This window comes from Camellia sinensis, chromosome 10 (genome assembly GCF_055761805.1).
Source record: "Camellia sinensis isolate YWXY chromosome 10, ASM5576180v1, whole genome shotgun sequence".
In the NCBI taxonomy this organism is placed as follows: domain Eukaryota; kingdom Viridiplantae; phylum Streptophyta; class Magnoliopsida; order Ericales; family Theaceae; genus Camellia; species Camellia sinensis.
In genome coordinates, this window is record NC_138970.1 from 89,433,059 (window position 1) to 89,505,147 (window position 72,089).

Here is a 72,089-nt window from a genome sequence, read left to right on the forward strand (position 1 = left end):
TTAAAAAGATAAAGCTCGACGAGGACTTCGTTCTAATCGAAGCAAAGTTAGTTTTCGACGTCTTTGAGTTTCCCACACCGTCTCTCGTGTTCTAGCTTAAGGTAGGGATTACTCCACACTTCCTTTGATTTTTAACTTAGCTATTTGTGTTTTGAAACAATATTGTGAGTTGGGGGAACTTTTGAACAAATCCAGAGTTTTTGGTCAAAACTCAAAAGAGGAGTTTTCTACTGGTTTCATGAAAATGGTTTAGGGGATTAGAAATGAGGTTGAGTTGTGATAAAATAGTTAATTTCGATATGTGGAATTGATTTTGGAAGAAAATGGGGATTTGCCCTAATTTTGTCAAATGTTGATTTTATATAAATTATGAAATTGGTGTGGGAAATATGAAATTGGATTGGTTTTGATGAGGATGGTGGAGTTGGGTATGTATTACCACTCATATCTTGGAAATTGAAAAGTCTATCTTCATAGAAATTAATTATCTGTTTAAAGATATCTGTTTTGGATTATCGGTGGAAGATAGCTATGATTGTTGTAGATATTACATGAGAATTAGAGGAATTGAAACTATTTTCTCATTTATTTCATTTAGTATTGTTGCATATTCAACACATTTGAAAATGTTATTGTTTTGAGAAAAATGGGTGAATACTTTAGTGAATCTGAGTGAGAGTGTAGTTGTGATATTAAGTTGGTCTGTGTATCCTTGATGAAAGACCAGAAACCCGTGCGGATATGTGTTAAGCCTTACGGTTAATACAGGTAAAAATGAAAAATTGGTAATACTTGTATAGTCTACTAGCAGATACGTCCTAGAGATTCACGGTGTTGTATTCACGCCCTGTTTTCTATTGTAACGAAAATGGTATCAATTGAGAGGTAAAGGTGGCATTACACGGTTTTAAAAGAAGAAAATGAAAATATTTTGGCATGAGCATTGCATATGCATCAACCTTATATCTTTGTTAAGATTCATAAACTATGTTGTAGTATCTCTACTGGGTTTTGGTTCACGTTATAGCGATCCTAGTTTTCCCCGTTGTAGACCGCCCGAACGTCCCGGCTCCGCGCGCGAGGGTGCGAAATTCATTTTGTTCTTAGCTACTACAGTTCAGACTCAATGTGACGGTTCTAAATCTAATCTCGCAAAGTGCAATGCAAGATTGATAAATCACCAAAGAGTCTAAATCCGGCAAATCGTTTTGAAAAAACAATTTTAATAAAGAAGTGCCAAACATGGACAACTTTGCCAGATACAGAGTCGCCACCTAAATTTTTTATTTCGGGAAATTTAGGAAACCCTGACTCGTGCCTAATGCCACGTGTCCGTCATCACCAAAGTTGCCTCGGCTCGCGAACTTGGGTACGAGAGGGGAAGGTCCTGAAATGAGCACCCCCGCTCCCCCGGTCAAAGATCGGATTTTACTAACATGATATGTTGTTTTTGAAAACATATGTGTTCTTATTCCGGTTATTAATCTAACTTACTACGTGATGCGCATTGCATACAAGTATAGACTAAATCACTCAAGTTGGAACAAAACATTCCATGTTTGTTTGTTTGAAAATGATTTGAAGATGCTACTCACAAGTAGGCTAAGTCGTGGATTTGCCACCCTAAAGTGGGCTTAGAAAACATGATTTTGCCACTCTCAAGTGGGCTTAAAACTCGCATTTTGATAAATTGTTCCAATTCAAGCAATCCAACCTTCATCTACATGCCTTCAAGCAGTTAATCACTTAAGCAGTTAGCCTCATCGCAAGCTTGCTATCATGGCAGTCACTCACATACATGCAAGGATGCTAAAGCATAAACACTCACAGTGTACTCCGAGCCAAAATAGAGAACCAGATAGAAATTATGCATGACCCTAGTTCATGTTAAGATGGCTAATGCAACACATGCAAATATGTAGCTAAAATAGGCTCGGCTATTCTAAGATGTCATGTGAAATGCAACTTGATAACATGCTGTTGAACACGTAGTCAAGTAAGTATTGAAATACTATGCAGTTAGTATGATGCACCGAGCCTGGTGCATGCAAAACAAATGAATGAATATAAACATGCAAGCATAAGGATGCTAATTGAAATATGCCCTAAAACTAACTATCGTAAGCGGTTAAGTAAAAGGGAGAAAGAAATGGAGGTTGGAAGACATGCACACACGCACGCACCCTTATTACAAAATTCGCCCTCTTGACGGAGGGTCCGAATGAATAATACAAGCTAGCTACGCTAAACTATTCTAACTAATCTAATAATCTAATTAGACTAATTATTACATAATCAAATTGAATAACTAGCTAACACTAAGCTAATTATTACAACACGTTAACTAATTAACAAATTAGCTAGTTTAATTACAAATTCAAAAGCTAACTAATCAAGTAAAGCTAATTACAAATTACAAAGCCTCAGCTCAGTTCTAAGAGTTCGAAGACGCATGCTCGATCGCCTCGCTCGGAAATCCGTTACCATGCCTCATGTTGCCTCTGTTTGCACTGTTTTACACTTCTGAAAATTGTGCCAATCTCCAAAACACTTCTGATCCACCTCATGGGCATGCTGAGAGGTTATCGGCCAAGAGGTGTGGCCATCGGCCGAAGGATAATGGTCATCGACCAATTTTGAGGCTATCGGCCAATTATTGATAGTCGATCGGCACACTGGATAGCCAATCGGCCACTTCTTCCTGCAAACTTCTCATTTTGCTGCAACAGAGCACAAAATAGAGGCATGGCAATGTATTTCCAAGAAAATGTGTGTGCAACCATACTCCTTATCATGTCTAAGGCTCAAAGGAATGTAGTGCTCGGCTCTCGAGCCATCAATTACGCATCTTAATGCATGATGGCCAAAGAGGCCAAGTTGCACAAATCAATGTCAAATGAATACACGAATAACACATAAATGCCTTAACCTCTATCATGCTTGATCAAGAGGGTCGGCGACCGAGGAATGAGGCACGTTTCATCATTTCAAGTATGAAACGTCCCTCGTTTCCTGTGTTTGGACTAACACCCTATCCAAACACAATGCAACACAAGTATGCCAAATACAATGCAATGCATGCAAGCAAACAACAATGCAAACAACAAGTATGCAAATAACATGCAATGCAATATGATCAACCTAGCAATGCTAATGGCATGCAAACACAATGCAATGCAACATAAGCAACTTATCAAAGCTAATGGTATGCAAACTCTATTGAATACAACCTAAGCATGCAAACAACAATGCCATGCAACAACATGCAAATAAGATGCAATGTAACAACATGCTCGATGGACTTAAACCGGATATGGACAGACCTCAATTATGTCCAAAACAATGGCCAAAATGCTATGAAATGCTAGCATGAAATCAAGAAAATGCATGCACATGCATTGACTCACCAATTAGGCATAAGTGCACAACTCTCAAAAATGCTCAAGGAGTGACAAATGTGGTAGTGTGATAACACTATAAGCATTGAAATATCATGTGAAATGATGTCAAATCATTCAAACAACACAAGTATGGCATGCAAGAGCCCTTAAACATGAAAGTTAGTGAATGAGACTACACAAGAGGCATGAAATGCATGACACAAATGGATGAATCAGCCACAAACAGAGCTTAATTAGGTCAAAACAAAGACCAAAACATGCTGAGATGGGAGCTCAAAGGTCTAGGCATGCATGCATACAAGCTAGGCCACAAACAAGGCAATAATGGACCAACCCTTAAAGGCACTCAAAGGGTGAAAGAAGTGGGAGCATGGTAGTGCTATATGCTCTGAAATAACATGGTAAATGATGCCAAATCATATACATGTCACAAATGAAGCATGCTAGGAGGTTTAAAGCTTGAAACTAGAATAGACACTTGCACTATAGCTATGCAATACATGAAGCATATGGCCAATGCAACCCAAAACAGTCCTAGAGCATGTCAAAATGATGCTAAAACATGCATGGAACAAAGCCAAAACAAGCTAGCATGAAAGGCCAAAACATGGAGCATGCAAGGGCAATAGGGACGATTACACTGCACCTACCAAGACCAAGCATGAGATGACTTTACCAATAAAAATTAGAGTTATGGCATGTCAAATTAACACCAAAAATGGGCTAATACCAAGTCAATACATGCTAGAATAACAAGCTCACTCATTAGGCATGCAAGACTAGTAAAGAGGACTTACACTACAAGTGTAAGAAGCAAATGAGGAATGCTCTAACCAACCAAAAACAAAGTTATATCATGGAAAAATAAGACCCAAAACACACTGAAATGGTGGTCCAAAAGCCTAGGCAAGATGGCATACGCATGGGCTCTTTTTTAAGGCATAAAGTATGAACCCTTCAAAGCATTGAAGGAGTGAAAGATGTGGGTGTATGGCAATGAAACATGCTCCAAAATCACATAATCGGTGATGCCAAATCGTGCAAATTGTCCAAGTAATGCATGCTAGATGCTTGGAAACTCAAAGCTAGTGAGCTCGAATGCACTATGGCTATACAAAGCATAGCATGCATGACCAAAACAACATAAATCAGACCTTAAGCATGCTAAAACATGGCCAAAAGCTTCTTGGAGTTAAGCCAAAATCACACTAGAATGATGGTCTAAAGCATGATGCATGTGTGGGCTAGTCTACAAGTTTACACTACAAGTATATAAAGCATGTAAGAGGTGACCAAACTAGCCTAAAATAGAGTTATGGAAGGTCCCAAAAGTCACAAAAATGAGCCTAAACAAAGCCACAAAGAAGTAAAAACACATGCTCATTTGGTTGGCCATCAACACATGCTAACAAGACAAGAGGATGGGGGACCACCCCCTCCTATTTTGAGCCTCAAAACAAGTTTTTTATCACTGAAATTCCTCTGGAATTCAGTGGTTTTAAGGCCAAAAAGAAGTTTTTTGAAAAGCTTGAAAGATAGCTCAAAAGGCCTTATAAGCCAAAGAGCAAAAGGGAGAAAACACCCCCTAGCCAAACAAGGTTCAAATCAATACTTTTGGGACTGAAAAACAAAGGAAAAACAGAGGTTTTTGTAGTTCGACACCACCCCCAAAACAGCCCCAAAGTAGTTGAAAACTTATGGCAAAGCTAGTATGCAAAACAAGCTAAAAGAGGTGAGTGATTACCTTTAGAGCACAACAGCAAAATGGCCACTTTTTTGGCTCAAATGACCTTCCATCAGCCCAGAAATAAGCTCCAAGGGACCTCAGCCCATAGATATGCAACTTTGATGAAGGATGCCTAGGCCAACTAGGAGTATTTCTCTACTTCTATGCATTTCTATGCACAAAAGAGCAAGATTGAGAGGCTCCAGAGAGAGAGAGGCAGAGATTAAGCTCTGAACATTGTAGTGAGAGAGGGATTTTTAGTGAGAGAAGCTCTCAAACTTTCTTAAGAAGTTCCAGCTCTTTGAAAATGAGATATAAGGTTCTCATATATAGCAAAATATCAAGCTTGGTCGAAATATCTGAGCTAGGGACAGCTGGAGCTCTCTGGAAACAGCTGGAGATGAAATATCTTCAAAAAATTTGAGTTTGGGTCACTCTTGGCCAATTGGCCATCTTTGGTGCCGATCTGCTACTTATGATGGCCGATCTGCTACTGTTTTTGGCCGATTGGCCACAAAAATCTACTTTGCAAGTCCAACTTCAAATGGGCATAACTCTTTCATATGAACTCCTTTTGAGGTCATTCTTGTGTCCAAATTGAAACCCCGGAAGTAAGCTTTCCAATGATGCAGCCATGCATCAAAATTCCAACTGTGCTAAGAGATATCTCTCTTTTAGTGAAGGCTACTCAGTTTCGCTCCAACCGGAATGATGCCCAACTTCAACCAACCATATCTCTCTCATCCGGACTCGGCTTGAGGAGATTCTTGAATGCAAAATGAAGCTGCAGCTGCTGGTGGCGGTGGTGCTATTGTAGTGACCTCATATATTGGTGGTGGTGGTGGTGCAGCTGCTCCAACAGCAGCTGAGCCCAAGAAAGAGGAAAAGGTGGAAGAGAAAGAAGAGTCAGATGTAAGTTTTTATCCACTTAATCACATTGTTGCTGGAATTCTGATATTTGTGACTTCTCATTTCGCCCAGCTACTTGTGTTATCTCAGTTCTCCTTGCATCTGACATGGTTATCTGAGCTTCAACCTCTTTACTGGTTGACTTGTTTAACATTGATGGATTCAAACTAACCATAACACTGATGGATTGAAACTATATTGCCCGTTAATTTTAGATAAAAGGTGAATGTTATAGTTAAGTGTCATATGAGGTGCCACAGCAGACGGATGGTTCCCAAATATGCTATTCAAATATGACCAAGCTAGCATTATTCTTTTTTAAATTGTTATGCATTCATGCATACTCTTTGCATATGAACAACTTTCAAACATAATGGTATTGATTTTTCTTTTCTTCCAACTTGCTGCAGGATATGGGCTTCAGTCTTTTTGACTAAGGGGTTCAGATTCCTTCTTTCCCCCACAATTCAGAGTAATGTAAGCTTGAACTTTTTGTTATGTAGAGTGACTGTAGCTTTTGGTTTTTTATTTGGTAGAAAAAAGCTTGGCAAATTAAAAAATACTGCAACTCTCTACTTGTCATATATTTGTTTCTTTTATTAAACTAGTTAATTTTGTTCTCTATTCCAAATGTGTCTAATTTAATGTTTTTGATGAATTATTGGTTTTGTTGGTGTGATTTTGGTATTAGTATTCCGATTATATAGGGGTATGTGCTTCGTCTGTCATGCAGGCTTCTAACAAGAGTCTTCTTGCAGATTATTACTATATGCCCTGCTCTTGATTTTAGAAAAAAAAATCAATCTATTAGTTAGGATAGGAATTTTTACTTGTTGCAAGGTTTTAGATTTAAAGAAATCAATCAATTAGCATTTAGATTAATAAAGATAAAAATTAAAGATTTATTTTGTTATAAGGTTCAAATCTTAAGGATTTAGTCTACATATATATATATATATATATATATATATATGTACGGGAAAGAAATAAACCTTCTCGTATAATCCTGTTGACCAAGTCTACTCTCCTCCGTACATTGTCGCTTTATCACCTGAAAACACAAACGTGAGCTAGCCGGCGGGTGTGTGCCGGAAACCTCTCCGATGCCTAAGTTAGTAAGCTTGACAAATAGACAAAAACTCTGTGTATTCAGAAAGCAAAATTGTGTGTTACCTCTCCAAAGGTGATGTTTGTGAGCTTTTATAGGTTTTGTGTGGCACAATCCTAGTAGGACTTCTACTCCTCCATGCAGAGTCCTCCTAGGATTCATACTCCTGAAAGATAATGCTTATCCTTCAACACCCCCCTTACTACTTTAAACCAAGTGAGATGGTTCTATCATGGCCGAACTCCAATACGACCGAAGTAAACACGACTATGCATAGCCGTAGAATAAGCCGAACTAGCTCTTCCTTTTACTTCTCTTACGTCGGCTTCTCATGCACAACACACGGCGTGGTTAGACCGAACTAACAAGTCGTGACCGGTATAACTCCAAGACCGGTCTAACTCAAAGGTATTGTTAGACCGATCTAACTTCGTTCTTACGTCGGACTGGACTAGCTTCGCAGTCTTAGAACCGGACTAACTTCGGAATATCCATACGACCGGAGTGACTTACGTGGCCCTTTTACTCAGCCCTTTATACTGTGGCTCATAACGGCCCATTACCCAGCTCGGCCCAATTTTCACATAAATTACCCTCTCAATTGCCCCTTAATTCCATCTGCCTAGCATGATTGGGATTATCTGTCAACCAGCCGAGCTATAAACCCTCAGTTTTTCCAACCGAGCTATAGATTTTTAACCTTTCCAACCGAGCTACTTTCACACCGAGATCTGGCTGTCCGGCAGTAACGTCTCTTCAATCACAGACTAAAATGCTTCCCATTCTGATGGCACGTGGCATGTTTTGATTGACTGAGGACGGCTGTCACGCCGTTCTTCGTACTTTGTGAAATTTGAACAGTCCCGCCTTTTCCCTTTACCTAAAACGACTCTCATCATTTCGACACACTTTACAGCTTCTCTCTCTCTGAGCCTCCATTGCTTTGTCATTTTCCGAGCTCGTGTTTTGCTGCCTTTTGCTCCCATCTTCAGTTTCTTACTTCTTCATCTGGTTAGTATTGCACCTTTACTTTTTTTTTGTATTTTGCTTTCTGCGTTCTGTTTTCTGTGTTTTTGCAAAACGTATTTTTCCATTTTGCTTTGCTCTGTACTTTTATGGAAAAAACTTCATCATAGAACACGAGTATATGAAATATCCTGTAGAAAACTGATTTTTGATCCAAAATCATGATGCAACCGAACTAGGATACTGTTTAAGCTAGGTAAAAGTGTAGTCAGCTTACAACCGGACTAACACTTCATGTTTACACCAGTAGGCTTTGAATAAGTCAAACCACTTCTTGAAAAACCTTAGCCGAAGTAACAAACCGAACTAAATTTGCACTTAGCATACTGAGATACCTGAATTCCAACCGATCTTAGGCCTTCGAGGCTAAACCAGCTTTCTTAGTTTTTTAGACCGAACTCAGAAAGCTGCCCCTAGACGATCAACCGGTCTAACAAAAATCGTTTCCATAACCGAAATATCAAGACGCTTGCCAAGGCCGAGCTAAAAAAACCCTGCTCAAACCGAGCTACCCATCACCTTGCAGAGGACCGAGATAGAGCCTGTAACATCCCTCAAAGCCGAAGTAGGACTTTTTTACCTTGCTTTTAATTTGTAGCACAACCCAATGATCTGTGCTTAACACCTTTGTTCTTCACTTTGCAGACTTAGATCGCCCAGGCACTCCTCTGCGTACTCAACCGAGCTATTGAGCACAATTTTTGTACCGAACTAATTTATTTATACTTATAAAATAAATGGGAAAGTATAGATATTTAGTAAATACTCCGGGCGGTCTAGCCGAATTCCGAAAGGACTATAATATACCCGATGACGTCCACTTGATTTTAGCCGAAAAAGATGTCATACCCTGGGGAAATGAAGGCTTTGTCCCCTTCACCCTTTTGTCCATAATTGAAACCGGACTACGATTTCCAGTCCAACCCTTAATTTGCGAGTTTCTTAGGCAAACCAGACTATGCCCAACCCAACTATCCACCAATTTATACCGTATCATAATGGGAATAGCCGAACTAAACCGCCAAGCCGGTCTCAACCTCGGTCTGGCCGAAATCTTCCACCAATACTCCATTGGTTCAAAAGAAGATGGGTGGGTCTACTATTTAAGAATACGCCGTCGCCGAGAGAAGATAATAAAATATACACTGGATAAAGACTTAAACGATGACGACTTTTTCTGGGTGTCTGGGAACTTTGAGGATCATCAAGCCCAGATTCCTGGCCGACGTAAAAACTGGAAAAAAGGAGAACCCGGTATATTTACTTCGGTTTTCTTGCGTGCTTTACTATATTTCGGTTTTTCAATCTTTCAGCCGAACTAACAGTCTTCTTTCGTAGATTCTGCCCACCTCCATTCTTTATACAGCTACCCAAATCTAGCGACTTTGCGCGCCGCACTACGGTATCCAGAACGTAGTTGGGCCAAGTTACTAAAGTTCGAGCCGACCTATAGATACAGCGGCCGCCGAAAAGCGAGGGTGACCGACTTTCTTCTAGAGGAGGCCCCAGAACCGGACCCAATCTTGTCAGAAATCAGATTAATCCCCCTGACCGCTGAAGAAGAAATGGCTAAAAGGAACAGAGTAAGGGCGCTCTTGACCGAGACCAACAGACCCGAGGTACCGCCACCAAGCCAAGCAACTGAGACCGTGGTAGCCCTTCCATCCTAGCAGCCATCCTCATCTCGGGCGAACAAGCGTGCCCGGACTGGCCAAACCGAGCACCGACTTGTTGACGAGGATGAGACCATTCTTCCGCCCAGCCCTCAACCAAGCCCTCAGCCGAAGTATTCTGACCGAGCTGACTCCTCCAAATGGACTCCAAGTCTTAGCTTTCAAAACCGAGATATTCAGGAAACTGACTCGGTTGTTGCTGAGAAGGATCACTTGATGGCTTTCAATTTAGCCAAGAGTGTTTGCCTTCCCAAAGACATGGAGCACCACAACAAACAACTAAACACCGAGCTGAAGGCCATCCGGTCATCAACAAAATCAATGATCCTGGTAAGTGGCTCTCCCTTTTCTTTGTCTAACTTTTCCCAACTGTCAGTCCGGCTAAAGAGAGTCACTACTCTTTTGCAGGCCATTCAGAAGAACAATACTGCACATAAGAAAGTGATGAGCTGCGTAAGACTACCAGGCAGGCCATGGCAGATGCTGAGGTAAAGACAGCCGAACTTGAGCAAGCCAAGAAGCAGATAGCCGAGCTACAGTCTGAGAACGGTCGCTTGACCGATCTTGTTAGCTCGGCTGAAGCGGAAAAACAAAAAATTGCTGCAACGGTGAAAGACAAATACTTGCGCGAGTTGGTCAAACTTGAAGGCAAAAAGGATGCCAAAATAGCCGATCTGAAGAAGAAGGTCGGTGATGCCAACGCCAAAGGTTTCAAAGAGGCGGAGGGCCTCTCTATATTCCACAGTGCGAGGGGGCGAAGGACTTATTCTTTAAGTGTGGCTGGAGGAGTGCTGTGGAATAGCTCGGCTGTGGGCCCGAAACCGAGGTCTACAATGCTCCGCAGTACTTTATTCCGGCCTCACTAGCGGAATATGCTGCTTCTGTCCAAGAACAATTTTTGCAGGATTCGGATGATGAAGATGAAGAAAATGAACAAATTGTTACTCCGGCTGTCAATGAGCAAACAAATGATCAATCAGCTCGGTTGGAGCTATCGGCGGAAGACTTTACAACCGAGATCGCGCTTTCGATAGAGACCGGGCTTCAAACTGAAACTGTTTTAACCTCTGACACCGGTGTTCCTGTTGATGTTGACGTCGATCTGGAGAATCTTTTTAACTGATTCTGTAATTTATCTTTTTCTTGGACTTGTAACCGGGCTAGGAGCCCCTCCCCTGTAATCTTTTTGATGAATGAAAAATTTCTTTTGTGCTCAACTCTTATTCCGGTTTTGATTTGTATGCTTGCACTTGTAATGTCTTCTATTACTGCACTTGTAATGCCTTCTATTACTCCAACTGCTATTTCAGTTTACTCTGAATGCTTGTACCTGTACTGACTTTGCTATAGCTTCTATTGCTCCAATTGTTACCTCGGTTTACTTTTCAGTTTGTGCTTGCTTTCTAACTGTAATTTGAACGAAACACAATATTTTTTGGCCGAGGTACTTTATTCCGGCCTTAAACGAGCTGTCTGACTGACCTTACTAGCCAACCACTCTTTAGCCGATGTACTTACTTCGGTTAAAGAGTACTAAAAGTTGGTTTAATCCAGCCAACCACTCTTTAGCCGATGTAGTTACTTCGGCTAAAGAGTACTAAAAGTTGGTTTAATCTAGCCAACCACTCTTTAGCCAATGTACTTACTTCGGCTAAAGAGTACTAAGAGTTGGTTTAATGCAGCCAACCACTCTTTAGCCGATGTCCTTACTTCGGCTAAAGAGTACTAAGGGTTGGTTTAATCCAGCCGACCTCTAAGTTAGTTTTTTTCCAGTCAACTTAGAATAAAATGTTTGGTTGTTCCGACCAAACGTCCTGCAGCCTGGATCCTTATCCTGGGCTTAGGAAGGGTGTTGGTTTAGTTCAGCCAACCTCTAAGTTAGTTTTTCCAGCCAACTTAGAATAAAATTTTTGGTTGTTCCGACCAAACGTCCTGCAGCCTGGATCCTTATCCTGGGCTTAGGAAGGGTGTTGGTTTAGTCCAGCCAACCTCTAAGTTAGTTTTTCCAGCCAACTTAGAATAAAATGTTTGGTTTATTCCGACCAAACGTCCTGCAGCCTGGATCCTTATCCTGGGCTTAGGAGGGGTGTTGGTTTAATCCAGCCAACCTCTAAGTTAGTTTTTCCAGCTAACTTAGAATAAAATGTTTGCAATGTACCTAAACTTCACTAAAGCTAACTTTTACAGAGAACAACTCATGCTGAAAAGAATCGATTGTTTTATTGAGGGAAAAGAAATTACACATGTTTGAAAAGAAGAAAGCTAAAAATAAAATAACTTGAGATTGGTCGTGTTCCATGGCTTAGGGATTGCTTTGTCGTCCTTGTCTTCTAGGTGGTATGCCCTTTTGCCTGCTAACCCAACCACTTTGTAAGGACCTTCCCAGTTTGGCCCTAACTTGCCATCTCCTGGTATCAAGGTGTTTCCCATCACTTTGCGCAGTACCCAATCGCCGATCTTGAATTGTCTTGGATGCACTGTCTTGTTGTATTTCCTGGATAACTCTTGTTGGTATGAGACAATGTGAACCAGTGCTCTTTTTCTTCTTTCTTCCACAAGGTCGAGTTCTAATGCTATGGCTTTTCCATTCAAGTCTGGATCAAAATTTTCGCTTCGAATTGTGGGGAGGCCAACTTCTAGTGGGATTACTGCTTCCATTCCATAGGCTAAGGAGAATGGTGTCTCTCCTGTTGATCGTCGAGGTGTGGTGCGGTAAGCCCATAAAACATGAGGAAGTTCGTCCGCCCACTTGCCTTTTGCCTTCTCTAACCTTTTCTTTAGTCCATCCAAGACGACTTTATTTGATGCTTCTGCTTGGCCATTTGCTTGAGGATATGCCGGTGTAGAATTATAGAATTCTATCTTGTACTCTTCACAAAAGCCTCTGAAGATTCTGCCGTCGAACTGAGTGCCATTGTCTGAAATTAGGGCTTTTTGGTATGCCAAATCGAGTGATGATGTTTTGCCAGACGAACTTCTTCACATCTTTTTCCTTGATTGATGCCAATGCTTCTGCTTCCACCCACTTTGTGAAGTAGTCTGTTGCTGTGAGAAAGAACTTCCTATTGCCGGGTGCTGTTGGAAGTGGTCCTACTATGTCCAAGCCCCACATTGCGAAAGGCCATGGGCTAGTCAATGGTAGGAGTTCTCTAGCTGGTTGATGTATTTGGTGTGCGAATTTCTGGCATTTCTCGCACTTCTTCACATATTTCTCCGAGTCTGCCTGCATGTATGGCCACCAGTATCCTTGTGAAATGGCCCTGTAAGCTAGCGATCTTCCTCCTTGATGGCTTCCGCACACCCCTTCGTGTATTTCGAACAAGAATGCTTCCACTTTGCTGGGATGAACACACTTTAGGTAAGGTCCTGAGAATGACTTTTTGTATAATGCCAAAGATGGGGAGAGCCAAAATCGCTGCGACTTCGCTCTTATTCTGTTGGCTTCTTTTTTCTCTTCAGGTAAGATGTCGTCTTTTAAGAACAGGATGATGGGATCCATCCAAGAGGGGCCTAGTTCTGCGCAGCATACTTCTTCTGCTTCTGGGTCTTCGATGCTTGGTCTTGGTAAGTAGTCGATGAGCAATAGATGAGGGATGGATGTATCTGCCATTGAGGCAAAGCTTGCTAGTTCGTCCACTCTGTTGTTTTCCTTCCTGCCGATTTGTTCTATCCTTACTACTTCAAATTTCTTGATCTCTGTTCTAACCAATTCTTGGTACTTGGCCATCCTATCATCCTTTGCTTCATAGTCGCCAGAAATTTGGTTTACCACCAGCTGTGAGTCGCTGTAGACCATTAGTTCGGTGGCCTTCATGTAGTATGCTGATTTGAGTCCTGCGAGAAGCACTTCATACTCCGCTTCGTTGTTTGATGCTGGGAAGCCAAGGTTGATTGCTTGCTCTACAACCAGGCCGTCTGGTGAGATGAGGACTATGCCAAGTCCTGCCCCATGCCGGTTGGATGCTCCATCCACAAAGAGCTTCCACATCTCTCCAACGAACAACTTCCAGCAAGTGGAGGGGTCAGATGATGTCGTGGGATCAAGAATGTTGCTGGTGTTTTCTTCAAGTTCCATGCTTGCTGTCTGCCCCTTGCCATCTGATTGTACTGTTGGTGAGTCTTGGTTTGTTTCTTCCTTGCTGTCTTTAGTCTGGACTGCCTTGGAGTCTGACCGAGTGCTTTCTGCTAGGGGTTGCGCTATTCCGACGTCAACTTCCATCCCTAGTTCGGTTGTGTCAGTTAGGTCGACTGGGCAGATATGATGACTTCCAGGAGTAAACTCTGCGAAGAAGTCTGCCAAAGATTGGGCCTTTACTGCGGTTCTGGGTTAGAACTTGATGTCGAATTGTCCCAACTCTACTGCCCACTTCAAGATTCGCCCAGAAAAGTTCGCCCTCTCAAACAAAGCTTTTAGTAGAAAAGCTGTGAGGACGACTATGGTGTGGGCATGAAAGTAGTGTGCCAATTTCCTGGAGGCCATCATTAAGGCCAATGCTAATTTTTCCAAGGGCAAGTACCTTGTTTCGGCCCCTAGCAATGTCTTGCTGACATAATAGATGGGCAGATGCTGGATTCCTTCTGCACGAACCAACACTGCGCTAATTGCGTGCTAAGAGACTGTCAGGTACAAGAAGAGTTCTTCACCAGGTACTGGGGTAACAAGCAGTGGTGGGGAAGACATATATTCCTTCAAGCTTTCCAGAGCTTGGTCGCATTCTTCATCCCACTCAAACTTGGCCTTTAAAGCATGAAAAAATGGTCGTAGTCTGTCTGACGACCGGCTGATAAATCGGTTGAGCGTAGCCGCCATGCCGGTGAGATGCTGCACTTCTTTTATTGAGTTTGGTCTCTCCAAATCCTGGATTGCTTTGATCTAAGAGGGGTCTGCTTCTATACCCCGGTTGGTAACAAGGAAGCCCAGGAATTTGCCAGACCCTACTCCGAACGCACACTTGGATGCATTGAGGCGCAACTTGTGCTTCTTCAGGATTTCAAACATCTCTCCTAAGTCCTTGAGATGGTCATTCTCATCCTTGCTCTTGACCACCATGTCGTCGATGTAAGCCTCCATTGTTCTGCCTAACAATGGTTCAAACATCTTGGTGACCATCCGTTGAAATGTTGCCCCTGCGTTCTTTAGGCCAAAGGGCATGACCTTGTAACAGTATAGTCCTCTTGGAGTTGTAAAGGATGTGACCTCCTAGTCTGGTTCATGCATGGCGATTTGGTGGTAGCCTCTGTATGCATCCAGAAAGCTAAATCGGTTGTGCCTCGCCGTTAGGTCTACCAGTTGATCTATCCGTGGTAGAGGAAAGCTGTCTTTTGGGCATGCCTTGTTGACTGTTTTGTAGTCGACGCAGACATGCCACTTACCATTCTTTTTTGGCACTACGACTGTGTTAGAGATCCATCTTGGGTAGTGTACTTCTCTAATTGCTCCTGCCTCCAGCAGGTTACCTACTTCTTCCGCCACTATCTCGGCATGGTGGAGTGCTGATCTGCGTGTTCGTTGGATGGTTGGTCTGGCAAATGGGTGGACGTTAAGTTGGTGACTGATGAAGTTTGGATCAATGCCTGGCATGTTGTAGGGCATACAGGCGAACACTTCGATGTTAGAGGTTAAGAATTCTAAGACCTCTAATCTCTCAGTGCTGGACAGCGACGAACCGAGCAAAAAGAACTTATCCGGGTTCTTTTCATCTATTCTTACCTCTACCAAGTCCTCCACTGCTTTCTAATCAGCCGCTTTGCCGACATCTGCGAATAGCTCATTGCTTTCAGGTTCTTCCACCGAATGAACATATCCTTTGGCAGTGCGGCTGCCGTTCACCGTGACGAAGCATTGCTTCGACATGATCTGATCTCCATAGACTTCTTCAATTATCCCGGTATCGTTGGGGAACCGCATTACTTGGTGGTAGGATGACGCCACTGATCGCATGGCATGCAGCCATGTTCTGCCCAGGATGATGTTGTAAGTGGAGGACCTTCAATACCCAAAACTCCACTTGTTTCGTCACGCTTCTTGCTCTGACTGGAAGAATTATTTTACCAACTGGCCATTCTGGCATGGAGTTGAATCCAATTAGGGGAGATACGGCAGGCGCCAAGTCTTTGTCTTGCAGCTTCAATTGTTTAAATGTTTCGTAGTACATGATTTCACATGAACTACCCTGGTTAATCAGAATCCGCTTGATGTCAAAATCCTTGACTCGGAGAGTGACGACTAGGGCATCATTGTGAGGACAGTATATTCGATCCAAGTCTTTATCCGAAAAAGAAATGACGTTTGTTGCCTCTGTCTTCTCCTTTTTGATGGCAGGTTGGGCGCTTAGCACCTCTTTAAAGTGCTCAGCCTTTTTGATTGATCCCCTGAGCTCGCATACACGCTCAGGTTCAAAAATTTCATGTATCACATTGATAATGCCTTGAGGCGGGGCGTCGATTGGCATCCCATTGGGGTTATTATGTTCCTGGGGAGCTGGCTGCGTCCCTCCTTCAATGTATTTATCCAAGTGACTTGCCGCCACCAACTCCTCCAGGTGCTGTCTCAATGGTGTGCAATTCTCAGTACGGTGCCCCTTTTCTTTATGGAAGGTGCACCGCGATCTTTCGTCGTAGTCTTTCTGTGCTTCTCCCAGCTTGGCTGGCCACTTGACGAAAGGCCCATCTCTTATTTCGCTCAGAATCCGATATATCGGTTTCTTGAACACCGTGGTTATGGCAGTGCAGATTCTCAACCATCTTTTATCCGGGTCTTCTCCGTTATCTCGTCTGCCATGTCCGTTTCTGTTCAGTCGATCTACCGTATTAACCTTTGCTGAGGTCTTCTTTTTTGGTACTGTGGTCGCCCCAGATTTTTCTTTGGCACGTGCGCCATCCTCTTCTACCCTGATGTGCTGATGCACTCTTTCCATTAAGGCTTCCATGGTGAGCGGTGGCGTTATGGTGATCGAGTCCCTTAGTCTGTTCCCGACTGGAAGGCCTCTTTTATATTGTGCAATAGCGAGATTGGTGGGGCAGTCCCCAATCTGATTGAATGTCTCCCAGTAGCGACTATTGTAGGATCTTAGGGTCTCTTTATCGCCCATGTCGATGGAGAGTAGCTGGTTGATCTCCACTGAGGTTTTAGTGTTTGTTCGGAACCTTGTTACGAACGCCTCTGCCAATTGTGCCCAAGAGGCTATGCTGCCCTCTGGAAATTTCTCGAACCAAGTCAAGCCCAGGTCGCCAAGGCTAGATGGGAAGAGTATACACATTAAGGCCTCGTTTCGCCTGTACACAGCCATGACCTGGCGAAAGTGGCTCAAGTGTGAGTAGGGATCCATCTTCCCTTCATATGTAGTGAATTTGGGCTGAAGGAAGCCTGATGGTAGGGGCGCGTTTTCAATCGCCGGAACAAATGGCGAAGTCTGCAGCCTTGCCAATGCTTTGTCCGTTGGTTCGTAGGCAGGGCGCGGTATTGGCATTCCAACCTCGATGCTTCCATGCGTCCGAGGAGCCAACCGCTGTAAGGCAGAAACTCTGTGTGGATCCCGTGACCTGGCATCCTCCTTGCATCGTGCCTTTTCTTCGAGCACGGTTCGTAAGTCGGATGATCTGGGTAACTCCATCTGTCTAGATCTGGTTTGATGCGTATGTGAGGGCCAATGCGTGCTTCCTTCAGTGTATGATCTTTCAGATCTCGTCCTCTCAGACCTGGAGTGACGAGTTCTGGAAGACCAGGATTGAATATCGCCTGTCCTGAGGCTTCTGCTCTCTCCTTGCGAGGGTGTGGTATTCCTACTACGATTTTCTGAGTGGCGAGGGGGCGTCTTGTTTTTGCGCCCCTCTCCTGTCGCCACTTCTTTTTTCTTCATCTGGCGCTTCAAGGCCTCCATGTCCGCCGCCATCTTCCTTATCAATTCATCTTGTTCCTTCACGCGGTCTTCCAGAGCTTGAGGATCAATCCTCCGCGTTTGCCTGTCAGGACTTTGCGAACGAGAGTGATGGAGGCTGTTAGTCCGCCTCCCCCTAGTATCCCTCCTAGTGTTATGTCGTTGGGGCTCCAAATCTGCCATGGGAGGGATAGAAGGTAGTCCTTCTCGCCTTGCGCCCCCATCCGGAGTTTGCCCGTCGATGGCAGACTGCGGAAATTCTTCAATGTGTGCCATTGTTTCTAAAGTGGAGAAGCTTAATCAAGAGGTTTTGTTCTGTCTGATTTTCCCACAGACGGCGCCAATTGTACGGGAAAGAAATAAACCTTCTCGTATAATCCTGTTGACCAAGTCTACTCTCCTCTGCACGTTGTCGCTTTATCACCTGAAAACACAAACGTGAGCTAGCCGGCGGGTGTGTGCCGGAAACCTCTCCGATGCCTAAGTCAGTAAGCTTGACAAATAGACAAAAGCTCTGCGTATTCAGAAAGTAAATTTGTGTGTTACCTCTCCAAAGGTGATGTTTGTGAGCTTTTATAGGTTTTGTGTGGCACAATCCTAGTAGGACTTCTACTCCTCCATGCAGAGTCCTCCTATGATTCATACTCTTAAAAAATAATGCTTATCCTTCAACACCCCCCTCACTGCTTTAAACTAAGTGAGATGGTTCTATCATGGCCGAACTCCAATACGACCGAAGTAAACACGACTATGCATAGCCGCAGAATAAGCCGAACTAGCTCTCCCTTTTACTTCTCTTACGTCGGCTTCTCATGCACAACACACGGCGTGGTTAGACCGAACTAACAAGTCGTGACCGCTATAACTCCAAGACCGGTCTAACTCAAAGGTACCGTTAGACCGATCTAATTTCGTTCTTACGTCGGACCGGACTAGCTTCGCAGTCTTAGGACCGGACTAACTTTGGAATATCCATACGACCGGAGTGACTTACGTGGCCCTTTTACTCGGCCCTTTATACTGTGGCTCATAACGGCCCATTACCTAGCTCGGTCCAATTTTCACATAAATTACCCTCTCAATATATATATATATATATATCAAAACTTTTGCTAGTGTATGTTTTTACTGGTTTTAAATTAAAATCCTAAGTTCGTCTATCGATATATGTATATTATAATAATATGTTTTTCTCACGATCGGGCATAGTTTGCAAATTAATGGTTGGCAGTGGATAATATGTTCTATCACTAATCCAACAATGTAGGGCCTTGTTTGCTACAAAACAGTATGTTTTAATTTAAGAGTTTGTGTCTGATTGTTTAATGTAATTTTTATTTATACTTTATTAAGTAAAAATAACTTAAATAAGTTTTAAAAAAAATGATTAGCTTAAAGCTAGAGAAATGGTGGTTTAATTTTTATTTTTTAATTATTAGTTTTTAACTTATAATAAATTACACCAAACATGACTTATATGAGTTAGTATGAAAAATATGATAAAAAGAAGGTAATTCTTTTGGGTGTATTGTAACCTAAAAAAGAAATGAGGATTATAACATTATTCGTCCTGTTTGTTTTTAGAAAATTGCGTTCGATTTTTAGAAAATTGAATTTTTTATTTTTTATTTTTCATTTTTTTGTTTTTAGTAATTTTTTAAATATATTAAGAATTTTACTTTTTGGATGTATTTAATCTATATATATTTAAAAAATATAATATTTATAAAAAAAAATTTATCAAATACAAAAAATATATATAAAAAATTAGTACATTTTTGTATTTTTTATTTAGTTATTGAATCTTTTAAATACTTGTTCCTAAGTATTTTACTTTTTAAATGGATTTAAGTGATGTGTATTTAGAAAGTAAAAAATTTACTTAAAATATTAATAAAATTCACTAAAAATAAATAAACAAAAATAAAATAAAATAATTAATTTTAAAAAAATCAATCAAAATCAGCTTGTATTAAACATATTTCGCTTGGAACATTCTAATTAAATTACAAAGACCAAACTTTCACATTTATACCAAAAAATAGCATTTTTATTTTCACATGCTTCTGTTGTAGTTGTTGGCTTTTTTTTTTGTTTTTTTGTTTTCATTCATTCATTTGGATATGGTTTAAATTGGGACGATGGATAGAGTTTTTAGTGCTGTTACTGGCCAATAAAAGATCATAAATGAGATTAGTCTTCCAAAGGTAGTTAGCCAAATGAGAAGGAAAGAATGAGATAAAATGGTAGGGCTGAGCAAGGAATTCGTGAAATCCGTAATCCGATCCAGTTCAGTCCAATCCAGTAGGTTTGGATTGTTTTTTTAAATTCGTGGTTCGGTTCCGGATTGAAAAATTAAAAATTCGTAGTTCACGGATTGGTTCCGGATTGAACCCTACAGTTCTGGATTAGAACCGATCCGGACCGTATACAAATAGTTTATATTTTTATTATACACCCTCCTGCATAGTATCTTCTCTTATTTCATATAAAACTTAAATCTAAGCCTAAACTAGTATAGTATCTTCTTTTATTATTTTTGTTTGCTAGCTTTTAGTGTTAATTTGTAATGGTCTAAATACTTATGGTGGAACTAGTTTTCTTATGATTGTTTAAATTGTAGAATAGTTTGTCGCTATTATAAAAAGACATGTTACTATTGCGAAACTAATATGGTACTATATTTATATTTTTATGAAATTAAAGTGTTATATATACATATATATTTATTTAATTATGTAAATCCGTGATCCTAAACCGATCCAATCCATGTTTAAATGGATTGGTTCGGATCGGTTCCACGATTTAAACGGATTAGATTGATTCCAATTTTTTAGGATCCGTAGATAACGGATTGGTCCTGATTTTACTCCAATCCGGTCCAATTCGGACCATGCTCACCCCTATAAAATGAGAAGCGTAGTCACTGTTGTTCTTGTTGCTTGCTATCCCAACTGTGTGCTGTGCCTCAGAACGACATTTTGTCCAAGTCTCCTATTTTTTTTTGTCGAAAAAAGACTTAGAGCCCCACCACCCCCACTATTTTTTGATTGGTGGAATTTATTTATTTATTTTTATTTTTTTTCCTAAAGTCTGGCTCTCACAGCCCTCCATGTGGAGGTGGGGGTGCTGGGGTTCACCCCCACTAGGGTCCCAGTAGTGTCATTTTTTGTCGAAGTATATTTTCTTTTTGTCTAACTCACTTTTTTTTTTCTTTGAGTTTTGAGAATATCCCCATTCATAGGTCCGAGATCTACATCTATGAAATGAAAGGTCTGAACGATTAACTCTGCAATCAATTGCTAGAATCATTAGATCTTCAAATCGTTGGTTTGAAAAGATGAAAAGTCTTATTATTAGATGATCATGATACTTCAAAAATCGAAATTCTTGATTAATGGAGGAACTCATTTTGAACCTTTTTCTTTTGGGTGACCGTGTGGGTGGGTGGGTGTGTGTGAGGAAAAAATAAGCTTTGTTTTTGTTTTTGTTTTTATTTTTTTTTTCCCATTGCCATATAGACCTCGACTCATCCTAAAGTTATGCAGAAGAAGAATTCAAAATACTAATCATTGTGAGCGAACAATTTTCTTCATTGCCTTCTGGTACTCTTCTATTTCCTTGATCAACAAGTCCGACAAATCAAACCGTGGCCCTTTGAGAGTATTATAGGTGTATTGCTTTTAGGAATGTACTTGGATCACCCCCAAACCTTACTCTTGTGACCCACAAGAAAGTTCCAAACAAGCGAAACATGACTTTGAATTCACAACCCTCGGCATCAACCACACCCTATTGGTGGCTTACTGGAAGAGGAAGGCTCCTGAGAAGAGTATAGTTCGACTTTGCTTCTCCTAATAGGTAGGATGGATGTAGTATCTGACCTTTGAGCAAAAAAGCATGTAACTTTTTATTGAAAAAAATATTATAAAAATTTAAATTTTGATTTATACCAGTAAAAAAAATGAATAATATTACTAATCAGACATTGTACGAGCACGAAATAATTCTTCTCGTATGATCCTGTTAATCAAGTTTGCGCTCCTCTAAATAATGTTGCTTAGCCACCTGAAAACACAAATATGAGCTAACCGGCGGGTGTGTGCCGGAAACCCCTCCGATGCCTAAGTCAGCAACTAGAAAATAGACAATAAGCTCTGTGCATTCTAGAGTAAGAATTGGGATACCTGTACAAATGTCTGGTCATGAGCTTTTATAGACTTTACTTTGGTACAATCCTAGTAGGATTCCAACTCTCCCTATGAGAGTCCTCCTAGGAATCACACACCCTACTCACTACCAACCAAGTGAGATGGTTTTGCACAATCCTAGTGGGACTCTATTCTTTTTAGTAGAGTCCTTCTAGGAGTCATACTCCTACTCACTACCGACCAAGTGAGATGGTTTGCACAATCCTAGTAGGACTCTAACTCTCCTTAGCAAAGCCCTACTAGGAGTCTCATCACTGCAAGCCAAGTGAGATGGCTAAACCCTTTACCTCAGTTTATACATTTCTGACCGAACTGCCTTATCTCGGTCCTCTGCTATTCAGACCATACGATCGAAAGCCGATCTGTCGAATGCCACTCTACCGAGCTATACACAGCTCGCCCCTCGCTATACACAGCTCGCCCCTCGCTATTGATGTTACCTCGGTTTTGTTTGTTTAGACCGAGGTAACTGCAGCAGTCTCCGACCGAACTAACACGGACGAGGTCCAACTTGCGAAGCCCAAACACATCGGCCCATAGTTCGACCTAAATCCGAAATATGAGATGTCTTCTTGGCGTAAGACCGAGCTATACCAGCCCTTATCTCAGCCCATTGCGCGGCCCAACTTCCAAAGAAGACTTTTCCTAGCTCGACCCAATTTGTTTACAAATTACCCTCTCAGACATTATTTGTCAACTTAATTGAGAACAAAAATATAATTTGACATATTTCTTTTGTGTGCATTAACTTAACAAAATATTAATTATTTTTATGTGTCTGTCAACTCAAGTTAACTATTTGAATATGTTATAATCACTACTTTTTTTAGTATATCTAAAACATCTATGATGAGTTTGATATCAAAACCTTAATTAATATCATTATTATTAAATATGATTAAGTAACTTGTTATAAAATCATCTTTAATCTTATTACGTAGTTTAATTTTGAAAAAATTATAATTGAAAATGTATATCTTTATGAGTATAATGATAATCCGTTTGAATAAGCTGAATTAAATTTTACGAACTTATTTTAAGAATGTCATGTTGAAATAAACAATATTTTCATTTCCAGGCAATATTCCTATTTTTAGAAAATGAACAAATAAGAATGAATGCAAAATAAGATCCATAAGCAAATTAAAGTGTGATTTATTTAAGAAGGAAAAAAAAAACATAAATGACATATGAGCATAAAACAATATAGAAATATAATAAATAATACAAACAACAAATAGAATATATCAATATTTGATAAAACTTAATTTAGAAATTATTTTTAAAATTTTTTAATGTAAATAATTTGAAGTGTGCGAACTGCTAAAAATTTGATGATGCGAAGAATTTCACTTTAAAATTATTTTACTAATTGTTGGTATAATACACATAACTTTTAATTCTAACTAGCGGGCGTGCGCACAAAAAAAGAAAAAAAATGAAAAAAATGGTCCAACCCTTATTTTTCAATAATGACTTGCTAGCTGCTTCGTGGAACAAAATACCCCTAATAATGCACTGAACTTGCTGTTATAAAAATCAACACAGAAGATAGATACATACATGGATTGAAAAAATCCTATAGAATCCGTCGGTGGAATTCACTTTTAAAAAAAAACTTGTCTATTCATATACATTTTCTATCCAATTTCTATGTGTTCACACCAGCACCTTTCTATACAATTTTTGTGATGGGTATGTATGTGTTCACACCAGGACCTTTCTATACAATTTGTGTGATGGGTATGTATGTGTTCCTAACACCAGCACCTCAGAAAAGTCTTCATTGAAGTTGATAGTGTTGGGTGCAATGTAGCAAGTTCTCTCTCTCTCTCTCTCTCTAGTAAAATCGGGTATTCAAGATAGTTTATGCATATCTCGACTAATGCAAGTTGACAAGTGGACAACTTGTATAAGGGACACAAGTCCCATTTTATAAACTTATACTCCATTTCTTTAAAATCATTAATTTTTAATCAACGAAATTTCCTTTCAAATAATGATTGTTCATCATTTATAAATCTTTATAGAAGGGTATGGTGATATGACATTTATTATGATTTTTAAAATTTCAAAATATCAAATTTTTACAATGTACATTTATTTTTGATAAAATTTATATTTATAGAATCAACACAATGATATTAATTTTTTATTTACAATTTTCTTAATTTCTAATCATAAATTAAAATTTTAAAGAAATAAAGCATCTCTTTCACACATAAACATACATAAACAAATTGAGAAATATCTCAATTACGGAACTAAGAAAATTGGAAAACATTTTATTTGACAAAATAATTGTATGGAACATTTTTTGTGCAAAACTGAGAAAGTTCACAGTTTTTTCCAATTTTGAAATTGAAAATATTATCAGTTTTTGAGAAATTTGTCAATTTTTTCAATTTTTAAAATTGAGAGTTTATTCTAGTTAATTGAGAAATTTCTCAACTCTTTTTCAGTTTTAAAACTGAGTTTTTTCCAATTTAAAAACTAATAATATTTTTAGTTAATATTCAAAAAAACCAAGAAGTTAATACTGAAAAAAACTGAGAAATTGCTCAGTTTTATTGGATAGTTTTGCAAAGAAATTGTTAGTTTTGTACAACTAAAAAAATAATATTTTATTCTTATAAGATTTTATATTCAATATTGGTCTTATTTGATAGATCTCATTGTGTAGGCTCCAAAAATATAATTTTTATTAAAAATAAATATGTATAATAAAAGTGATGAAGTTTTTAAGTTTTGAAATAACAAAATAAAAATAAATGTCACCTTTAGAATACCCACTTGAATAATAGAAATTATGTATTACTTTTGAGGCATGGTTATGTGGTTACCAAAATAATTGTGATTGGTGAAAAAGGGTGCAACTCACAATTTTATTAGGGCTGAGCAAGTGATCCGTGAAATTCGTAATCCGATCCAGTCCAGTCCAATTCGATAGGTTTGGATTGATTTTTTGAATCCGCGGTTCGGTTCCGGATTGAAGAATTAAAAATCCGTAGTCTACGGATTGGTTCCGGATTGAATCCCACGGTTCCGGATTGGAACCGATCCGAACCGTATAGAAATAGTCTATATTTTAATTATACATCCTCCCCCATAGTATCTTCTCTTAATTCTATATAAAATCTAAACTCAAACCTAAAACCGTATAATATTTTCTTTTATTACTCTTGTTTGTTGGTTTTTAGTTTTAATTTGTAATGGTTTAAATACTTATAGTGAAACCAAATTTTCTTATGGTTGTTGAAATTTTAGAACAGTATGTCGCTATTATAGAAAAATATGTTGCTATTGTGGAACTAATATAGCGCTATGTTTATATTTTTATAAAATTAAAGTGTTATAAATATATTTTTGTTATTTAATTATGTGAATTCGTGGTCCTAAACCGATCCAATCCGTATTTAAATGGATTGGTTCGGATTGGTTCCATGATTTAAACGGATTGGATTAGTTCCAATTTTTTAGGAACCGTAGATAACGGATTGGTCCTGGTTTTATCCCAATCCGGTCCAATCCGGACCATGCTCATCCCTAAATTTTATATTGGGGCATAAGGCATAATGGTTGGTGATTGGTAAATAACATTGTCATGTAGTGCATTTGTAATACCTAATAATTTTTTATTATCACTCAATGAATTAACGCTTCTCAATTTCTTCCATCTTTTAACAAGGGTAAAATAGTCATATACATACATAAATATTTTGAAAATAAGACTTCATAGGTTAAAAATAATAAAGTAAGACTTGGCAGAACACCAACTTTACCAATAGGATTTTTAGATAATTAATTCATTATTAATTGTTTAAGTTTCGTGGAGATCCATGGTACAATAATTCTTTGATATAACAGCATTGGTTCAAATACTTGATCTCATCAAATAATTCCAGAATAATACTTGGACCCCAAAAAACTTATGACTCCTTATGTCCACTCATTATTTATTTATTTATTTATTTATTTTTGATTTTCCTCTCTCTCCTCTCTCACTGGGGGGTGTGTGTGTGGGGTCCGGAGGGTCCTATGACAGCTGATAATTTCCAGAGAGTGATGGAGAGATTTCTTGATAGCTTCCTTTCAGCTTCTATGTGAATATCGATGTAACTTGCACGAAGGAAAAAAAAAAAAAAAAAAAACTTTATTTAACAAGCTTTTCTAGTTGAGCAATGAACGCGAAAGAGGGGTCTCACTTCTCTCTGCCTTTGAGTTTTGCAATAATGATAGAGACCACTAATTTTAGAATTCTAAAAGGACCATTAATGATATGGCACTTAATAAAAAAAAAATATAACATCAAGACTAAAATATCAAATCAATAATGCTTGGGACCCCATTTGGGGGTCACCCCCCACCCCCCCTTTGCCACGTGGCAGGGAGTGATTGGTGGAGCAGGAAAAAAAAGAAAAAGAAAAAGAAAAAGAAAAGGTAACCAATGAGAGAGAGAGGGGGTCAAAGGGGGTGGGGGGAAAAGGGAGATGAATCATTACTCATATCAAATCATTCATAGTGGGGTCTGCTGTCACATCATTAATGGTAGCACTAATTAGTAAGAATGTAGTTCAAAACCTTCTCTGGAGAGAATGTAATCCGAAACCTTCTCTTAAGAAAAATTTAGTGGCCAAAGACCCTCAGTGTGTTATTTAATTAGAATTCATGTAATTTGTTATGCATAGAAGAATAATACTATAATGTGCACTTAGAGTTGATCATGAGTTGAGACGATAAAGATAATCACCTCGGACTTCTAAATTTTAACAAAATTTAGGGGCCAAGATTAGGAATTGTATCGTGTTAATACAGATTCATGTCAAAATTATTTATAAAATATTTGATTTCAATTAATTGCATTTTCTTAATTTAAAAAAATTATAGCATATTATTAAACTTTTTAAATTGACTCTAAAATAGGTAACCAAAAAAAAAAGTGACAAAATCTACTTTACTCTCTGGAGGTTTAGTCGATTTGCACTTTATCCCCTATTATTTGAAAATAGCCATTTAGCCCTTGTGATTTTAGTTGTTTTGTAATTTACCTCCTTGTCATTATTTATTTCGTCTAAATTGACCAAAATTTGTCATACATACGCGGAAAGATAGAGTAAGTATTGACAAAAATTAATTTAGAAGTTTAAATATAATGTTAAAAGATACATTTGTCCAAAATTTCATCTTCTCCACTGTCATCTTCTTTCTTAAAATCTAACCCTAACCACCTTCTCCTACCTCTAGCCACCTCTGTATCATTACCCATTGCCACCAGTCACCTCCCCTACAACTTCAATACACCAGACTACAGAAGAAGCCAACAATGAAGCTCCACCACCATTACCTCCTCCCTCTTTCTCTCCACCGCTGCTGCCACTTCACCACCAAATACAGCAGTAGAGTCGTCGTCAAAGCAGACAACGGCCACTCCTTCGCCGTCGAAGTCGACTTCCCCAACCTCCAAACCGACACCAGATGCTACACTCTCCCCCTCCGCAACCTCATCTGCAAAACACGAAAATCCTCTCCTCTTCCTTATATTTATAATATATATTTTTTATTATATGATATTATACATTATATTTTTGTTGTAATGTAATATGAGATTAGATTAGAAATAGAGTTAAGAAATTAGAAAAATTATGTGATTAAATTAAATTAATGGTATAAAAGAAGAGACAGAATGAGAAAATAGAAAGGAAAAGAAAAAAATAAAAGCGTATTAAGGTCATTTTACATTTTTCGTGAACAAACCACAAGGGAGTAAGTGACTATTTCCAAATAATAGAGAGGCAAAGTGTAAATGGTTTAAACCATAGGGTGTAAAGCGGATTTTGCCCAAAAAAATATGTATCTGAAATGAAAAAATTATTATCCTAAAATTCATATTTTATTTACTTTTTTATTTAGTTAGATGGAGTTACATAAAAAATTTTAAAATATCATAGCACCTTTTAATAGAAATAAAATTAAAATGTATAACTAATTATTTATATTATTGGATTCATGTTAAAAAATGATCAACATTAATCTGCTAATTTCGTGTATGGTTCGAGTAACCCTTAACCCCAACTAATTTTAACACTTATAGTATGGATAAATTACACTTTATTTCTTTTATGTTTGGTTATTTTTTCACTTTAGCCCTTGAAGGTTTTTTTTCCCTCCACTTTAGCCCATAATGCTTCAATTTTTTTCTCAATTTACTTCTAAAATTAATTTTTCTTCAAAATTAGATAGAAAATGCCATGTTGACTATCACATAACTTAATATATATATATATATATATATATATATATTATTATATCAGAATTTGAATTTGTGTCAGAGGTATAAGTTATATAAAATATTCCTATGGCACGTGGCTGTCAACTTGTCATTTGCTATCTAATTTGGGACACAAGATGAAGGGCTAAAGTGAGAAAATAAACTTGAAGGGTTAAAGTGAAAAAATAACCAAACATAAAGAGGGCAAAGTATAATTTACCTTTTATAGTATTTGTGGGCCAAAAAATAAGGCTTCCATTTAACTAAGTTAAATTCACAATCTAAGCTAAGAAGCCATTAAAAATTATGAATGCTTAATTAGTTTGCATCTAAAAATACGATATGAATAATATTTAATTAATAATTTGTTGCGGTGGTTCAAATTTTATTTGATATATTTAACTATAATATTCAATGTTAACAAGACAATATTTTTCCCCTATCTAAAACAAGACCATATTTTTATTTATTTTTAGTTATTGGAATGATTTATTCATGTATTGATCTATGTAACTAAATTTACTATATAATTATGGTGATCATATATGCAAGTAAATTTTGTGTGGATATTAACAAATAAAAAAAAAATCATAAATAGTTATCATTTTGTCTAAACACTTTTTATTTTATTTATAATTATGTATAAAGGGTCAAATTTCAAGATTTCGCCTCGAGTCTTGAATAACCGAAGGCGAGCCTTATGTGCACTTTAAAAGCGTACATCATAAGAAAAGTTATAAATATTTATAGTGTATTATCTCATTTTGTTGTAAAAGTTATCAATGATGAAGTCAATGTGTGCACCTTAACTCATTGTCCAATTTGAAGATTTCACCTCGAGTCCCGAATAACTTAGAGCCGACCTCGTGTGCATTTTAAAAGTGTATATCGTAAGAAAAGTAATGATTTTATTATGAAAATAATGAATATTTATAGTATGTTATGTCATTTTGTTGTAAAAATTATGGATGATAAAGTTAAGGTGTCTACCTTAAAGTTACGAATAACAAAGTTATGCCACTTTGTAAAAAAAGTTAAATTTTTTGTGAGCCTAGGATTGTTTTCAGTCCTAATTAGACTAAACTGTACTATTAGACCTTCATGGGCCCACCACGAAGCTCAAATCAACAATCTGAACTGTTCAATGTGTAGAAGTCGTTAAGTATTTCATCTCATAAAAAATCATGTTGATCAGATATCCATTGTCACTTGATTAGTTCACATTTCTATTAATGGTAAATATGATTTAAAAAAAATTTGTTGATAGAAATGTGATTTGATCAAGTAGTTATCGTTATCCGATCAATATGATTTTTTGTAAGGATGAAGTACTCGACGAGTTCTACACATTAAATGATTCAGATTATCAATATGGACCCAAAATGGGCCCTAGTTGAGCTGTCCAATTGGAGACAATCCAGTCCCTTTTTTGTGATAAGCAAAAATTATAACCTTCAGATCAATGACATGTTTTATTATTATTATTATTATTATTGCTACATGCAAGTTGAAGGTACCCAAGGGCGGAGGCACAGCAGGGCTAGGGGGTTACGTGTCCCCCCTTAGTTTTGAAAACTTTTTTTTTTTGTTATTATCATGTATAAAATGTATTCTTTTTTTTTCTTAACATGTTCTTTGGTGAAGGGTTTATTGTATTGTTCATAACAAATAGTTATTTGACACTTTGGGAATATTATGTAGTATTGTTTATGTAGTAGTTTAAATCAATAGTGTAGCGAAAAATATTATAGATTGGATATAATGAACTTATTATTTTCAAGTAGTTGACATATCACTTAGTGTGATTTGTGATTTTCTATGCTTTGAGCATCACGTAGGCAATGCCATATGGTACTCTAAAACTGTTTAATAATTTTCATTCAAAACACATAATTTATAAGCAATGTCATCTCTTTAATATTTTTTTGTCAAATAAAAATTAAATAGATTTTATAATAATTTGTGCTATAAATGACGTTTTTTTATTTTTTAAAATTAGGAATTTTGATCCATAATTTTTTGTACTAAAATTGCAAACTTACATCATCATCCCACACCGAGCTATTCCACACTATTATAGAATTTTGATTTATTCTTATTAATAATGAATATATAATTTTTTATGTTTAAATTTATCTCATAAAATTATTATTATCTTAATGTTGCTCATGATTTTCTTTTAAAATAAAAAATTATAATTAATAAGTACCCCTTCTAACTTAATTATTGACAATTTTATTTCACTTTATTGTTTTTTATTAGTGTTGGAGTAAGAGGGAAAAAAAAAATGGAGAATACAGAACATCATTGCATTCCAATAGAAGAATTAGATAGTGACAATGAATCATCAATTCGATCTACTAATGAAACAGAGGAATCCATTGATGATGCATCTGTTGCTCTCATGCAAAAGCGCTTGAAAGATTTTGGTGGAAGCATAATCCAAATCTCGGAAACTAGGAGCTCTGTTTGCATATTCAGACTCAGAGCCCCTCAAAGCTTCAGAGAAATCAGTGGCAAGGCTGCTATTGACCCAGAAATGGTGTCAATAGGCCCTTATCACCATGGCAAAGATCAGGTCCAAAGATTTGAAAGTTACAAATGCCAGTATCTTTGTTCCCTGCTTTCTCGAACGGAGGCAATGGGGGTCGATTTACGCCAGTTAATGAAGGCCATGAAAGGATTAGAGAGCGAGACAAGAAGTTGTTACTCAGAGCCCATTCCAATGTCAAGCAAAGATTTCATTGATATGATGGTACTTGATGGTTGCTTTATTGTTGAGCTCTTACATCAAGTTTGCGGGAGTCAGGGTTATGAAAATGCCAACATCCCAATCTTTATGAGAGACCTCCTTAAGCTTGAAAACCAACTTCCTTTATTCGTTCTTCAGAAGCTATATGATTTCTCCATTGGCAATGGTGACCAAGACCCCCATAGAAAATTTGTTTCAGATGAGAACCGCACCATTATTACTTTGCCTGCTTTAAATTTCTTTGGTCTTGCCCTACCAATGTCTCTTAGTTCACTTAAAAGACTCAAAACAGAAAAATATTTGAAAGGCTATCATCTACTCGACTTGTTTCACGAAACCTTCCAACCCTCAAGATATTTTGAAGCAATGTCGGGATCTATTTACTCTCCTTCCACATCACATGGATCACAAGAATATAGTAGCCCATTGTGTAATCGGTCAATGCCATGTGTGACACAACTTCGACTTGCTGGGATCAAGTTCAGCCCAGCCAAAAGCACTACTGATAGCTTCTTGGAGATAAATTTCGACCAAGGGGTGCTAGAAATCCAATCTATAACCATCAATGATTTCACCAGTACCGCCTTCATCAATTGTGCTGCCTTAGAACAATGCCTCCAACATACCCATACATGCTTTTCTGCATATATTGCCTTCATGAGTTGTCTTATCAACTCAGCTAGAGACGTTACATTCCTTTGTGATGATGGAATTATCGCCAATTTCTCCTACAATGATCTACGTGTTGCTCATCTTTTCAAAAAATTGGGGGAAAATGTTGAGTTCAATATTAGAGATCTTTACCTCTCTAAGCAATTCAGAGATGTGGAGGCCTACTATAGAAGCCACTGGGCATCTTTGAGGCGTAAATATTTTAGCAATCCGTGGAGATCTATCTCAGTTGTCACAGCCTCTATTCTACTGTTGCTGGCGGGGATACAAGCAATTATGAACATTTTGAGCTACAAGGTCCATCATAGTTAATGTTTATGAACCATCAAACTCGGTTAAATTTAACTGTGTCAAAGTTGAATGTTTACCTCAGCCAATTCCTTTTTATGCACAATGAGCTAGGCCATGCAATTTATGCATTTGCTTAGAAGAGAAAAGCTCTATGATGCTTTTCGTTTATTTTTCTGTGTAGTTCTGTGTTTGTTTTAGCAAATTGCAAGAAATAGTCACTATGTATTCGGTCCTTTTTTTTATAATTTTTATTTTTTATTTTTGCTATCTCTGTTCTAGAGTTTGCATGTAGTTACATCTTCGTAGCTCGTTGTAATAAGTATGGTACCTACACGGCAAGAAATTCGGCTTTTAGCAACATTTAAAAAACGCCATTATTGGTGTCCAAAACGCCGCTAATTCTTTTTGTGACGCGTAGCATCAAACGCTAAAGATGCGACAGCCACGGTAGCATTGTGGGGCTTTAGAAACGTTGTTAAATTATTTTAGGTATTTAAAAAGCGTAATGTGACGCTTTAAAAAATGCTGCTAAATGTGGTACATAATGGTAAAGTGATGTCACAATAACTTTTAGCGACGTTTCAAAAACATCGTTATAGCTTTTTTTTTATTTTTTTATTTTTTAAAAAAAGAAAAGAAATCTAACCATTGGCATATTGTGATATTTTGAAAGACACCATTATATCTTTATTTTTTTAATTGTGTTTTTTGAAATTGTGCTAATTCTATGTGGTTGAACTAAAACAATACCTGTAATAAAGTGGAAAAATAACACTAATATGAAACAATAACTCCTATTTCTATTCAAATAAACATTTGTCAAAAGGTAAGCCGATTATATAAAAAGCTGCCACGTAGCAAATACAACATTAATTCACTTTCCCATTCAATTTAATGCCCAATCACCATTAACCACAAAATAACATATCCACAAATTATATTTTAACATTCGCCAAAAAATAATAGGTAAAAACATCAAGACAAACCCCATGAATTTTGATTTAATTTAATGTCTTGGCATATGAAGAATGGTATCATGAACAATCCTTAGAAATTTATCTGCAAAGAAAGAACTGATTTGCAAAATACAATTTACAATGAACAAAATATATGCATCATAAGGAATCAAGAACTTATACAAGCCTTGGCAATTAAATCCTATTTCATACTTGCTTCCTGAGATATTCTGTCATGTGTGACTCGAAAGTTTCTGCAACTACAGCGGTTATTGATGGAGTGCATAAGTTGCCATCCCTCAAAGATGCTCTAATTGCAGTTTGTTCTCATGCATATTTCCATGAATATCAATAAATTCAGAGACAATCAAAATGAAGTGATCTTGTATAACAGCCCAAAAGATAGTGATATCAGTCAGAATATGAAGAAAGAAGATCCTATAAAATAATACATAATAGTTGATGAAGCTTGTGATTAAATTATTCAATTTAACTATGTCATATTAAATTGCATAAAGTAATGTTTCAATATCACTTATATCTTAAAAGTAGTAGTCACATAGAAAACAAAATAGTTGGGTGACTACCTAAGTTGCGTTAGGTAAGTTTTCAGCAATATTCCAGCTTGAAAAAATATCCACTTGAGATTCATCATGCACAATTCCGTTTTCTGGTTCAAAAATACCTTCTAATGTTACGCTATTGATTCTAGCTTGGATTCCACCATAATTGTACTATCATAAAAACATTGGAACAAATTTTTTTTTTTTTTGATCGGCAAATGTTAGTTGCTAGTTGTTAGATTATCACCTATGGGAGAAAATCTCCCCACCCTTGGCAAAGCACCTAAGTGCTTGCACTCTCTTAATTCAACCCCCCTAAGGGGAATTGAACTCATGACCTCCTTGGGACTAAGCCCTAAGGAAGGCATGAAACAAAAATTTATTAGAACATGGAATCAAAACAGAATATATTTTACTACTGCAGCATAATCTAGAACCAATTGATACACTCCATGCCTTTAATGCACTATATATTCTTTGTATAATATCTGACACTAAATTTTTTAATTTTTGCAGAAAACTAGAAGGAATCTAAGGTTGAGTTATCAGAATGCCCAACAAATGTAGTTGAGACATATAGTTTGAGAAACCAATTTTAAAACCTCAAAACTGCCTAAGGATCAAAATTTTTCTAGCCTTCGAGTTCAAATTTCTCGAGCCTTCACTTATTTTAAGTCATCAAATAGACTTCAGAATTTCTCTTAACAAAGATCTGGATGGTAGTACAAGGGCAACCAGAAGTTTGTTGTACTTGTCATGGTGCTTACTGCTCATACATTAAAATTAATTCCATGACCTTTACGTTAAATTCAAATTGGAAAGAGGAATTAAATTCACAAGTTTGTTGTACTTGTCATGGTGCTCACTACTCGTACATTGTTGATGGTTAGTTCTTTTCCTGATGTCATCTTTAAGATTACTTTCCTTTGTCCAACCACAACAGAAGTAGATGAATTTCTCATGAATAGTTGTTCACCATTTGCAGTCTCATTATAAATAGTAAACATCTTTTTGTCAACTCAAATGTGTCGAGTTGCTCTAGTGTCAACCCATCACTCCTTGGGATTTCCAACCAAGTTAGCCTCAGACACCACAGCAGAGAGATTGATGTCATTTAGTCCATCAGAAATGTAATCTAATTCTGTCACATTAGCTTGATTGGTGGTCTTTTTGTTTATACTTCCGCGATCCTTCTTAGGGCAGCGGCAATTAGAGGCACAATGTCCTGTCCTGCCACAATTATAGCATTTTCCTTTGAATTTTTTATTGACATTGTTGTCATTTTGTTTAGGACCATCTCTAGCAAACTTTCTCTTCTTGCTATGTGGTTTGGGCACTTGTTCCACTACATTAGCCTTGGACTCAGTGGGATTTTTACCATTCCTCTTTTCAACCTTACGGTTATCTTCCTCAATTCTTAGTCTTACGATAAGTTTATCCATGGTCATCTCTTTGCGTTTATGTTTTAAATAATTTTTGATATCTTTCCTAGCCGGTGGTAATTTTTCCACTAACGCAGCGACTTGGAAAGACTCCCTCAAAGGCATACCCATACCCTCAACATGAATATCATGCAAAATTAATTGAAAACTTTGAACTTGAGAAATTACCGTTTAGGAGTCTACCTTAATAAAGTTCAGAAATTTACCGACAACAAATTTCTTTGTGTCGACATCCTCTGTCTTGTATTTTTCCTTCAAAGAATCCCACAATTCTTTTGCTATTTTCAGAGGGCAATAAACATTATGCAACATGTTGTCTAGGCCATTGAGGATATAGTTTTTGCACAGAAAATTAGAATGTTTCCAAGCGTCTACAGTGGCAACAACTTGCCGATCACTTTCATTCTCTTTAAGTACTGGAGCCTCTGCACAGAAAAACCAAGCAAGATTAAGAATTGTAAGATAGAACAACATTTTCTGCTGCCATCTTTTAAACTCGGTGCCATTAAATTTTTATGATTTTTCTCCATGATTTAGTGGAACTTGAACATGGTTCTAGATAGGGACTGGAGTTATTGTAAAATCGGAATTTAAGTACCACTTTCAGTTGCATTAGCCATAATATCTGATTACAAAATCAGAAAAACTAAAACCAAAACACAAATTAATTTTTTAGTTACTAAAACCAGAAAATAAATTATAATACAAAATAATTTTATTTTTCCTAGTTATTAAAACCAGAAAAATAAAACACAGCGCAATAATTTTCTTGTTACAAAAATCAGAAAATTATTTTATTGGATTCAAATAAAAAAAATTTATAGGACGAATTTTATTAATACAATGAAGACACACAAAAAAAAAAAAAAAAAAAAAAATTGTTTTGTCTTAAGATTGTTGGACAATCTTCACTGTATTCGAAGAATAGATTAAAGAATAGAGAGAAACTATTTGATTACAAAAATCAAAACAATATATATATATATATAAATAAATTAAGAAAAACATATTCGTATTTTGTTATAAAAACAAAACCAAAATCTAAAAAGGAAAAATAACAAAAAAACAAAAAAGTAATCGAATTACTTACAGTATTATTTTGTCATATATTTAGATGAAGTCCAGTGTTGAACACTATATCCTTAAGACAGATTCGTCCTCTCTTGAGTGCTAACAGATTATGGACATCTATCTCCCAGGATGAAATGATCTACAACAAACCTTAACCCATTCTTTATGGAAACTTCACAAAATACACAATTTTCATGGAGCTCACTTTGTCATCAATTTTCCATTCACCCGATAATGGTTTTGAGCAACCAAATATACGACGTGAATCGTTACGTGACAAAGAACCTGTTGTCACATGGACCCACCAACTTTAACGCATGAGTCCCATCTAAAAATTAGATCAAAATTTTAAAAAAAAATCTATTTTTTTCCCAAACCAGTTCTTCCAATAAAAAAATAAACACATAAGATAGATACATGGATTGACAAAATCCGTCGGTGGAATTCACTTTGAAAAAAACTTATCATATGCATTTTCTATCGAATTTCTGTGATGGGCATGCATGTGTTCCTAATGATGGGTATGTACGTGTTCACACCAGCACCTTTCGTTCCAATTTCTGTGATGGGTATGTATGTGTTCCTAACACCAGCACCTCAGAAAAGTCTTCATTGAAGTTGAAATTGTTGGGTGCAATGTAGCAAGGTTTATTTTTATTTTTTTTATTTTTGGTAAAATCGGGTATTCGAGACAATTTATGCATATCTCGACTAAAGCAAGTTAACAAGTGGACAACTTGCATAAGGGACACAAGTCTCATTTTATGATCTTATACTCCATTAAGTCTTAAATAATATTTGTTGTTCTTTCAAAATCATTAATTTTTAATAGATGTAATTTTTTTTCAAATAATGATTGTTCATCATTTATAAATGTTTATAAAAGGGTATGGTAATATGGCATTTACTTTGATTTTCAAATTTTCAAAATATCAAAATTTTAACAACATACATTTATTTTTGATAAAATTTATACTTATAGAATCAACACAATGATATTAATTTTTTATTTACAATTTTCTTAATTTCTAATCATAAATTAAAATTTTAAACAAATAAAGTATCTCTCTCACAAATAAACATATATAAACAAATTGAGAAATATCTCAATTGCGAAACTAAGACATTTGAAAAAAAATTTATTTGACGAAATAATTATATGGAACATTTTTGTGCAAAACTGAGAAAGTTTTCAGTTTTTTTTTTTTTTCTAGTTTTGAAATTGAGAATATTATCAGTTTTTGAGAATTTTTTCAATTTTTTAAATTGAGAGTTTTTTTTTTTTCTAGTTAACTGAGAAATTTTTTATTTTTTTTTCAGTTTTAAAATTGAGTTTTTTCTAATTTTAAAACTGATAATATTTTTAGTTAATATTGAAAAAAACTAAGAAGTTAATACTGAAAAAAACTGAGAAATTTCTCAATTTTATTGAATAGTTTTGCAAACTAAGAAATTGTTAGTTTTATATAGCTAAAAAAATAATATTTTATTTTTATAAAATTTCATATTCAATATTGGTCTTATTTGATAGATCTCATTGTGTAGGCTCCGAAAATATAATTTTTATTAAAAATAAATATTTACAATAAAAGTGATGGATCTTTTAAGTTTTGAAACAACAAAATAAAAATAAATGCCACTTTAGCAATACCCACTTGAATAAGAGAAATTATGTATTACTTTTGAGGCATGGTTAGGTGGTTATCAAAATATTTGCGATTGATGAAAAGGGTGTGACTCACAATTTTATATTGGACATGAGGCATAATAGTTGGTGATTGATAGATAACATTATCATGTGGTGCACTTGTAATACCTAATATTTTTTATTAGTACTCAATGAATTAATGCTTTTCAATTTCTTCCGCCTTTTCATAAGGGTAAAATAATCATATATATACATAAATATTTTGAAAATAAGACTTTATGAGTTAAAAACAATAAATCAAGACTTAATGGAATATTAACCTTATCAATAGGACTTCTAGATAATTAATCCATTATTAATAGTTTAACAGAAAGAAGTTTCGTGGAGATCCATGGTACAATAATTCTTTGATGTAACAACATTGGTTCAAATACTTTATCTCATCAAATAATTTCTAGAGACTGATGAAGAGATTTCTTGGTAACTTCCTTTCAGCTTCTATGTGAATAACGCGGTAACTTGCAGGAAAAGGGGCCAAAAAAAAAAAAAAAACCTTTATTTAACGAGCTTTTTTAGTTGAGCGCTGGACACGAAAGAGGGGTCTCTCTTCTCTCTACCTTTGAGTTTCATGCGCGAAGTGATAGTGGTGAGGGAAAAGAATATTGAGGTAATATTTGCTTCTTTCTATCAGCACCTCTTTTTCATTATTGTTTAGTATCACTTTTTTATGTTTTTATGAAGAAAAATCAATGTTCAATTGTTAGATTAGTATATGGAGAATTGAATTTCCACCATATCCTTGCAATTATTTAACTCTCATCTCCCATTCCACTCCTAAGAATGTAACCCCAAACCTTCCCTTAAGAAAAAATTGGTGGCCAAATTTTTGTTATGCATAGAAGTGTAATGCAATAATGTGCACTTAAAGCCTCCGTTTGGGAAGTGGATTGGCTTTTTGACTTTTTGGCTTTTTTGACTATATGAGCCTGGGCTCAAAAGCTTAGTTTGGGAAGGGCTTTTGGCTTTTTGACTTTTTTGATTTTTTTGTGAGAGAAGAGTGTAATGATTATGGGGTTGGATGAGATGTTTTGTCTGTTGTGGCTCATGAGCCTATTCTGTCTTTTATGGCTCATTGAGCCAAAAAAGCCCAATGAGCCCTTACCAAACCAACCCAAAGTCAGTCCTGAGTTGAGACGATAAAAGTGGTCACCTCGGATCTCTAAATTTTAAAAAAATTTAGGGGCTAAGGTTAGGAATTGTATCGCGTTAATTCAGATTCATGTCAAAATGGTTCATAAAATATTTGATTTCAATCAATTGCATTTTCTTAATTTAAAAACAAAATTTAGAGCATATTATTATATTTTTTAATTAGATTGATTCTAAAATAAGTAACAAAAAAAAAAGAGGACAAAATTTACTTTACCACTTATGATTTAGGCCATTTACACTTTATCCGCTATTATTTTGAAATAGTCACTTACCCATTGTGATTTTAGTTGTTTTGTAATTTACCTCAGTCATTATTTATTTCATCTAAATTAACAAAATTTGTCATACACACACAGAAATATGGAGTAAAGTATTGACAAAAATTAATTTAGAAGTTTAAATATAATGTAAAAAGATACATTTGTCCAAAATTTCATTTTCTCCGCTATCGTCTTTTTTCCTAGAATCTAACCCTAACTCTGAAAACCTTAGCCCTAACCACCTTCTCCTACCTCCAGCCACCTCTGTACCACCACTCGTTGCCACCAGACCACAGAAGAAGCCAACAATGAAGCTCTACCACCACTACCACCTCCTCCATCTTTCTCTTCACCGCCGTCGCCACTACTACCACCACCACTACCACCGCCGCCGTTGCCACTTCGCCACCAAATGCAGCAGCAGAGTCGTCGTCAAAGCAAACAACGGCCACTCCTTCGCCGTCGAAGTTGACTCCCCCAACCTCCAAACCAACACCAGATGCTACTCTCTCCCGACCTCATCTACAAATTACCAAAAGCCTCTCCTCCACCACCACCACCACCACCTCCAACCCCTTCTTTGAACTCTCCAACTACCTCCAAACCCTAACCCTAACCCTAACCCCCTCCAAAGCCTCTGAAATCCTTAAATCCTTCAATTTCCCCACCCTCCCCTTCAGTTTCTTTCAATTTTGCCCCTCATCAATCCCTCAAATTCCGCCACAACTCCTTCACCTACAATCACATCCTCCTCGTCCTCCCAAAATCCTCTTCTCGCGACCGATCCAAATTGCTATAATATATATATATATATATATATTGTTTACTTGCTTCAGATATATATACATATATAAAATATACTTATATTTATAATATATGTTTTTTATTATATGATATTATACATTATATTTTTGTTTTAATGTAGTATGAGATTAAATTAGAAATAGTGTTAAGAAATTAGAAAAATTATGTGATTAAATTAAATTAATTGTATAATAGAAGAGATAGAATGAGAAAATAGAAAGGAAAAGGAAAAAAAGTAGAAGGGTATTAAGGTCATTTTATATTTTTGGCTAACAGTATTAGTGTTGTACTTTAGTCCAAAATCATAAAGGGTAAGTGACTGTTTCCAAATAATAGGGAGGTAAAGTGTAAATGACCAAAATCAAAGGGGGTAAAGCGGATTTTGCCAAAAAAATATGCATCTGAAATGAAAAAAATTATTACACTAAAATTCATATTTTATCTACTTTTGTAGTTAGATGGAGTTACATAAAAATTTTAAAATATCATAGCACCTTTTAATAGAAATAAAATTAAAATGTATAACTAATTATTTATATTATTGGATTCATGTCGAAAAATGATCAACATCAATTCACTAATTTCGTGTATGATTCGAGACCTCAACTAATTTTAACACTTGTAGTATGGGTAAATTACATCTCTTTTAGGTTTGGTTATTTTCCCACTTTAGCCTCTTTTTTTATTTTTTATTTTAGCCCTTTATGGTTCAATTTTTTCTCAATTTACTCCTAAAATTAATTTTTATTCAAGATTAGACAAAAAATGCCATGTTAACTATCACATAACTTAAAAAATATATTATTATATTAGAATTTGAGTTTGTGTCAGATTTGTAAGTTATATAGAATATTCCTATGCCACGTAGTTGTCAACTTGTCATTTTATATCTAACTTTGGACACAAGTTAGCTTTTGGTAAATTGGGAAATTTGAAAGATGAAGGGCTAAAATGAGAAAAAATAAATTTGAAGGGTTAAAGTGAAAAAATAATCAAGCATAAAGGGGGCAAAGTATAACTTAGCTTTTATAGTATTTGTAGGCCAAAAAATAAGGCTTCCATTTAATTATGTTAAATTCACAATCTAAGCTAAGAGGTCTTTAAAAATTATGAATGCTTAATGAGTTTGCATCTAAAATATGATTTGAATAATCTTTAATTAATAATTTGTTGTGGTTGTTCAAATTTTATTTGATATTATAATTTTATATTTTATTCAATGTTAACAAGACAATATTTTTCCCCTTTCTAAAACATGACCATAGTTTTATTTATTTTTAGTTATTGTAATGATTTATTCATGTCTTGATCTAAGAAACTAAATTTAGTATATAATTATGGTGATCATATATGCAAGTAAAATTTGTGTGGATATTAACAAATAAAAGAAAATCATAAATAGTTATCATTTTGTCCAAACACTTTCTATTTTATTTATAATTATGTATAAAGGGTCAAATTTTAAGATTTTGCCTTGGGTCTCTTGAATAACTCAAGGTGGGCCTTATGTGCACTTTAAAAGCGGACATCATACGAAAAGTAATAAATATTTGTAGGTATTATCTCATTTTGTTATAAAAGTTATCAATGACGAAGTTAGGTTGTGCACCTTAACTCATTGCCCAATTTCAAGATTTCACCTTAAGTCCTGAATAACTCAGGGCTGGCCTTGTGTGCATTTTAAAAGTATACATCATAAGAAAAGAAATCAGTGTGTTTGATTTGAGTTTTCTGGATTAAGTTTTTTGAAAATTGACTTTTTTGGTTTTCGTGTTTTTTTTTTTTGTTTTTAGTGAATATTTTTTAAATTTTAAACATTTTTTTTTTACTTTTTTAGATGCACCTTACTTAGATGTATCTAAAAAGTAAAAAAATTTGTGAAAAATATTTTTAAAAATTAATAAATACATAAAAATACAAAAAATATACTGAATTCTTGTTTTTTTTTTTTGTATTTTTGATATTTAGTGAATTTTTAAAAGATTTTTTTTACAATTTTTTTACTTTTTAGGTATATTTATGTTAGGTGTGTCTAAAAAGTAAAAAAAAATTGCTTAAAATATTAAAAAAAATCAGTAAAAACAAAAAAAACACGAAAAATAAAAAAGTAGAATTTTTCTGAAAAGTGTTTTTTGAAAAGTGGAAACAAGCAAGGTATTTTATTATGAAAATTATGAATATTTATAGTATGTTATGTCATTTTGTTATAAAAATCATGGATGACAAATTTAAGGTGTCCACCTTAAAATTACGAATAACAAAGTTATGCCACTTTGTAATAAAAGTTAAATTTTTTGTGGGCCTAGGCTTGTCTCCAATCCTAATCAGACTAAATTGTACTATTGAATCTTCATGGGCTCACCACGAAGCCTAAATCGACAATCCGAATTGTTCAATGTGTAGAACTCGTCAAGTATTTCATTCCTCAAAAAATCATGTTGATCGAATATCCATAGCTACATGATCAGTTCACATTTCTATCAATGGTAACTATGGTTTCTTTTTAAAAAAAAAAAAAAAATTTGTTGATAGAAATGTGGTCTGATCAAGTGGCTATCGATATCTTATCAATGTGATTTTTTGTAGGGATGAAGTACTCAACGAGTGCTACACATTGAACGGTTCGGATTATCGAAATGGGCTCTAAATAGGCCGAAGTGAACGGTTTAGTTGGGCTGTCCAATTGGAGACAATCCAATCCCTTTTTCTAAGCAAAAAATTATAGCCTTCACATCAGTGGGGAAATTAAATAATAATCCTGGAACACCACGTGACCATACTTCAAACCAATCAGCAATTACTTAGCCCCTATGTTGTTCCCCCATCCCAACATAAATTGTAAGCCTCTACCTCTCTCTATCAATCAAAAGTTTATGGAGCACCACGTGTCCATACTCCGAGAATATTGAATAATCACCCCCACATCAGTGACATGTTATGTTATTATTGTTATTTTTGCTACATGCAAGTAGAAGGTACCTATGTATGAAATTAACAATTTTATTTTACTTTATTGTTTTTGATTAGTGTTGGGGTAAGAGAAAAAAAAATGGAGAATATTCAGAGGAATCCATTGATGACGCATCTACTAATGAAACAAAGGAGTCATTGCATTACAATAGAAGAATTAGATAGCAACAACGAGTCATCAATTCGATCTACTAATGAAACAGAGGAATCCATTGATGATGCATCTATTGCTCTCATGCGAAAGCGCTTGAAAGATTTTGGTGGAAGCGAAATCCAAATCTCGGAAATTAGGAGCTCTGTTTGCATATTTAGAGCCCCTCAAAGCTTCAGAGAAATCAGTTGCGAGGCTGCTATTGACCCAGAAATGGTGTCAATAGGCCCTTATCACCATGGCAAAAATCAGGTCCAAAGATTTGAAGGTTACAAATGGCGGTATCTTCGTTCCCTACTTTCTCGAACAGAGGCAATGGGGGTCGATTTACGCCAGTTAAGGGAGGCCATGAAAGGATTAGAGAGCGACGCAAGAAGTTGTTACTCAGAGCCCATTCCAATGTCAAGCAACGATTTCATTCATATGATGGTACTTGATGGTTGCTTTATTGTTGAGCTCTTACATCAAGTTTGCGAAAGTCAAGGTTCTGAAAATGTCAACATCCCAATCTTCATGAAAGACCTCCTTAAGCTTGAAAACCAACTTCCTTTATTTGTTCTTCAGAAGCTATATGATTTCTCTATTGGCAATGGTGACCAAGATCCCCATAGAAAATTTCTTTCAGATGAGAACCCCACCAATATTACTTTGCCTCCTTTAAAATTCTTTCGCCCTGCTCTCCCAATGTCTCTTAGCTCACTTGAAAGTCCAAAAATTTTGAAACGCTATCATCTACTTGACTTGTTTCACGAAAGCTTCCAACCCTCAAGATATTTTGAACCAATGTTGGGGTCTATATGCTCTCCTTCCACATCACATGGATTACAAGAATATAGTAGCCCATTGTGTAATCGGTCAATGCCATGTGTGACACAACTCCGACTTACTGGGATCAAGTTCAGCCCAGCCAAAAGCACTACTGATAGCTTCTTGGAGATAAATTTCGACCAAGGGGTGCTAGAAATCCAACCTATAACCATCAATGATTTCACCAGTACCGCCTTAATCAATTGAGCCGCCTTAGAACAATGCCTCCAACATACCCATACATGTTTTTCTGCATATATTGCTTTCATGAGTTGTCTCATCAACTCAGCGAGAGACGTTACATTCCTTTGTGATGATGGAATTATCGCCAATTCCTCCTACAATGATCTACGTATTGCTCATCTTTTCAAAAAATTGGGAGAAAATGTTGAGTTCAATATTAGAGATCTTTACCTCTCTAAGCAATTCAGAGATGTGGAGGCCTACTATAGAAGCCACTGGGCATCTTTGAGGCGTAAATATTTTAGCAATCCGTGGAGATCTATCTCGGTTGTTACAGCCTCTGTTCTACTGTTGTTGGCGGGAATACAAGCAATTATGAACATTTTGAGCTACAAGGTCCATCATAGTTAATGTTTCTAAACCATCAAACTCGGTCAAATTTAACTGTGTCAAAGATGAATGTTTACCTTAGCTATTTTCTTTTTATGCACAATGAGTTAGGCCATGCAATTTATGCATTTGCTTAGAAGAGAAAAGCTCCATGATGCTTTTCTTTTATTTTTCTATGTAGTTTTGTGTTTGTTTTAGCAAATTGCAAGAAACAGTCAATTGCAAGCTGTCTTGTGTTTGGTCCTTTTTTTTGTTATTTTTATTATTTTTGCTATTTGTTCCAGAGTTTGCATGTAGTTACATCTTTGTAGCTTGTCGCAATGAGTATGGTACTTACACCGAAGGAAATTAAGTTGAGGTGTCAAAAACGCCACTAATTCTTTTTATGACCCTTAGCACCAAACGCCGAAAGCACGACTGTTGCTATAGCATTGTGGTGCTTTAGAAACGCGTTTAAAAAGCGTAATGCGGCGCTTTAAAAAGCGCCACTAAATGTGGTACATAACGATAAAGTGACGTCACAGCAATTTTTTGCGATGTTTCAAAAATGTCGTCGTAGCTTTTTTTTTTTAAATTTAAAAATCGAACCGTTTGCATATAGTGGCATTTTGAAAAATGCCATTATATCTTTATTTTTTTTGAAATTGTGCAAATTCTATTTGGTTGAACTAAAAAAATACCTGTAATAAAGTGGAAAAATAACACAAATATGAAACAATAACTCCCATTCGCATTCAAATGAACATTTGTCAAAAGGTAAGCCGATTATATGAAAAGCTGTCAAGTAGCAAATACAGTATTAGTTCACTTTCCAATTCAATTTAATATCCAATCACTATTAACCATAAAAAAACATATCCACAAATCATATTTTAACATTCACCAAAAAATAATAGGAAAAACATCAAGACAAACCCCATGAGTTTTGATTTAATTTAATGTCTTGTCATATGAAGAATGGTATTGTGAACAATCCTTAGAAGTTTATCTGCAAAGAAAGAACTGATCTGCAAAATACAATTTACATGAACAAAATATAAGTAGCAGGAGGAATTAAGAACTTATACAAGCTTTGGTAACTAAATCCTATTTCATACTTGCTTCCTGAGATATTCTATCATGTGTGACTCGAAAGTTTCTGCATTTGTAACAGTTATTGATGGAGTGCATAAGTTGCCATCCCTAAAAAATGCTTTAATTGCAATTTGTTCTCATGCATATTTCCATGAATATACATAAATTTAGAGACAATCAAAATGAAGTGATTCGATATAACAGCCCAAAAGACAGTGATATCAGTCAAAATATGAAGAAAGAAGATCATATAAAATAATACATAGTAGTTGATGAAGCTTGTGATTAAATGATTCAATTTAACTATGTCATATTAAATTGCATAAAGTAATGTTTCAATATCTCTTATAACTTAAGGGCATGTTTGATTGGGTGGATTAGAGCATGGGATTAGGATTATTAATCCCTGGCCCAATTATCCTATGTTTGTTTAACATTTTGGTTTAGGATTATTAATTCAATGGATAATTAATCCAACAAATTTGTAGGATTATTAGTAATGGGGTAGGGTGGGATCTATGAAGCACGGACACCTCTCCGAGGGCTCCGTACCAGTGTCGGACACGTGTCGGACACGGACACGCGTCGGACACGCGCTGGACACGTGTCGGACACGCGGTGGACACGTGTCGGACACGCACTAGAGAGTGTCCAATTTTTTTTTTATTTTTTCTGAAGCCGGACACGTCCAGGACACGTTATGGACACTCTCGGACACGCACGGGGCCAATTTCAGAATTTACAAAACATTTTTAGGGTCAATTTCAGAATTTACAAAATATTTTTGGGGTCAATCTGTAAAAAAGCAAAAAAAATTTTGTTTGCCCTAAATCGATCAAAAGCCCTAATCGATCTAAGAGGTCAGTAGAGAACAAAAAGAGAAAGAGAGAAGGCGAAGAAACAGAGGAGAAAGAGAACCTGGGCTCGTCCGTCGCTCGTCATCGCTCGTCGCTCCTCGTCGCTCCTCGGCCGTCGCTCGTAAGGTACGTCTTCTTCTTCCTTCCTCAGCTTCCGTCTTCTTCCTTCTTCTTCTGGTCTTCGCCAGTCGATGTCTCTCTCTCTCTCTCTGTCGAGGTCTCCTCTCTCTCTCTCTCTGTGTCTGGTCTTCGTCCATCTTCGACTTCGGTCTCTCTCTCTTTTTTTTTTTTCTATTTTCTTTTTATATTTTTTTCCCTCTATTATTTCAGAATATATATATATATATATATATATATTTATTAATTAGTTTTTGTTAATAAATCTTTTTTCAGTATTTATATATATATATATATATTTATTAATTAGTTTTTGTTAATAAATCTTTTTTCAGTATTTATTTCAAAATATATATATATATATTTATTAATTAGTTTTGTTAATATGTAATATATATATATATATATATTTTATTAGTTTTGTTAATATATATATATATATATTTTATTAGTTTTGTTAATTTTAATAATAATGTGTGTTTATTAATTTTATTATAGGAACAAATTTGTAATTCTGAAACAATGGAATGCAATTTTATGTTATTTCAATGTTTTTTTAATTATTTTTTAATAATTTTATGACATATAATAAATAAAATTAATTATATATATTAAACGTGTCCCAGCGTGTCGTGTCCCCCATTTTTTGAAAATTTGGGTGTCGGCGTGTCCGTGTCGTATCCGTGTCGTGTCGCGTGTCGCGTGTCCGTGCTTCATAGGGTGGGATTATTAACCCAATGGATATTAATCCAATTGGACAGTGAATACCACACTAATTTAATAGGATTATTAATACTTCACTATTAATCTTGTGAATCAAACATGACCTAAAAGTATTGGTGACATAGAAAAATAGTTGGGTGACTACCTAAGTTGCCTTAGGTAAGTTTTCAGCAATATTCCAACTTGAAACAATATCCACTTGAGATTCATCATGCACAATTCCGTTTTCTGGTTCAAAAATACCTTCTAATGTTTCACTATTGATTCTAGCTTATATTCCACCATAATTGTAGTATCATTGAAAAATTGGAACAAAAATTTATTAGAACATGGAATCAAAACAGAATATATTTTACTACTGCACCACAATTTGGAACCAATTGATACACTCCATGGCTTTAATGCACTATATATTCTTTGTAAAATATCTGACACTAAATTTGAAACTTTTGCCAAAAAACTAGAAGGAATCTAAGGTTGTTATCAGAATGCCTAACAAATGTAGTTTAAACATGTAGTTTGAGAAACCAATTTTAAACCTCAAAACTGCCTAAGGATTAGAATTTTTCTAGCCTTTGTTCAAATTTCTCTAGCCTTCACTTATTTGAGTCATCAAATAGACTTCAGAATTTCTCTTAACAGAGATTTGGATGGTAGTACAAGGGCAACCAGAAGTTTGCTGTACTTGTAATGGTGCTCACTGCTTATACATTAAAATTAATTCCATGACCTTGAGGTCAAATTCAAATTTGAAAGAGGAATTTTGACTAACATAGATACATAATAAATGAAGTAGAAAAGTACAAATAAAACAAAGTAGATAATAGAGGAGAAACCACAATGTGCTAACCTGATCCATAAAAAGCAACGAATGCCAGAACTGCAATTGTTCAAGCTCAATCCACTGAAGTAGATCTCTATAAACATAAAACAAGGATTACAAAGGATAGGACAAAAGACGAAACCTATTGATAACAACTTTCTGGAATATGGAAATAAAGACCAACCTAGTTTGCAAATTGCAGAGTTTTGAGTAAACTATCACAATAATAAATCTGACTTTCCTATGTCTATAATAACTTTTGAAAAGTTTGCAAATATGATTGTGGCACCCAACTTACGAAACTCTGCCAACAATAGTGCAAACACTTTTTGCATGACCTGTCAGAGTACATAATAATAAAAGTAACTTGATTATAATTTTTTTTTAATTATTTTATTGAAAATGTAAAACTATTTCATATTTCAATCCAATTCACATACTTCCTAAAAAGATTTAATAATCATAGAAAGACCATCTAATTATTGTCAAATCCCATATTGTTGTATCTATTTTACGGAATTGCACAGATTACAAATAATTGCATCATTGAAACAATAAAAAGTACAGAACATAACCAAAACAAAAATATTGTTCTTGATTCCTCCTGCTGCTTATATTCTGTTCATGTAAATTGTATTTTGCAGATCAGTTCTTACTTTGCAGATAAACTTCTAAGGATTATTTGTGATACCATTCTTCATATGAAGGGAACAAGCAAGTCTAATACTAACCAACATGATGGGAATCCACCAGTTAATAATACCAATATGGGAGATCCTGCACTAGAGTTCATTAAGCATGTCTGTGCTGTTCTGGCTCTTGACCAAAATGTTCAGCATGATATTCTGGTAAGCCATGTTTCAAATATTTTGACATCAATGTATTGATAAAGTTATGTAGAGAAGGGTGGTTTTAGAAAATGGAAAGAGTTTGTCAATATATTGAGGTTCTTTTAATTCTATGGTCAATGTGTGATAGAGAAGGGTGGTTTTTTGTTTGTTGCTTTGTCTTCTTGTTTCTGATCAAAATGCTATGAGAAGTAGTTCATTTGACTGAGAAGTACCAAGTGCTAAATGACTTGTTGTTAGTGGGATTGAGTTAGGTTATGGCTCAATGGTCTATTACTGATATTGTTGGTAAAATAAATGCAGAGAAATGAATAAAAAAATTTATAGAAGAAATGAAATCCACATAATTCAAGCAAAAAAAAAAAAAAAAAAAACGTAATTCTAACTAGTCTAAAATTGCATCCGTGAAACAACACTTGTTACAAAATCCGCATAATTGAAGCAAAATAACAGAGCAGCAACCCAAAAAAAAAAACATAAAGCCCTAAGACAACCAAAACTCAACGCAGATTCAAGACTTAGATCTGAAAAAAATTCAGATCAAATCAAAAGTCATATAACAAGAGATAATCAATGAATTACGACAAGTGTAGTTGAAATTCATATAATGTATACAAAATGAAAAATACAGGGATTCAATCATTTGGGCATAAAACAGTGCAGCAACCAAAAAAAGAACCGAAAGCACAATCTAAATTTTATATAGAGCCAATAATTTTTTTCTCAAAGAATCTCATACCAACAAGGGAGATTAGCTTGACTAACTCACGAGGAATAGTGTCGATTATATAATCAAGAGAGAGAGAGAGAGAGAAGAGGGGTATAGATCTGAACCTTTCTACCTTCTCTCAATGCCATGATCTCCAATTCTCGATCCTTATCTGCACAAACAACAATTCTCGATCCTTATCTGCACAGATGAAAATTCTTGATCCTTATCTGCACAAACAAAAATAATCCAAATCAACCAAATCGGGAAGGAAGAGCTTCAGAGAGAGAGGTGGAGAGAGAGAGAGAGCATCAAACTTCGAACTTACCTTAGTAGACGATGGTGAGAACATCAGACGATGGAGCTTCAAAATCGAAATCAAGAGAGAGCTTCGAACTTTGATCCGTTGAGAGGGTTTGGAGAGAGAGAGAGAGAGAACGAGTGAGAGACTGAGTGAGTGAATGAGAGATTAGGGCTATTATTTCCCTTAGTAATTCACCAGCCCGTTTTCGGTAAGTGAGAGTGTGTGCTTGGACGCGTTTTTAAACGCTTGTATTATCAAAACAATGCCGTTTTAATTTTTGAAAAAAGCGATGCTTAAAAAAAACGCCGTTAGATAATATAAAAAGTGGCATTCAAATAAAAAGCCTTTAAATAAACGTTGTCAAAACCCACATTTCCTGTAATGCCTACTTTCTTGCTCGTTTTGCTACTCAGCCAAGTGTCACGCCTCGCCGCATTAGCAAGGCAGAATAACCTACAAAAACGAAGTCTCAAGAAAAGGAAACTATTGAAATGGCTTGGAAGCTCCTGGAAGACTTGAGAAAGTATGAAGACCATGAAGGATGCTAGGGAGTTCTGGAACTCTCTAGAAGGGCTACAAGAAGAAAGGCTATAGGAGAATTGCCTAGAAGACTCTAGAACAATATAGAACATTGTAGACATTAAGGTTGTATATAACTCTAGAATAGGTCCTTTGAGAAGATAAGGGAAGGATCTAGAATCCTTCCCATACTTGTACTTCTAGAATAGTCCTAGAATACTCTTGTTAAGGGGAAGTGTCTAGAACACTGTTCTAGAATAATCTATGTAAGGTTATATAAAGGAGAGGCCCTCATTTGGCCAAACCAAGAAGAACGAAGAACCCAAGTATCCAAGAGTTGTAAGCTTTCTTCCAAGTAATACAAAGCTAGCATTCTCCCAGTGTTCTCTCCAAGTCTCTCTTGTGTGTGGATTCTCCTAGCTCCCTAACACAAAAAGCTTACTTAGGTGCAAGCAAGGCGTGCTACAAGCATCTAAGGCCGCACGGTTGGCTTGGAAAGACTGAGGGTTGGTTCAGAAAATCCAAGGCCGTGACAGTTGGTATCAGAGCAAGGTTATGAAGGCGTCGTGACTTGAGGACGGAAGGGCACAATGTCGGGAGTAACTCACACAGAGGAGCACCGCGGAAGGGAGATTGCTGCTAATTTGGGTAAATGGGCCAAGAAGGCTAAGGATATGAAGCCCAGGCATAGCTGCTTCTTTTGCGATGAGCTACATTGGGCAAGGGATTGTCCTAAGAGGAGGAGTCTCATTGCAATGCTGGAGGAGAAGAAAGAGAAGAGCAGATATGCATGGGATCTCTACAGCAACTTGGTGCCACCGAGTCAAAGCCTACTACATTAACCCAAGGGGATGAGGGTTTAATGTACAGGGATGACAAGATCAATGGGGAGGCTACTGAAGTCATGGTCGACACCGGAGTGTCGCACAACTTCATCAATGCGGAAGAGGCCAAGAGGGTTGGTCTGAACCTTGACGGGGGTCAAGGATTGATGAAGGTGGAAAACACCAAGGTAAAGTCCATGGAGGGCCTGGCTCGAGGGGTTGAGCTTGACCTTGGTGAGTGGCGCGAAAAAGTCAATGACTGTGGCGTGGTGCTGGAAATGGAGTTATCGCGAGAGTTCAACGTGGCACAGTTACCTCGCAACAACATTAGGTGCATCGTGGAGGGTGGGCCTTACATGGTGTCAACAGAAAGTAAGGAGAATGCTAAACTCCAACTCCCATTAGCTATGAAGTTGGGGACGGACAAGAACAAGGTAGAAGGCGCTACCAAGAAGGCGATTGGGTCCATAAAAGAAAAACCACCAAGCCAGGCAAAACCAAGAAGGCGCAAGTCAAGGAGAGAACCTGCGACTTCAAAGAAGGAGCCGCGACGAGGGCGTTGCGAGCATAGGTAGGGGAGAATGTCACGCCCCGCCGTATTAGCAAAGCAGAATAACCTACAAAAAGGAAGTCTCAAGAAAAGGAGACTATTGAAATGGCTTGGAAGCTCCTGGAAGACTTGAGAAAGTATGAAGACCATGAAGGATGCTAGGGAGTTCTGGAACTCTCTAGAAGGGCTACAAGAAGAAAGGCTATAGGAGAATTGCCTAGAAGACTCTAGAACAATATAGAACATTGTAGACATTAAGGTTGTATATAACTCTAGAATAGGTCCTTTGAGAAGATAAGGGAAGGATCTAGAATCCTTCCCATACTTGTACTTCTAGAATAGTCCTAGAATACTCTTGTTAAGGGGAAGTGTCTAGAACACTCTCCATTAGTATGGTTCTAGAATAATCTATGTAAGGTTATATAAAAGGGAGGCCCTCATTTGGCCAAACAAAGAAGAACGAAGAACCCAAGTATCCAAGAGTTGTAAGCTTTCTCCCAAGTAATACAAAGCTAGCATTCTCCAAGTGTTCTCTCCAAGTCTCTCTTGTGTGTGGATTCTCCTAGCTCCCTTCCACAAAAGGCTTACTTAGGTGCAAGTAAGGCGTGTTACAAGCATCTAAGGCCGCACGGTTGGCTTGGAAAGACTGAGGGTTGGTTCAGAAAATCCAAGGCCGTGGCACAAGGATTATGACAGTTGGTGACAGTGGCGGAGCCAAGAAATTAAATTAGAAGGGACACTTATTAATTATATTATTAAAATTTTTTATAAAAGTATTTCACATAAATTTTTACCATTAACTTCAAGAAAGATAAATAATAATAATAATAATAATAATAATAATAATAATAATAATAATAATAATAATAATAATCAGTGTGTTTGGTTTTAGTTTTCTGAATTTAGTTTTTTGAAAACTAACTATTTTATTTTTCGTATTTTTTGGGTTTTAGTGAATATTTTTTTAATTTTAAATAATTTTTTTACTTTTTTCGATGCACATTACTTAGATATGTATCCAAATAGTAAAATATTTGTGAAAAAATATTTTAAAAAATTAATAAATACACAAAAATATGAAAAATGTACTGAATTTTCATATTATTTATATATTTTTTGGTAATTAGTGTATTTTTTAAAGATTTTTTTCACAAATATTATACTTTTTAGGTATATTTATGTTAGGTGTGTTTAAAAATTAAAAAAATTTGCTTAAAATATTAAAATTTTTTTATTGAAAACATTAAAATACAGAAAATAAAAATGTAGAATTTTTTGAAAACTGTTTTTTGAAAACTAGAACCAAATAAGCTAAATATTATTTGTAATTAGTGTATCATGGACAATATTAAAAAAAGTCATGGATATAAAGTTTTAAAATAAATTATATAATGATAAAGTAATTTTTTATACAAAAATATGCGTAAAAATTCAATATAATAGTTATACTACGTCATTATTAACATGTGATATCACCAACCAATAGTAAAGAAACACATGAAAAATGAACGTTACATGTCAAATATAACTAACAATTCAATAAATTCTATATTTTCATTAAGATTAATTATGTTTGCATGTCAATAGTGATAGACATTACTATTATATTGGAATTTTTATAGATAATAATATCGTAATCACTTTATTTTCAATCAAAATGACAATTATTATTTTTATTATTTTAAAAATATCATTGACATTTAAAATAATATTTTTATAAATTTTTTTATTTAAAATATTTTCTTTATGTTTGCTTTAAAAAAAAAAAAAAATTTCCAAAACCCAGGGGGCCACGTGATCCCCCGGGCCCATGTTAGCTCCACCCTTGGTTAGTGAAGCTTTTTTTTTTTTTTTGTCAAAAAAGAATGGATGGCACCCCCAAGGCATGTCGAAACCTATTTGAGCTATGGTTATGCATCTATAGTTTTATGTTGTTGAGTTTAGATGTATCTTCCATTTATATGTGTTTGAGAAAATATCATTCCCCTTCTCCCTCAAACTATCACTCAAAAATAAATTCACCAATTTTCTTTTAATAATATCAATTTTATATCTAAACCATTTGATTTTGCATCAATTTTACCCCGCCGTCTATAATCAAACAGAAGTTACTGATATGATACCCAAACTTCATTTGAAATTCTATTACCTTCCAAACAATCCCCAAAATATCAATTAGACCCCTGAATAAAATGAATTTTGGGGGTTTAATTGATATTTTATAGATAGTTTTGGAGGTAAAATGAAATTTCAAACTAATTTTAGTGTCACATTTGCAACTTTGGGAGAAGACACAAGGGAGTTTTGAAAGAATCCAATGTTACGAGTGCCAAGAATGCCCAAGCTGGAAAAGAAAGAAATTTCTTTAGTAACTTAGTATGATGAGACAGATTCTAACAATGATAGTGTTGACAATGAGTCTTGTAGTGAATAAGAGAATGGTAACTATGTGGCTTTCTTTGCCCAAGTCAATTATGCATATGGTCACAATGTTTCTAGCTCTCCATTCTTTGATGGAAGTGAGTACTTGTAATGGAGAGCTTGCATGAGAGTGCATTTGATGATGCTAAATATGAATTTTTAGATGATAGTAGAGGAAAGATTCAAGTTGCCCTATGAACTAGACTTCGAAACAAATCTGAAGAACTTGAAGCCGCAAGAGCAATGAAGTGAACTTGAGTTAAAGCACATGGAGTACAACTCAAGAGCCTTACATGAAATATGACATGCTATCTTGGAAAGTGAAAAGAGTCACATTTTACATTGTGAGACGGTCAAAGAAGAATGGGATGTGCTGAAATCTATTCATGAGGAATGTGCAATCTACAAATGAATCTCAATGCACGTCCATTACTCATGTAGCAAATGTTAATTCTTCCAATGGCAATTCATCCATTGACAAGAGTGACATGAAAGCTCGTTATCTCATTCTACAAATGGTAGAATAGGGTCATTTAGTGAAGAGGAAGAAATAGATGGTGAAACTCTTCATCAACCCTATGAGAAATTGTATAGCATGAGTTACACCTTGACAAAAATAAACATAAAGTTGTCAACGAAACTCAATGTGAGTAGAAAGGAGAAAGAGAAAGTAGAGCAAGAGCTTTTTGAAGCTCAAGTTGAAGTAAGTGTTCTCACAAATGAAATGGGAACTTTGATTGAAGCTCTCCACATGCAAAAAGGAGAGAAATCATTTACTTTGTATAAATGATAAGCTAAAAAAAGTGGAATGATATTCTTAAAGTGGAAATGGAGACTTGTGTAAGGTCCAGAAATGAGCTTGAAGCAAAGATCACTTTGTTAGACTTAGAGCCCAAGAGTGCCAATGCTAAATTGAAATTTTGGAACATGGATTCAAAGAATTTGGATGTTGCTTTTAGTGCTCAACAAATGGGGTTTGACAAAGGAAAACTCAGCTTCAACAGACGCCTCAACTCAAAATCCAAAACATACCTCCAGGGATGGAAACACACAAGGTGTGAAAAGCTTTGTCACAACTAGAAGTAATATCTTTTTACTCCCTTTGTCTTATAAGATAGTTGTCAAGAGTAGTTTTGTTCCTAATTGTCATCATTGTGGGGTTAAGGGTCACACTAGACCTCATTGCTTTGAGTTGTATGAAACCAACCATGAAGCGAGGTTGGCCTTGACTAGACCTTGGAATAAGAGTCTTGAAACCCATGAATCGCAATTCGCATAACACTGTCAAAACTTAAATGGTTTGGGTAAGGAAAATTGATTTGGGGTGACTTAATAATTGATTATCGTTTCCTTCTTCTTCTTCTTCTTTTTTTTTTTTTTTTTTTTTTTTTTTTTGTTGTTGTCTATGTTTTATTTCTTATTTTATGTGTGTTTGTGCCTAATTGCTTTTTCTTATTTTGATATGTCTATCAAAAAAACCAAAAAGATTTTCAAAGTATGGTTTTGCGAGTTTGAAATTTTTGAGAAATCTTTGATGCATATTACAATTGATTAAAATATCCATTTCTTGAAAATGTGTGTGATATCGTGGATTTTGCCCATTACTAAATGTGTGTGCATTGATTAGCATGTCTTATTCTATATACTTTCTTGGACTAGCAAATACCAGACTCCTCTAAATAAGTGATCAAAGTTTCCTATGGACCTCTCTCGAATTTATCTTGTATGAAATGTTTGGGCTTGACATATGTAGTTGTGCACTATCATTGCATCCCTTTTCATGTTTGTTTTACGTGGCTTATGAAAAAGGCTACCTTAGAGTTAGCCACCAGTTCTCATTTCATTTTATTCTTCACTGGGTTTGACTTCCATGCTCTTGAGTGTAAAAGCCACCGACGATAGCGCAAGAAAAGAAATTCAAGGAACGTCTATTTTTTAGGGGGAGTACTCGCCATTTCATCAACAAACATCACTTGATCTCTAGTGGTTTGACTTCTCCAGTGAAATGCAGGTTATTTGTAGGAGGTCCAGCCATTCGATCATTAGGATTTGACTCTAGTGTTTGTCAAACTCCAAGACACACACACACACACACACACACACACACACACTTTCTTCATGAGATTAATATTACTCATATGTTGCATCACATTCATCCATTGGAAATTTTGGTGAGATTATGCACATTATGTTTTCAAGTAATTGTGTTTTTTGGATGTTCTTGTGTATATAGAAGTACTAATTTGGCATTCCTTGCTTGCTCCCCTATATTGCTTTTGTCAATATTTTTCTTCAAAAATCTTTAGTTTTCTAGAGAAAGTTATTGTTTATGATATGAGGAAGTTTCTTGGATTACTTGTTGAGGGAGAATTTGTTGAATGCTAGCATGTTAGGTTATTTGTTGAAGGGGAGTTTGATGCTAGTTGTTATACTTGTTGCATTATTGCATTGTTTGATGAGGAGGAGTCTAGTGGATTTACACTTACTTTGAGCTATATTCTTGATTTCCCCTTCCAATTTCTCAAATCTTCAAGCTTTAAATTGAGCTCTCTTCTTCTTCTCTCTTTTCTCTTCTTCTCTCTCTTTCTCCAGGAGATATTTTTGGTGTTTTTTTGTTGAGTCTAAGCATCATAAGGCTTATTTATATACATTATAACCAACAAAGCTTAGCTCCTTAAGTCTAAGTTTAAACTTAACTAAGGGTTGAGCCCAAATAAATCAATTTAAGTCATTACGAATCAAATTTTTACAAAACTTCATATTATGTTCTAAAAATCATGCTAAGCATAACTGTAAAGTCAATTTCAGTTTATCGCGCCTCTAAGGCTTTCAATTTGCAGTCCAAAGGTCACAATTTCAATAGATTTTCTTATAACCGACAGATACAAGTTGATAAACATGTAATGCATACATTAAAACATGGAATTTCACATTAGGCACATAATCACACATATAATGAGGGAATTAAAGCATATGGAGCATATAAGAGAGTCGGGCTATTATAGTTTTAGATTTGAATCTAACTCATTTTGTGTTGGAGTAAAATAGTTTGTGCTCAAGCAGAGATATGTGTGCTTGAGTGGAGAAATGTGACCTCAAGCACAAAAAGTTGCGCTTGAGCAGTCAAGACATGCTTGTTGTTTCTCAACGCTTCATAGTCAAATTCTGCAAAGTCTTAAAGTGCACTTGAGCGGTCTAAGTTAGTTATAGTCACTTAAAAGTGTATTTTTGGATCAGATTGAGTTGAGATGATTTGATATTCATTCTTGAAATGTGAAATACATATTGAGGTGAGACTATTAGATATTTATTCTTGAAGTGTGAAATATATATATATATATAGAGAGAGAGAGAGAGAGAGAGAGATTTAGTAAGATCTGCACATGTACCTTGATGAATTAAGAGTGATCTATGGATCAACATGCTTACATTGAAAATCAACAAGGGGCTTGTATTTCAATTACACTTTCTTAGAGAGATTTCATTAGTGAATTTCGGAGAACTTGAGCTTGGAAGCTTCGATGGATTTAGGAGTGGCTCTTCATTGTGGATTCTTCATTGGCATTATGGATTCAACGTTTGGAGAAGTAATTTTGAGGTGAAGATGGCGTTGGAAGAGGTATGAGGGATTTAAGGCAATTGAGTGTGGATTCTCTAGGTGATTGTATGCATTCTTTGTGTAATTTTTATTCTTCTTAGTGGATTGCTTCTGTGGCTGTTGGGCTGTGATTTTTTATTTATTTATTTATTTATTATAATAATTGGAGGAATCCAATTATGATTTTTTCTACGTAAAATCATTTTTGTCGAGTATTGTTACTTGATAGTAGATTTAGTACAATTCTCTTATAATCGGATTAGATCTCGATTGTTTGATTGAAAATTATTATTCGTTGTTGATATTGAATCCTAATTACAAATCATAATCTTGGGGGTTTAGATTTTTTATATTGAACCCTATTTTGTGTAAAAAGGGAAACCTATGGATATAACTATTTGTTAAATATGACTTTGATAATGATTTGATAAGTGATAATCTAGACAACTGTTTTTGTAAGTACTACCATTGAAGTACGGAAGGTCTTGTGCCTTTGGAAAATTTTAATAACCATTGGGAGTCACTCTGGTGGCCCTCCGTATGTTATTTTGATAACTCTCTATTTGTTATGGATCCAATAACCTTTTATTCTGATTGTCACTTTGATGCCCTCTATTCTGTTCTATTTTGTTCTGAATCATGGTTATGGTTATATGTTTCATATATCCTATGTATCTGATTGATTTCTATTATGATAAATGAACATCATTAACTATTTGTCTTGACTAAAATGCTTATCATCTTATCAATCTTGACCTAAATGCTTATCATCTTATCAATCTTGACCTAAATGCTTATCTATGATAATTTTATGACCCTTATGCTCTCGATATAATAATCCTCATTCTGCAATATGTTTATAAGTTGTTTACCAATTTTCAGAAGATAACGATTAGAGATGGAGGTGTACGGTTCGTTTCAGGAATGGGGTTATGGAAAAAAAGTACAATGCACTTTTATAATATTTACAAATTCGTTTATACAACTTGAATTCTTTATTTTTGACATGAATAAATAGAACCTTCGATATATATTTTGGTACCCTTATTTAAATAATTACTTCCACTTGTGTTTGTTAATTTGATTAGTCCTGTAATCAGCTTTGGTTAACAATAGTTAGTGGCTTCTTGAAATGCCTAACCCTTGGGTTTTGGAAGTGGGTTGTGACAAAAATAGTAAAAAGTGAGGAAATTTTTTGTAAAAAAAAAAAAAAAAAGAGTTTGTTTAGCATGTAGTAAAAGTAACACAAAATTAATTTTATTATACAAATCATAGTAGCATGGTAACTAAATTTCTAGTTTCTTATAAAAACACAAAAAAAAATACAATAAAATTTAAACTTGTTATTGAAATGGTTACTTATAATTGGAATTCCTATTTTCTTGCAAAATTTCCATCCTAATCAAAAAAATTTCTTCATTTTCTATCATTTTTATTTTTATTATTTATTTCTTTATAATAAAACAGGAGTCTTAAGTTTTGTTTGTGTGTAGTTTCAAACAAGAAAAGTATTTTAAATATTAGATTTTACAAATAATTATTAAATATATAAAGAATTTTTAATAAAAATATATAACCTTTGACATTCTTTGATCCAAAATCCGGTACTCTTTATTATTATTTGGACTTCTTGGTGTCTGGTTGTTAATCGGGATTAGTTGATTGGAGTGGTTGGTTGTGTTTTGAACAGGTTGGAATTTATTTTTTCAAAAGATTTTCTGTCTGTTTCTTTTTAGGTTCGGTCGAGTGGTATTTCTGTCGCTCGAGCGGTCTTCGGTTCCTTCTAGTATCTGTGTTTACAGTCTGAACTTCTGGAAGAGAGGTGTTCTGTAACAACCTTGGACTGTGATTAGCCCATAATCCATGATTAAATATGCCTAATAAGTAACTAAGACAAAATTTTAAATTAATTGCATCTGTTACATGCTATTTGTGTTTATATTTGTCTGTTGTAGAATATCTGTTTATGTTTCTATTTGGTTTAGTGAATTGAAGGCCTTATCCGCATATGATCACGAAGGTGACTCGATTTATGTGTTATTTGAAATTTTTAGAAATTTATGGTAGGTTTAGTCCAAATTTGATTCAGAACAAAATAATTAGGATAAAATAATCCTAACTAACTACCCTTAACTTAAATTATTAAGGCAACCTAATTAAGCCTATTTAAGGCACAAGTGAGCTCTTGATTACATTTTACACTCTCATTTCTTCATCTTGGAGGCAACAAAATGTGAAAAGAGAGGGAGAGGAAGAGACTGAAGCTTAAGAAAGAAGAAAAAAAGAGAGAGATTGCTAGTCAATTGCAAGAATTAGAAGAGTTGTGCAAGAAATTCCTAGAATTCAAAGAATTGAGTACTCTAGGTAAGAATTGTATTCCTCAAGGTTGTATTCAAGACATTAGAGTAAGAATTCTAGAGATTAAAGTGTTTAAACATGAGGATTGAGCTAGAAATAAAGGAATTTAAGTCATACCATGCATACATGCATATTTTCTTACATTTTGAGCTTGATTTTCAAGAATTCTCACATGCATGTAGTAATTGTACCTTAGTTTTGGGAATTCATCACGTTTTCCATCATTTTACCTTATTTGATCATGATTTGGAGGCCTTGAATTCAATTCATTACATGCATGTTTTCCTTACAAAGTTTCAAGTTGAATTTTGGACAATTGATTTACTTTTGGGCCTTGATTTTGTGTAATGATCTTTAATTCATCATGTTTTACAAGTTTACAAGTGTTTCCTCAAGTTTTTGGCCCAAAAGGATGTATTTTGAAGGTTTAAGGTTGAGTTTTGAAGCTAGAAGAGCAATTTGAAAATTTCAGAATTCTATAGCTTCGCTTAAACGACTGAACCTGCGCTCGAGTGACCACACTTACATTTGTACCTTCCCTTGAGCGAAAAACTCTAAGCTCGAGCATAAAATTTATGCTTCCAGAAGTTTTACAAAATTTTGCAGACCGCTCGAGCGACAAAGGTTACGCTCGAGCGAGGACCCTATTTTCTCAGTCTTGTGCTTGAGCGACCGTCTAGCGGAAAAATCATGCAACTAGTACTTTTGTGGAGTTTGCAGACCACTCAAGTGACTGAAGTTGTACTCGAGCGATCACCCTTATTTTTGAACCTCCGCTCGAGCTAATGAAGTTGCGTTCGGGCGAAAACCCTATTTTTAGCAAACTTGACTAAGTGTTTGAATCACATTTTGGCATCTTCATTGCATCATAGGCATTCTTAAACCCTAATTAAGACACAATAATGAGGATAAGACTTAGAAATGCACTAAGAACGAAACGAAATAAGCCAAATACTATCTAAGTGTGTGCTTCAATATGTGTATTTATTATGTTCGTATAGGTCACGCGCCGTGAGCTGTTGATTCAATGTTGCTATCGAAGCTATCTGTGAGTAATAAATTTGTAAAGTTATGTTTAACTTTAATTATTTTATGATGATATGAAGTGATCAGTTTTCTAAAATGCTATGTTTTGTATGACTGAATGATTGTCCAATTTACGAAATGTATTTGCGGTATCCTTAGGAAAGGCCCTCACCCAAGGAAAATAATACAATGGCTTATGGTCATGAGGCCCTTGCCTGAGGAAACAATACGGTGGCATAGGCCCTCGCTCGGGGGAAACAATACCGTGGCATGAGGCCCTCGCCTGGGGGAAATAATACCGTGGCCTACGTATGCTATATGATACCTGGTACCGGAGGTTCCATTATCGAACTTGTTATGAAGGACCGATGTGATTTGTTAACACTAATGGATGTGCCACACATGATTGGAATATGTATAAGACTATGACTCTATTTTTGATATGAATATGATCATGATTATGTTTTTGATATGATAAGAGATTTGAAATCAATTCTGGACATCATTCATGAAATCTTTACTTTGTTATTATTCACTGGGCTCCAGCTCATTGTATTATTTATGTATGTAGGTGACCAGGCTTAGAGTTGATGGCCTGGAGTTTTGTCTATCTGCCAGCCACTATGCCATCCAAGGAGGTTCCCTTTTGAAATTTGATCAAGTTCTTGAGACCTTTGTATTTTCTTATATTTGTCCGAACCAATTTGTAAGTTCTGTATATGTGGGTTTTGGTGACGTACGACTATTGTAAATATGACATCACTTTTATGTATATAAGTTTTAAATTCCTATCCCATGTATGCCTGCATAGCTCAATGGATTATGTATATTTATATATGTGCTTTCGCAGCCCCTAATTATATGTTAATCTGTTCAGAGACCTTCGGTAATCCAAGGATTCCTGGTCGGTTGCGGCACTAAACCTATAGGGGCGAGTTTAGGTTGTGACATGTTCTTTGCTCGAGCCATGGGTTAGTCGCTTGAGCAGCATTTTGTGTCTGACGCTCGAGTGGTCTTTCTTTTGCTCGAGCAATATCTTTGCAGGTTTGAACAACTAGAAGAGGGTCATTGTGCGCTAGAACCATGATTTGTTTGCTCAAGCGGTTCTTTGTGTCTGATGCTCTAGTGGTGTTTTGGTCACTCGAGTGGTCTGTGTATATCAGTACAAGAAAAATATATTTTCTTTCACTTTTTGATCTCTCTCTCTCTCTAAAATGTAACTTTACCAAATTTCTTCACTCTCTTTCTAGTTCATGTCTAAACCCCCCCCCCCATACACTCAAATCCATTGGTCTCACCACTGTAGTGCTTTGGAGAAAAGTGTAGAGCTCATAGTGGTGAACATTAATTGGAAAAGTTTTCATTTTTGGCTCCGTCAAACTTTCGGCCTTATTCTTTTCTCCTTCTAATCTTGAGGTATGGATTTCTTTAGCCTCTTTGTATGATTATTAGACTCGTTAAGTGTTACTTGAAAAGTGTAGTGATTTGGGAGTTGTGGTTTGATTTAGGGTTTGGTTTTGGGAATATAAAAGATGAGGTTTCAAATGGGCTCATGGGAAATGTTATGGAGAAGAGTATATTGTTGAGTTGGGTTGAAATTTTGAAAATATCTCCTTTAAATGTGTTTTTGAAAGGAATTGATGTTTTGTTGGGAATCATTAGTTTTTAAACTAAGAATAAAGGGAACGGTGTTCAGTTTTTAAAAAGATTATATAAATAGATCTGTTGATGATGAGAGTGGAGTTGGATATGTATTATCACTTCTATATTAAGATTATGAAATTATAATTGTTGTTGGAGATTTATCTTTTGTATAAAAATATCTATTTTGGGCTATCAGTGGAGGATAGCTTTGATTGTTGTAGTAATTGCATGGGGATTAAGTTAATTGAAACCAACTACTGATACATCTTGCATTAAACATTGTTTCATATTTATACATAAAAAATGTATTGTTTTGAAAAAAAATTGGTGAATACCTTGGTGAATCAAGTTAGGGGGTGTGCATTCACCATATGACATTGTTAAGTATCATGCAGTGTGTTAAGGAATTCTCTATTGGGCTTTAACTCACCTTATGTGGGAACTAACTTTTAGGTGTTGATAGTATGCCTCCGCCAAGGACTTAGCTTAGAAGGATCATGGAGCTAAAAGCTCATTACGTTCTTCTTTTATTGTAAATATCTTTTGTATAAACCTTGGGCTTTTTGTTTGTTTTGGGATTGATCCACTTTTGTTACAACCAAGCATTGTCTTGGAAATATATAACCACTAAGGCATGAACTTCTCCAAATTTCCTTTCATTTCATGTATATTGCCTTGTATCACATGCTATAGATTCAGAATCTAGGGTTTGTGAATATATAATACACATGGTAACTTTTGTAAAGATTATCAAATGAATTAATGAAAGAATGAAATATTATTAGTTTCAACATGTTTAGTGTACTTTATGGGACTATCTGTCCTTGTTATTTGGAGATGTTACAATCAGTGCCACTTCAGACAAGGAGAAGCTCATCCACAGTGAAAGTATTCCACGCCCTCATGCTAATAAGAAGAGACGCCAAAATCTGTGGCTAGGCCATGCCCCCAAAGACTGGCGGTACACTCGCTTAGCTGAGTACTAAATACGACAGAATGTCCTTTCCAGCAAAAGCTGTTGTCGAGTAGCTACCCGTACGGCCAGGTACCATACCTCACTAGTAGGGGGCATAGCCGCCCAAGGACGCCAACACTCGCATAACTGTACATGGTGCCCAAAGTCGTGCTCGGTACCACAGTTGCATGAGACAACACTCGCATAACCATATATGGTGCCTAAAATCGCACCACCTCAATCGTAGTCCCTAACCTGATCCATGTCGAACATGGTGGCCAAGAAAATGAACATGAACTATTAAACCTATTTGTGAACAGAACACTCCCAAATAGGTATAACAGGAATCCTTTGGTATACTGGGCAATTTGGATATGAGTGATTGGTCAGCGGTGTCAGAAACGATCATGGAACCACTGGTATGGAACCCGACCACTTTCATAAGGTGGGGCAACTCCCAAGAAGAACCTGAGTGCATCATCTCGGCGAGTGAGATCTGGGTCAAGTAGGATAGGAGGGCCGCCCACTGGAAGGCCTAACAGCATTGTGAAGTCTTATGGCGTCATGGTCATTTAATCGGAGCTCGAAAAGTGAAAAGAGTACGTGGTGTCCCACCATCACTCCATCAAAGTCGTGAGAAGGCCGAAACTAACCCATGTGTCACTCAAGGACTTGCACAAAGGCCTGAAGCCGTACCCATGCACTAGAATTCTAACAGTTCTAGGAAGGGTCGAGTACCACTCTGTTACACCGAATGGAGAGTCGAAGCCATGGACAGGACAGAAACACTCTTGCAAGAAAGAACAAAGATGTGCAAATTGCCAGGGAAGAGAAAAGACCACCAAACAAGGACTGCTCTCGTCTAGCTCAATGAATCTCTCCATTCCAGGCCGTAGAGCATGGGCATGAGGTACATACGTAGCAGGATTAAAAGGTGGAACTGCCCAGCAATCAATCACAAGCAATGCAATGGCCAAAAAATGCTAAATATGCAAATGATGGCAAACACAGTGAAAAAGTGCAGAAAATGGGTTAGAAATTCAAAATGCATGGGTGTTTTTAGGCAATAAATGATGATGATAGGGTAACATATATGGGTAAAATATTCACAAACAAATGGGAAATATGAGGAAAAGCCCTAGGCATTTATTGAAATAGTCAAAAAGTCATCAAAAAGCTCACAAAAAGTCATAAAACATGCAATAATGGAAGAAGAGTTGAGAAAGTAAAAAAAAAAAAAATAGTGAGAATACTTGAGAATGATCGAGAAGTGGTCAGAATTGGAAACTGTTTGGTAGAAACGGAGGTAGTAGAGTAAGGAACTTGAAAAGTCAAATGGAACTCCGAACCACCGGATGATGAAAAGGCACCAAGGTTAAAAAAGTAGAAGCTAGGGAGGAAGGAGAGAGGTTTTTGGAAATGGTAGTTAGGGAAATGAAGCTTAGAAGGCAATTTAAAGCCTTTGGGTCACGGCAAGTCTATTCACACCGATCAATTATGTGTGCGCACATTCGTTGTGCGTATGCACAAACTTTGTGCATGCGCACATCGGCTTGATATGTGCGTGCACATCCTGTGTTGCCACACGTGTGGCCCATATGCTTTGTACGTATGGTCATTCTATGGCACCCTCTGGACATCTTCTAGGCACAGGTACGTCCTATACTCAAGCTTAAGCATTGGCACGCCTTCAAGGCACATCATGTTAATTGGAAATTCAATTATCAATCTCATGGCATTGCACAATACTGGCACATGAATCATTTGGAACCCACATGGAAAAATGAACACTTAACTTTCCCCCTGCTGGGTTGTTAATTGGAATGGAAAAATGTTTTCAAAATCACATTTGGCATAGGTAAAATTGCATGGTTAGAGTTCCCACTTGGTAACGTAAAACTTCAAAAATGTAAATCTTTGGAAACTGAATTTTGAAGATTTTTGGCACATACTTGGAACCACTTGGGAAATTTTGGAAAATACTTAGAAAATCCTAGAAAATTTTGGAAAAAACTTAGAACCACTAGGGACATAAATATAAACCTCCATGCCTCGTTGATATGAGCATGGAAAGCTACCTAATAAACCCCCATGTCTCGTCGATACAAGCATGGAAAGTCACCTAATAAACCCCCTTACCTCGTCGATACAAGTATAGAATGACATTCAATAAACCCCCATGTCTCGCCGATACGAGCATAGAAAGGCACCCAATAAACCCCCATGCATCGTCGCTACAAGCATGGAAAGGCACCCAATAAACCCCCATGCATCGTCGATACAAGCATGGAAAGGCACCCAATAAACCCCCTTGCCTCATCGATATGAGCATAGAATGACATTCAATAAATCTCCAAGTCTCATCGATACGAGCATGGAATGGCATCCGATAAACCCCCATGTCTCATCGATACGAGCATGGAATGACATTCAATAAACCTCCAAGCATCGTCGATATGAGTATGGAATGGCATCCAATAAAACCTCCATGCCTCATAGATACGAGCATGCAATGGCATCCAATAAAACCCCTATGCATCGTCTAACATAAGCATAGAAAGGCATCCAATAAATCCCCATGCCTCGTCTGACACGAGCACATGGAATGACATACATTGGCATCATAGTGGCATCATTCTAACCACACTGTGATGTATATTATTGTTTGGAATGGCTTTTTTTGGAAAAATTTAAAGGACTGGCACAAATTGGAAATAAATAGAACAGAACTTGGTATAAGTTTTGGCACAACAAGGTGAGTATGGTAGGTATTGCCCACTCTCCTATTTTTAGATTGCATGCTTAGATGAATGTTTTGAGTGCTTGTTGCATACACTCACTCACTCACATAAGAATTATTGCACAACCGCCCCCGAGTTACATTGATCTGATTTCTTACATCAAGGATATATAGGCAACATGCAGGTTCAATCACTTGCATGAATGTTTGGCATTACTTTAAGCCTTAGGGTCATGTCAACTGGGATGGTCTCGGATCTTTGACATTCACTCCACATCACTTCATGATTACATAAGTTTTGTCAAAGAGGGGCAACTGTAGACACCCATTTTTTACTAACCCTAAGATTTCGGGTGTTTGCAAGCCTCCTGATGATGAAACGGTAATTACTTCATTTAGAATATTTAAAGTTATTTGGAGTTGTTGTATAAACCCGTTTTGGCCAAAAATCAACTTTTTGGAAAAATAACCATTTTACCCCTGGACCTATTTTTAGCCAAAAACTAACTTTTAACCCCGAGAAAGAGAGAACGGTCTGGTTGTGCTTTGATCAAATATATTTTCCAAAATTAGTGATCAATTTTATCAAAAACATTGATTAGAAGGTAATTCGGGCTTGCTTGGGCCACAAGCAAGCCAAAGACATGGGACTTCGCACTTGTGCATGCATGCATGATACGTGCACCAAGGCAAAATATGTGTGCGCACATTAGTTATGCGTGCGCATATCCAAACGTAACAGAGTTATTTTTGGTAACTCAATCTTTGTGCATTTTCAGTGGGAGGTAGCAAAGGAAACAATGGGGGTTGCCCTAGCTTGCCCCCTCACCTCCTCAAGCCCATAAATGAGGCCTCTCCCCCTCCATTTCAAAGGGTTTACAACTTGAGAGCTTTTTGAGCATTTGAGAGCAAAAATTCCATTTTCTCCACCCTCCTTGCCTTGACTCTGAAAATAGGCCACCCACAGCAACTTAAAACACTTAAAAACATCCTAAGGACTGAAGAACTTGAACTCTATCTCAGAACCTTTGCTTGAGGGATACTTGCAAGAAAGAAACTTGAGTTTATTTGCATTTTTCTTCACATGCCTTAGGTTTAATTGAACTATCAAGTTGTAAAAATAATGCAATATCCATACATTAAGCCCGGTTTGAATCATGTAGATATTTTGTATTTTTCTTTATTTTTATTTTTTATTTTCTCTTTTATGAATATTCATCATTTAGTAGTTTCAAATTGGGCTTAAAATAATTTTTGTATGTGTAGTTGTATATATTGATCATATTTATTTTATGTAATGCATGTATGCATGTCCTTGTTGCATGCATTATCTTTTAAACAATCCAAGTTAAATACTCTCTATCCAAAATTGTATGTTTTGAATGTTTTTGTGGGTATTGCTTGTATTAGTTTGGTTCATTGCCATCCATTAGTTATTAAAAATACTCTTTTCGTTTGAAAACCTTCATTCTTGAAAAAAAATAGCATTGTTCTTTCAATCTAAAATAAGTGATATTCATTCTTTATTCAAATCGCATAGTTTTAAGTTAATTAAGGGTTTTAAGGCTTAAAATAAATTTGTATGAATAATTAACCACTAAAATTATAAAATAAAAAGTTAGTTGAGGCCAATTTTCGAATTTGGCAAAATGGGTTGCTATCATTCAATGATCTTTCCCTTTTGTACCTAAGCTACTGAACCTGGGATTTTCTTGGTTGTGATAGACTGGACCTTAACTTAGTTTTCGTTGTTAAAGGTTTTTTAATTCCCCTTTTAAAAATTAAGTAGCGACTCTTTGTTGGTCAAAGCGAGTTAGTGTGGGAAACATGCCTTGGACTCGAAAAAGACATGTCGCCCACAATTTTCCCTGGTTTTAAATGAGGCCCCCGCAAGTGAGCGGTGGTGTTGGTCCCCCAGAATTAATTGAGGTCAAACTGGCACGAATACCCGATTATCAAAAATAAAAAAATAAAAATAAATTGACCCGTTTTTTATGTTCATTACTTAAGCTCAAGGCCTTGTTTCACATGCAAGGAAGCTGAAGGGAAGTTTCCAATAAGGCGAGAAAGCATACAATAAATTTCTTCATAACTTCCTGGATTTCAACCACTGATGTTCCAATGAACTATTGTACCATACCATACAATGAATTTGCAATTAACTACATTGAAGAAACATATGAGCATATCACAGAAACAAGAAGAGATCAGATAAATATATGGGTGTGTTGGCTACATATTTTGTACAGGCCAATCACAGTTCAATACGTGGCAGGATGAGGGCAATACGAGAAGACAATTCAAATCTTCAATCGTAATTACACACGTGGCAGTTAGTATTGGTTATTGTGGATCTACATAGCACTGTATCAACAAAGAGATGCAAGATGACGTGGCTTTAACAGTTACTCATATATTTAAATTCAAAATCAAGAGGGAAGCCTAACTGCAGACATGGCGTAGTGGAGCCAACTGTATGGAAACATGATTAGCGATCATGGAGAGATGATTCGACGGTTAGAAGCTCATTTCAACGGTTATCATTGAGAAGTATAAATAGCAAAGAAGGCCCCAGAAAGAAGCCCCAGACTCAGATCCAGAAACCAGTTTTTATTTACTTTATTTTCCTTCCAGTTTTTACATTTCTTGTTCTTTACATTTCTGTACTTCAAATTCCTACACTCCACTTCATTCATAGGAATAGTTCCAAGTAGCTTGTTGTTGTTAACCTCTACGAGGCTGAATTAGATCATTGTAAGTTTTTTCATTTTTACTTAATGAAATGCTACAATTATTCTTAATTTAATTATTGTTTGCTAAATTCTCCTAAACAAAGCCACCAGTAAAAGTCCTCTTCATTGAGGCTGAAAGAACTGAAACACAATCGTCTAATAATTGGTTGGAAATTAATCTTTTATAAGGACTGATTGATCTTTGCTGGCACGCTTAAAATTACAATGCTAACCTTTGAAAGCCAAAAAAGCCAACATATATTTTTGGCACGCCTAGTGGGACTAATTGAAATGGCTAGATGTAGGAGACAAGGAGAAAATAAATGCTTGGAAGAAGGTGTGGAAGGAGAGGTAGAAATACCTAATCTAGAGGATAATGTGATAACACATCCTGTGGATGTACTTGTCTTATTAGAACCTATGGTCGAACAGACCAGTATTTCGGAGTAAGTACCACATATTCAAAATATTGGACAAGGCCATGGAGTTGGACTATCCACTGTTTCATCTACTCAATCAATAAGTTCGTGGGGAGGCCTAGTAGATGCCATGGTACAACAGTTAATGAACACAATGGAAAGATGACCAATATCCTTTATGGATCAAATGAATACCCATCAACCAACTAACGCAAGGCAAATAGAGGAAATTTCAAATGTCCCTCAGGAAGATTGGCTAGAGATAAACAGCCTATGCAAAGTAATGGACATACTAATGGTCAAACTAGTAATCAAAACTATGAAAAACCATCACCTCAGTCTTGGTATGAGCCTTTTTTGAGGCCTGTGGCAAATCAAAATGCCTTATTACTTAACAATGAAACCATGCAAATTGGTGGACCTGGGCCAACACAAGAAAATGGCATAAGGATGCTTCCAAATCCCATGTTCGAAGCCATAACTGGCACAAGGGGGTTCACTAATCCTTTGTTCGAATTTGTAACGGGGGGTTGGAAGGGTTTCCTATGACTGGAAGAGACACAACACCTGTTCCAACACATTTCGCAGGTCCTTTCGCAGGACAAGCTCAGAGGGGTCACCCATATCCTTAACAGCAGTCAGCACCACAGGGACAACCAGTCCCAAATATACCTTTCAATGGACCAAGAGGACCTCAGGCACAAGGTTGTCCACCAAATCCTGTGTTTGTTCATCCAGTAGTGGTTCAACAAGCACAAAATATGGTTCCTAGGGACCAAATTGCTGATATTGTTAAAGAAATGTGTGGACTGATGGCTCGGAGGGTTCAAACTCCTATGTATAGGAAACCATATCCAGAATAGGTAGATAGGGTACATGAATACCTGAGAGGGTTTAGAATACCAGACTTTGCTCTTTTTTATGGGAATGGAAACCAGTCAACGGTAGAACATATTGCTAGGTTCGCTGCCCAATGTGGTGAATTTACCAATAATGATTACATAAAGTTAAGACTGTTCCCAAATTCTCTAACTGGGGTAGCTTTTGTAAGGTATATTAACCTTACACCTGGCTCTATCCAAACTTGGCAACAAATGGAGGAGGCATTTCATGCCCAATTCTTCCAAACGAAGCCAGAAGTTTCCATGGCAGACTTGGCAAGGTTGAGTCAAAGGCCTGATGAGAAGGCTGCTCAAGTTATTGCTAGATTCAAAAGAGAATGAAACAAATGTAGGATCATTCTACCAAAGCCTAAATTCTTGAGATTGGCTCAAAATGGTTTAGAGTTTACGCTTCGAAAGAAGTTTGACTGAACTGAGTTTAGAGACTTGGTGGAACTAACCTATAAGGTGTTTAGGTATAAATCATTACTAGAGAAAGAACAAGATCGAAGTAATGCATCATACAAGACGTATTATAGAGATTCTAATTATGAGATTGATGCAGCAGAGATCGTAGGGAAAGAGCCTGTGATCTGTGAGGCATTAATTCATAAAGACACTACAATAGACCAGCAGTTTAAAAAGAAAGACCTTCATAGGAAATATTCTTTCGATTTAACAAAGGTAGATAACATTTCTGATCATTTGCTTGTGGCAAACTTCCTAAAGTTACCTAAAGGAGTCAAAATCCCTTCTCTAGAAGAACTTAAAGAAAAAGTGTATTGTAAATGACATAATTTTGGGTCTCACTTAACTAAAAACTATATTGTTTTCGGGACAGGATCTAAGAACAGATTCGAAAGGGGAGTTTAAAATTCCCAGCTAAAGCAGAAAAGGCTATCGGGATTGATACTAATCCATTCCCAGAAATTGAAGAAGTTGCAGCCAATGTTATTGTGCCAGACTTTCAGAACTTATCCTTGAAGGAATTGGAGGAGGTTAATATGCAAATGCATGTTGCAGCTAGACTACTGTCAAGAAAGACGTTAGAAGTTCACCAGCTGATGGATAGGGCTATGCAAACCAAAAGGAAGACTCTAATGAGGAGGCACTGTATGATGACTTTTTAGTGGCAGCAGTCATGCAAAAAATGTGCCCCGGATGCAGGTTAAGCTACAAGTGGTTGAAAGGGCTCTCGATTGATGGGAAACAGTATTACAAGGATGTGCAAAGACGTCTTAAACCAACCAGTGCCTATAACAAAATGCCATATCCAACTGGTCCTAGGCAGCAGCCATTCTTGGCTGGGCCAACAGCCACTAGAGTGCACTCCAAGGGCAAGAGACCTTTATATGAGTTCAGACCACCCAACTATTACAGAATGGAGGGCAATCATCCTGAGAGGAGACTTGATATGGGCTCAAGTTATGGGATCAAAGCTAGAGATTGGCCCCTTGGACCAGCTTCACACAAGATGAAAAGTGGCCACTTTCATGGAAGGCCTGAATTAGGCCCAAAACAGGGAGTTAGGGCCAAGCAGTGGCCTTTACAGGCAGCTTCGAAACTAGCTTCGAAGGAAGAAAAAGACAGTTCGAC

At 36.2% G+C, this 72,089-nt stretch overlaps 2 protein-coding genes and 1 long non-coding RNA gene across 3 annotated transcripts; 1 reads left to right on the forward strand and 2 right to left on the reverse strand.

Annotated features, from left to right (window-relative positions):
- The first annotated feature begins 30,486 nt into the window (after nucleotides 1-30,486).
- Nucleotides 30,487-31,935, forward strand: LOC145788781 (UPF0481 protein At3g47200-like). Its single transcript, XM_082890227.1, has one exon. The coding sequence runs from the start codon at nucleotides 30,487-30,489 to the stop codon at nucleotides 31,933-31,935; it is 1,449 nt and encodes a 482-aa protein (XP_082746353.1).
- Nucleotides 31,936-33,457: 1,522 nt separating this feature from the next.
- Nucleotides 33,458-50,215, reverse strand: LOC114286582 (DNA polymerase epsilon catalytic subunit A-like). The gene is made up of 5 exons (XM_082890228.1): nucleotides 49,851-50,215; nucleotides 49,656-49,723; nucleotides 48,264-48,303; nucleotides 47,993-48,059; nucleotides 33,458-33,604 (listed from the first exon to the last, which is right to left on the reverse strand). Exons 2-5 carry the CDS (start codon nucleotides 49,669-49,671, stop codon nucleotides 33,458-33,460), a joined length of 270 nt encoding a protein of 89 aa, XP_082746354.1. The 5' UTR covers nucleotides 49,672-49,723; nucleotides 49,851-50,215.
- LOC145801204 (uncharacterized) lies at nucleotides 45,157-45,518 on the reverse strand. The gene is made up of 2 exons (XR_014342303.1): nucleotides 45,469-45,518; nucleotides 45,157-45,378 (listed from the first exon to the last, which is right to left on the reverse strand). It is a non-coding gene; the product is annotated as an uncharacterized LOC145801204 (long non-coding RNA).
- Nucleotides 50,216-72,089: the final 21,874 nt, after the last annotated feature.

What these genes read in the sequence shown, in the direction of transcription:
- LOC145788781 (XM_082890227.1), top strand. Translation starts at nt 30,487, where the DNA reads ATGGAGAATACAGAACATCATTGCATTCCAATAGAAGAATTAGATAGT.
- LOC114286582 (XM_082890228.1), bottom strand. An exon ending in ACTATTGTTGGCAGAGTTTC is followed by an intron (nt 48,060 to 48,263) that starts GTAAGTTGGGTG and finishes TTATGTTTATAG; the next exon opens with AGATCTACTTCAGTGGATTG. An exon ending in CGTTGCTTTTTATGGATCAG is followed by an intron (nt 33,605 to 47,992) that starts GTTAGCACATTG and finishes TTTTTATGATAG; the next exon opens with TACAATTATGGTGGAATCCA.